The 72,089-nt window shown below is 39.3% G+C and overlaps 5 protein-coding genes across 7 annotated transcripts in view; 3 read left to right on the top strand and 2 right to left on the bottom strand.

Moving 5' to 3' along the window:
- Positions 1 to 10,355, bottom strand: part of dock8 (dedicator of cytokinesis 8) — a 59,737-nt gene extending 49,382 nt beyond the window's left edge. The window contains exons 1-2 of the mRNA XM_028578726.1: positions 10,105 to 10,355; positions 1,637 to 1,736 (exon numbers count right to left, since the gene is read on the bottom strand). Coding sequence (XP_028434527.1) covers positions 1,637 to 1,736; positions 10,105 to 10,157 — 153 coding nt within the window. The 5' untranslated portion in view covers positions 10,158 to 10,355. The remainder of the gene's footprint in view (positions 1 to 1,636; positions 1,737 to 10,104) is intronic.
- Positions 10,356 to 15,518: 5,163 nt separating this feature from the next.
- On the top strand, positions 15,519 to 32,643 carry cbwd (COBW domain containing). 3 transcript variants are annotated; one of them, XM_028578749.1, is made up of 17 exons: positions 15,519 to 15,535; positions 15,651 to 15,835; positions 16,355 to 16,470; positions 16,648 to 16,734; positions 18,479 to 18,575; positions 19,023 to 19,114; positions 21,586 to 21,645; positions 22,228 to 22,265; positions 23,448 to 23,494; positions 24,267 to 24,353; positions 24,577 to 24,621; positions 25,200 to 25,256; positions 28,796 to 28,847; positions 30,725 to 30,793; positions 30,883 to 30,948; positions 31,093 to 31,219; positions 32,004 to 32,643. In XM_028578749.1, the coding sequence occupies exons 2-17, from the start codon at positions 15,765 to 15,767 to the stop codon at positions 32,075 to 32,077; spliced, it is 1,185 nt and encodes a 394-aa protein (XP_028434550.1). In that variant the 5' UTR covers positions 15,519 to 15,535; positions 15,651 to 15,764; the 3' UTR covers positions 32,078 to 32,643. The 3 variants fall into 3 exon arrangements, with proteins under 3 accessions (XP_028434550.1, XP_028434549.1, XP_028434551.1); XM_028578748.1 differs by lacking the exon at positions 15,519 to 15,535 and having other exon boundaries at positions 15,542 to 15,835; XM_028578750.1 differs by lacking the exon at positions 15,519 to 15,535 and having other exon boundaries at positions 15,547 to 15,835; positions 16,324 to 16,470.
- Positions 32,644 to 34,133: 1,490 nt separating this feature from the next.
- On the top strand, positions 34,134 to 35,504 carry foxd5 (forkhead box D5). Its single transcript, XM_028578751.1, has one exon. It carries the CDS (start codon positions 34,355 to 34,357, stop codon positions 35,390 to 35,392), a length of 1,038 nt encoding a protein of 345 aa, XP_028434552.1. The 5' UTR covers positions 34,134 to 34,354; the 3' UTR covers positions 35,393 to 35,504.
- Positions 35,505 to 36,781: 1,277 nt separating this feature from the next.
- pgm5 (phosphoglucomutase 5) lies at positions 36,782 to 61,584 on the top strand. Its single transcript, XM_028578743.1, has 11 exons — positions 36,782 to 37,552; positions 39,385 to 39,547; positions 39,722 to 39,868; positions 39,965 to 40,090; positions 40,204 to 40,394; positions 41,909 to 42,063; positions 49,472 to 49,587; positions 53,340 to 53,475; positions 54,183 to 54,366; positions 57,916 to 58,053; positions 61,027 to 61,584. The coding sequence occupies exons 1-11, from the start codon at positions 37,295 to 37,297 to the stop codon at positions 61,114 to 61,116; spliced, it is 1,704 nt and encodes a 567-aa protein (XP_028434544.1). The 5' UTR covers positions 36,782 to 37,294; the 3' UTR covers positions 61,117 to 61,584.
- Positions 61,585 to 63,920: 2,336 nt separating this feature from the next.
- On the bottom strand, positions 63,921 to 64,943 carry LOC114556234 (transmembrane protein 252). The gene is made up of 2 exons (XM_028579144.1): positions 64,678 to 64,943; positions 63,921 to 64,179 (listed from the first exon to the last, which is right to left on the bottom strand). Exons 1-2 carry the CDS (start codon positions 64,941 to 64,943, stop codon positions 63,921 to 63,923), a joined length of 525 nt encoding a protein of 174 aa, XP_028434945.1.
- Between the last annotated feature and the right edge of the window lie 7,146 nt (positions 64,944 to 72,089).

Below are 72,089 nucleotides of genomic sequence, written 5' to 3'. Positions count from 1 at the left end.
GGCTTTTCCTCTTAATCTCTCAATTTGTATATTAAATTTACAACAGCGATCACTCAACATTCCTTATATTTAAGCACTAAAAATAGCAGGAGAGTAATAGAGAGGGAGAACTGTGATAATCAACAATGTGATCCGCGTCACAACTGCAACAACAAACATCCCTCCCTCACCCGTTTCCTAGACGCAACTGCTGAATAATGGGAAACTATCATCCCGGGAGATTATAGTATTAAAACCCCTCTCCTGCATCCCAAATCCCACCATATTAAAGATTTGCCTGTATAAGCTGCAAGGTAAGCAGGCCTCATCCAGTGCCTATCGGTAGCCAAGGCACTGACCCATTTCCCAAGCAGGTTAGAGATTAGCCGTGTTGCATGCTACAAGCAGTGGTGGGATGGACGGTCCAAGTACTCCTCCTCAAACCCTGTCAGCTGACGAGCTCAAGGATCATCACTGGCTAAGTATCAAAGGGCTTCGGCACAGTTAGTCATGCACAGAGATATGTCAGGGGATTTGGCGCCTGAGAGCTTTAGAAAACTTTACATAAATGAGAGCGACGTAGGGCGGTAGAGAGAGAAGAAATGTGAGAAAAAAATAGAAATACAAGAAAGCGGGAAGACATGACAAGGGAATACATGAATGTGGGAGGCAGAGACAGGTTCAGAGGGTACCACAGAGAGACTACGAGTGCAGTGGGAACAAATCCCTGCAAAGGATTACTGTGCATCATCCTGTCTGCTTGCTTGAGAGTGCAGGAATCACTAACTGTTTGATAGGCTTCATCTGAAGAGGCAAGAAAACAACCTCATGTCATAATGGTATTCAACTCTGCAAAAACTAAGGGATACTAGGTTTTCTAAACCATGTTAAATCAAAGAACAGTGTCAGCCCGGATTCACCAGAAGCATGTTAAGCCGTGACTGAGTTCTCATCTCATCTATTGTAAGAGAAAGAAAGATTCTTCCTTTAAAAAAATAAAAAAAAACTCAGCACTTTTTCAGAAATGCAGGCAGCTGTTTTTGCAAAAGCAGTAACTTATGTTGTGGTAGACAGTTCTATGAATCAAATTATAATCTTCGAGACTACACACTACACTGAGTCAGACATTCTCAGCACTAATGACAGTAAAGAGGATGTGAAGAAGATATGCTTATAGCCCTTTGGTGATGTAAGCATAAATACTAAGGCTTTGTGAGCAGTATTAGAGGAAACCACTCCACTGACCTTCTAGTCACAGAATTTCTCCTCAACAAGCAAACATCACAAATATTAGGTGAAGTAGCATTATATAAACAGCATTCATTTTTAGTCCGCATACATTCCTTAAACACCACTTTTCATGTTAGACAGCTGGATAAGTAACTATCTACATAAAAAAGGACATTTGTCATTTGAAAATGTCAACATTTTAACATTATTTAAGTTAAAAAATGTCTCACATTGCTTCCTTTCCTTTCTGAAACCTACCTGCAGTTAGTGGCACATGATAGCTCAAATGCAAACAACTAGAAACTTGTTTTTCTAGGTAGCTGTGAATCCAACAAAAATACATATCCTGGATAATGTGACAAATACTTGCCAGGTAAAAATGACTAAATTCCAAAAGCCAATGTATCTTTTTATGAAGGGAACTCACCACAGTTAGGTACACTGAGGCCGAAGCGTTGGAGTTGGTTCGGCTGTGTTGAGGGCCATAGTTCCCATTGAACTGTCGTCTGATCTCTGCAGAAGAGTGCCTGGAACATAACACATACATATTCATAAGGTTTTGTGTTCAGGAGGCAGAGAATAATAGTTAAATAATAGGATAATTAGTACACAAGTATATCATATTTGTGCGCTATTTGAATTAATATTTCTACAGAAACAGATTTCAAAACATCTACAGCCTCATGTAAAATCATAGCTTTTGTACAATTCCACCAACATGCACACAGTGTATCTTAATAAGAGATGCAACAGCAATTCTACCATTGTTCCTACTTGGATTAGTTTGAATTGGTCAGTCATGGTGATTCCATTCAAACTATTGTTAGCTCGCTACAGAAGCACATCTCTAATGGCTGTGTAAAGGCTTTGTCAGGCTGGCAGCCATACAGGCAGTGGAGTAAATATGGTGTCCTGATTTAAGGGTCAGACTAAGCAGGAAATCAACATGACATAGGAATGGAGTAGTATTCAAATATACTGGATAGTTGGGTATGATATGTATGTGTCTGTGTGTGTGTGTTTAGCTGTAGCCCTCTCCAAAAAGAAGGGAGAACAGAGGATGACAAGAACAAAGCCAGTGTCCCAATTTGTTGCCCACATTTCATTTCTATGCGACGCTGAGCTAATGCACTGCCTATTTCTTTGTAATTAATCTACCCTATCGTTTGAGCCCTACCAAACTCTACACAATGCCTGCTTTGTTCTCTGCGGTTCAATGATGAAAGCTCAGTTTTGTGTGTAAAAGCCTGTGTATGTGTATTTACTATTTGTGTTCAAATTGCTCATATTTGTAAGTATTTTTGCACGTGCAAGTGTCAAAAACAAGTTTACTTTAACATTGCCACACAGGGGAGATTTAGAGGGCTAAGACTTAAGTAAATGGGTCACATTGCCGACTGCATTCCCTGTGGTCAATCTCATGGGTTCATCAAGTCCCCATAGCTATTGTTACAACAGCCCTGTTACTAATTACCACCACAAACCAATAAACACCCGTTCGGAATCCCAGCATGTCAAAACAACTGAGGCGGCGGAGTCATGAAGCATGTAAAGTCTGTGAGACAGCTTCATGCAAACAGCTGAAAAAAAAATACCATTAATGTACTGAAACAACAACACCAAACCGGTTTGATTTCCATAAAAGCTGCTTAATATTCCATATCCACACATAAGAATACAAAACTCTCTTTTTGAGTCTGGCATTCAAGCACATTCTGTTAATAATATTGTAACGCCCCTCCTGTCAATCACATAACATGCTGAGTCAATACAATAACGGAACACCAGGAAAGGTTAAGGCATGGGTGGGAGAGCAGTAAACAAATATACACAATGAGCAAAGTCCAGAAGTGCAGCACCATTTTATTTAAACACACAGCTGCTCCACGGTCATTTCAAATGTATTACAGAAATACATGGCTGCAAACAATTTCATGAAGCACATTACAACACACAAATGCATGCTGATTTCCACAAGGAGCAGCCACAGACAGACACACACAGGTGTGCCTGGCCACATTATCATCTTGTATTATATTATCAATATCAACAACTGTTCCGTTACTGTCACTGTTAACCTACACAGTTCACAACATATTTAACCCTTATACAACCCTCAGAAAGTAGACCTCAGTCTGAAGGAGCGGTGCAGGTGTACAACACACATATTCTGTACAAACACTCACACCTGATAGCTGCTTATTACAACCACAATCATCCACTAAGCAGATTTATTATAGCAGTATGTATAAAACAGCACTTGGAAACCTGCACCTGCGCATCAACAACCTAAATTCTCTTCAGAGAAACTCAAATATCAACCACCAATATCAATGACCAAATACATTGATATTGTGGCAACATTGTAGGGCTGACTATTGGTGCTTTCACAAAATATTTACACAATAATATTTTTGATAAATAATTATCAGTAATGTGGATATAATGACTAAGTGGGTAAAGGCAAATGATAGAACAGCTAGAACAGTCTGGTAAGTTCAGAAAATTGCATCACTGTAATGTAGCCCTTAATAAAACCAGGAAAAGACAACACTTCATCGTCACATTATGATATCCAAAACTGAAGACAATATCTAGTCTTGTATATTGATATAATATAGATATATTGCCCAGCCCTACTTCAAATGGCCACTTTTTGCGCTAATGTCTAAAAGGAATGTGCTGAGATGCTCCTTGTAATGCAACGTGTCAATTGTCGAATAACATAAGCCAATGGAGCTTAAAGGGTCTGTAGGCAAGAAACTAAAGCTCCAGGAAGTCTTAGGTCAAAACAAGAAATGACACTCCTAGCTTCACCTCAACAGGTATCTGAAGAGGAGTAATTGACAGGCAAAAGTTCTGACTTCTGCCTCAGACATTTCCTGTTTGGTCAGATAGGTTTTTAGCATGTTTCACTTTGAAATGTGAATGGCTTCTGCTGAGATGTATGTGATTCTGATGTTACATACTTTTGCAAACAAAAATGCCTATTCTTGCTCAAGGGCAGATTGTCTGGTGGGTGTATTGAGCTTGTACCCAGTGCAATATAAACCCTGTAAAACCTTCTCATAACTTGACTTCAAAAGAATCATGCCTTGCCCTGTGTGCAGACTGAGCCGACAGCCACTCACACTAACATGTGCCCTCCCTCTAGATCTTTTAATGGCAGTTTGGAGACAAAGCTCAAAGCTCAGGCATAGCAATCCATACCATTAAAGAACATACTTTATATAAAGTAATATTTGCATATACACACATTCAAGCACATTCTGTCTGCTCACTTGCATACAATGACACACATTCAGAGCCTGTCTATAAAAAGACCAGGCAAGTAAAAAAGTAATCAGCTCTTGCCAGCAGACATTATTTTAACACTAGTAGAAAAACAGCTTGTCACAGCACACAGCATCTGTCACTCTTTATCGGAAAACAATAAGCAAAGCTTTGGATTTTGGTGGTTGCTAAAATGATAGAAAAAGCAGCTTGTGTCATAAGCCTGGTATAAAGCAATGTCTTGATATGTTTTTTTACTGAAACCACTAAGACTGAACAAGTTACAAAATATCATAATGGATCAACGAGGGGGGGTGGGGGGGGGGGGGGTATCAAGTATCAAAAACTGAGGAGGACACGCTTTTGGATGCGGTCCTCCTTTCCTACTCTTTCTTCAATGCCTAACAAATCTATCTCTTTCTCTCTTACCCTGTCTTTCTGTTTGAGCAGCACTGGTTGAAGCCTGAAAATATTGTAAACAAATTAATAACATAACTAATTACACTGGTCGGACTGTTCAGCTCTGTTTCAGACTGATACCTCCGGTTCAGGCTGGTCCTCATCCTCAACACATGCCTTTTTCAGACGCGGAAAATACTTTTCAATACTCATCTGGATTGAAGCAGAAAACATTCAGTGTAAGAGTAAAAAAATGACATAAAATTATTTATAATACGTTTATTTGATTCACAGCTGCTACATATAGTGTTTTGACCTCGACAACCCAAATGCATTTTACCGCAAACAACTGCGACTTAACTTTCTAAAGCAGGCACAATCGCTTGTTTGTTAATAGTCAGGACGGGACTTCAACATTAACACACTAACAACATTGTATTCAGAATATAAAATATTTTTATAGCACTTTTTAATGTGTGATTGTGTGAAGGTGTTCACGAGATAGATACCAACCTTTCGTGAACTTGTGAATTTTGCCAGCCGTCTTTCTCTCGTTTTGATGGAGACAGACGCTGTGTGCACGTATCTGTGTGTGTGTGTGTGTGTGTGTGTGTGTGTGTGTGTGTGTGTGTGTGTGTGTGTGTGTGTGAGAGACGCGTGAGCGACAGAGAGACGGAGGAGAGCAGGGAAAGGAAATGCACCTGAAGGAATACGCTGCATGTTTTAAATAGCGTTAAAAAATAAAAAATTAATAACGAAACACAATATGTGGCGACCGGTGTTGATTGTATGGCGCACCGCCACAAATGAGTCTATGTGTGGGAAACACTGGCTACCGGGGAGTCGTGGGAGAGCCAGAATTAAAAACTAACAGAAAACTCCAGCTATAAATCAGGGCTAACGACACATTAGGCACACTGATAAAACACATAAACACTCAACACAATTTTTGGCACTATTATCCTGTTGTTTGTTTGTATAAGAGTTTTGTAATGTATATCATAAATCATATGATGCACATCAATTTCAGCAACTACAGCATTACTATGCCATGTCATAGCAATGATTTGTATAATTATTCATCATAAATCCATTTTTGGATAATTACTTATTTCATTATTTTAATTGTTACTAGGCAACAAAGCAATTTTGGAGGTAAAAAAATAACATATTAGATTAACCAAACTTTAATAGTTGTCAGCTTTAAAACAGGCATATATATTTGGTTTCCTTCACAGATCAATGGCTAAGATATTGTGATCATAACCATGGATCTTGTGTGTTCACTGTCACTGTGCTAATTAGATCATCCTGTATGAGCAAGGAAACACATTTTCTCTTATTCAAAGACAATGAAAAATGCCAGATGACCAAAACATTTTCATAACTCATCAGAATAAAATAACATTTGATAAAGCAGCTTTGTGTGTGACCCCATTATTTCAAGAATGTATGAGCTGTCAAACATACCTCTAATCTGTCAGTGATGCTGTTAGACTTACTTTAATGTGAATATGATCAGCTGCCTGCTTTTATGTTCCTGACATTACAATTATATACACTGCAGCATGCTAAAGGATTGTACCTGCACAAAGTCTGGCTGATTTCTGAGCGGTCTCAAGACTCACACCCAGGGTAAAAAGTCTCATTGTGGGCTCCAGAGTGAAAACCTTTTATTATCCCCTCCCTATAGAAAGAGGTTGGCCCCTTTTTGTAACTGCATTAAGGTCTATGGCAGGCCTGCACTTGCTGTGTGTGCATATGGTGTGTTCCTGTCAGCATTTCTGGAATCATTGGCCAAGCATTACTTCAATAAAAGACTGCTCTAAAAATGGAGTTGCAATGCTTCTCATGGCTACATTTCAGATTAATAACACCCCCCCTCCCCCCCCTCCCAGATAGACACATCTATAATTATTATATAATTATCTGCATTTACTCCTTGTGACGCGACTCCCACCATCAGGCATGCTGCTCAGCCGGATAGTCTAATTATCCCTATTATAATCATTATTATTAAGTCAAGCCACTAGAGGTAGGTGGCTCCTTTAGCTTCTCCCTTCTGCTTTCTCAAATAAGTCATTTCTCCCTCAACTGAGCCAAAAAGAAACAGGAAAACAGAGAGCAGTGTACATGGCAAGAAGAGGAAAGCAGACCAAAGGGATGTCCCCACTGTGTGTCTCATACTATCATATGTCTCCAGACTTAATGGGTCTTACTGCTATCAGGATCATCACTGCTCAGCTTCCTGTCAGAGGGAGGCACGCACAAACACAGCAGTCATTTAGCAAGACTGGGGTCACAGCAGCTCCAACCAACAACAAAAAAGTGACAGAAGGATACTTTAAACACAACTTATAGCTGAGTTTGAATGCTTTAACCACAGGGCAAGTCATTTATTGAAAGTTATTTGGGAAGCTACATGCGTCTTTTTGAAACGCTACCCAACTCATCACTCAATGGCCCACCAACAGCCATGAGGGTTAACAGATGTCATTAACCAGAGCCCACGGGAAATCAGATGTAACTCAATCCGGATACCCCTGCCACTAAGGAGTATTCAACAACAGAGGCCCCACGTCCACAGATGTCCTCACACCTGTTACCATATGCTAGTAAGTACCATGTTCAGCGGTAGAATATTAAGTGTTCAGCTACTTTCGATCTTCTCACCAAAAGTGAACACTGTGCTGCGCTATTATGTTTTGCATTTTTGACTGACATATTCTCACACCTCTTTTCCATTCGCCTTTTTATGTGCTAATGAAGAAATACATATTTCCTGATTTAAAACTGCCATGAAAAAAAAAAATAAAAAATGAAGTGAAACCCTAGCGACATAGTGTCCACAGTGTGCAGGATTTCCTTTACACTCCATCCTGATAGACAGAGGAACCGCTCGTTAGAGCATATAGGATATTTGGGGGTGGATAAAACAACATTCCTTATTTAACCCTGAAGTAACACCTCTACAAATATGAGACATATTAGTTTGCGTGGCAATTAACAGGTTTTCCATCCTGCTACATATTGTATACTTAGTTTCAAATTGTGACCACTGTTCCTCTTTGTCACTGCGGTTTGTTTGTGTCTGGCTTTTGTTGCCATGATCATCTAGGTTGTTTCACCTCATAGACTAAACTTGCAGTTTGTTTGACCATGTAATCACAATGTCAGCAGGTTTGGCCATGGGACCTTTGTTGCATATCATCCCTCCTCTCTCTCCGTCATTTCCTGTCACTTTTCAACTGTCCAATATCATAATAAAGTAAAAAATGCTGAAAATAATCACACATGTCAAAGTACTGATTGTCTGATCTTTTTAATAGCTTACACTACCTGGCATTGCACCTAACATGACCCATGTCTGAGTCCACCTCAGAGTCCATTTCCATGAGATTTTGACATTATTTCTGTACCTAACATGTGCTGTACATAACATTACAACAATACAAAAAAGAAGCCGTATATTACATATTTTTCATTCAATGTTGCTGAGCTGACAATATAAAAAACAAATTATGTTAAAAACAAACATAATTCCCTCACTACAACTAGAAATCACTGTCAACTAATGTGAATTTTGTCTCTTGCATCACTTACTGGCTGTACTGTTTTGCAACCACACATTTCACAACATCATGCTTTGCTACAGCACAGCATCTTCTGACCCCTCCGCTGGCTCATCACTAGATTCAAGCTGTGACCCAACATCCCTCACATCTCTCAGCAGCTGAGCTCAGCTCTGCACAGCACAGCACAGCAAGGATCCATGATTTCTCCTTGCTATTAAAAACAAGAGGACGGTGTATTCACTGTTGTGGTGGATGGAGGATTTTACTCTCACAAAAGAAAACATTAAAAACCACTAGATGCTTTGGACTAGAGCTGAAACGATCAGACATCAATCAGAAAATTTTAGATTATCAATTAACCTCTTAAATTATTTATTTGCTGGTTTTAGCTTTTCAAATGTGAGGATTTGCTGCCTTTCTCTGCTTTATATAATTGTAAATTGAATAGTTGTTAGACTGCTGTTGGACAAAACATACAAATTTCAACACGTCATCTTGAGCACCAGGATATTATGATTGGCATTTTTCACTGTATTCTTAAATTTTATAGACAAAAAAAATAATCACAACAATAGCTAGCAGATTAATCAGTAATAAAAAACAAATTGCAGCCCTACTTTAAACCACTTTCAGAAACGTTGTTCAGTGGCGATTCATTAAAATCCCTTATGTTACAAAGTTTTAGATGGTACACTTACTGTATGGGGGCTTTTTGTGTGTGTGTGTGTGGGGGGGGGGGTGCTTTAAATAGAGCATCAACAGGGATTGAAACAGTACCTTTTGTGTACAAGGAAAAATAAAACAAATGTGAGGGTAAACAATTTGCCTCCTCATCATCCACCATCCTAAATTTGATCAAAACTAATCTCTCCACCTCCACAATGGGAATGAACCATCATTCACTTAAACTGCTGCAACATCACACATAAAATGTTCAAAAAGCCACTCAGTTTGATCTGCACATTCTGTACTGGAGAAGCTTTATATGCCGGTGCATGCTAATCATAGGAAATAGCCTGTTAGTCTATTTGTTTTAATGAGTCCTACTACTGAGAAGGCATGGCACACAATAGACTTCCATGTACATACTTCCTCCACACCTGGCCAGTGTAACAGCAGGAACTATGATCACATCCCTTACACATTTATAGCAGCTCTAAGGGCTACTCAGACATTATGCACCACAGGAAATGATCATATAACAAAACACTAGATATAGAATCAGCATCCTCACGAGGAGGAAATGACACTGATAAAATACAGATTGGTCAAGTTAGTGTAGAAGCTTCAGCGTCTCCACTCCAGTCTTAGTTTAGGTATATAACGAGCCAACAAGAGAGACAATGTATCTGGATGGGACTATTACCAAAAGTTAACTGTCCTTTAATATTTCTCATGGGGAAGTTACAAATAAAAAAAGTTGGCTGTTTATTATCCTCCAGGCGGCCTTTTTTTTCCGGGACAGAGTGAATTAACCTGCAGCATTAACATTCACAACATGTGGCTGCCTGCCCCAATGTGGAAACCCCTCTAACTGTCAAGACAGAGCTCCTACCCATATCTCCGGGGAGGTACCAAGAGTTCACAATCACGCCTAAAACTAACCCTGATAGCAAAACAACCAGAGCTAACCTACAGACATTTTTACCTGTTGATTTTAAGAGCGAAAGCCCGTCGCTCCGCGCTGTTCAGAGAAGCCATATGCGAGTCTCAAGTCCAGTTTAGCGGCGTTGGCTCTGTTGTTTTCCTGCGGTCTCGCCGCCTCGCTTCTTCTCCTCGCTACAGCTCAACTGTCATGTCAACACTCATCTTGGCTGTGACGGAAGCAGCTTTCCTGGGTGTAAACTTCCGCATTTGATTACAGCCGTCCCATCACGCGCCATGCGTCCATGGATGTATTAAGAGAACCCGTAGAGAGAGAGAGAGAGAGAGAGAGAGAGATTGGTGGGAGGGAATGATGATGGGACAGGCTGGATGAGACACGCGCTCTCTCTCGCTGCCGAGATAAGCTTATGGGTTTACTTAACAAGCAGTCTCAGTTATCCTCTCTCTCTCTCTCTCTCTCTCTCTCTCTCTCTCTCTCTCTCTCTCTCTCTCTCTCTCTCTCTCTCTATCTCTCTCTGTTTAAGTGCTAGAGAAACCAAATCCAAAGAAAAATCAAGTTTTAAGACATATACATAAACCCTGCTAGCAAAAACAAACAATAAGTTCAATTGCCTCGTTAAAAAGTCTTAAAATTAGGCCTACATCTAGGCCTACTCCCTCATTGAAAATCCAAAATTGAAGAATATGCTAATGTTCACTTAAGAAAAACATACCTCTAATCTGTCAGTGATGCTGTTAGAAAAAACTAGCCTACCAAAACAGATGTGTCCTACTTCACTCAAAAATCCAATCTCAGTGAATGTGCTCTGGAGGTTTCACATAGGCTACTTGTGAGTTGCATATTGGACCATGATTGGCTTACTAGGTGTGGTGTCACAAAATATGCTTTTACGGTACAAGTCTTAAACTTATAAGGTGATTGAGAAACGTTCCTCCCTATAGCAGACAAATGTTAAAGCAGCCTGCCAGTGTCACACTCCGCACATGCATCATTCTGCACAGTGAAGCTCAAACATCCACGTGAAATAAGAATGAGCAAAACATCTTTTTGAGTGGAGGGGGACTTCAAAGGGGAACCACCAATTTTACACATCAAGGTCAGTTTAGTCATCATTGGGAGCTTCCTGTTTTATTATGTATTTCTTGTTTTACAGATGTGCATGTCATCCTTACACATGGGCTTGTGGGGAGTTTTCTAAAGTGTAAGAAAACAACCCTAGTGATGTCATCAGGGTTATCCCATCTTGAGCTTTAAGACTATATATTTTTAACTGGGCTCCAACCTGGTGGCATGGAGTTTGAAACAAAGGTTTTAATGGTGAAGTCAGACCGGATTTCAGGCAGGTGAAATTTATTCACGTGCTGTGGTATTAAGCCGGTAATACAGGAAATACTTATATAATTATAAGCCATAGTTTACTCACATTAAAGAAAAGAGGTAGCATCAATTTGTGACCGGAAGCAAGTTCATCATCCCTTCTTGGATAACTTGAAGCATTTTAGTATGTTGAAGGTCTTGTGATTAATTACAATAATGTGGACACGGTTGACACTGTACAATCAGTTGTAATGCAAGTTAAAAATGAACCAGTGTCGTGAAAGTTCAAAAGTTGAACATTTATTTTCTTTGTATGCAAAATAACAAATTGTGAAGTAAAGATATTAAAGCTCTGAGGTCTTGTTCAACTTGTTGAGAATAAGCAGAGAGCCTCCACCACAGGTAAGCCTATGCTTGGAAAGTTTCAGGAGAGGAAGTTGAAACAAGGTTGTAATAAACCTGTGAATAATCTTTAACTTACCCATTTTAATATGTATGTATTGTATATATATATATATATGTATGCATAAAATCCCCACTTGCCCTATCCTGGGTGGTCCTCCTCCTTCAAGCTTGGGTCCTCTACCAGAGGCCTGGGAGCCTGATGGTTCTGGCAGCATCTTAGCTGTTCCTAGGACTGCACTCTGGACGAGATCTCAGATGTGGATCCTGGAATTTGCTGGAGCCAGTCTCTCAGTTTGGGGGTTATAGCCCTGAGTCTGATTACTACTGGAACCACTGTTACCTTCACTTTCCACATCTTCACTAGCTCCTATCTAAGCCCTTGGTAATTCCTTCTTCTTTATTTTTTTTTTAAGATACATTTTTTGCCAACGCTGAGCTATTATTTTCTTGGTTGCGTTTGAGCCGGCTAACCAAACTTTCTTTTGTCTCCCAAGCAGGTGTAATTTAGAGTCGTCATTAAGTAACAAAACAATTGGGTCAGTAGGAATTCGACATCCTATCACATCAGATATTATTGATGTTGTTTTATTCCAGAACTCATGCACCTGTTCACACTCCCAGACCATAAGCAGGAAAGTTCCAGTTTGTTCAGGTTGACAGAACATGCAATAGGGAGTAGGAATGGCTTTAGAGACGTAGCTCTTCTGAGGAGTCCAATATGTCCTATGACATGTGTTGAAGTGGATCGGCTGGTCATTTGGGTTCTGGGAGCAATGGGAAATGTTGTCCCAAACTGTCTTTCAATTAATTACGTTCCCCTCCAGGCTCAGCTCTCGTTCCCATTTCTTTACTATTGGGAGTTCTCACACAGATACTTGCATCAATTTAGCATAAATCCTGCACACTAATGCTCTCGCAGGAAAATCCAGCCATTTAATGATTGGGTGTGTCTCGAGACTGTTTCCCCATGGTACTCCATAACATTTTAGGGCTGACCTTAAGCGACGATAAAGGAAAAAGGATGTCCTAGGTGTCCAAAGCTAGTTCTCAGGTCCTCAAAGCTCAACAAACAAAAGGTTTGTTACCAGACATTAAGTGCATGTTGTGCCAAATTGGGGTGCTCAAATGCCACTTATTGGTGTATCGTAGGTGCTCCTCCATCTGTTTAAAGTTGGTCAATGTGTTGGTGATAATAGGGCCATAGGCTAGCATACACTTTTTTGGACACACATCTGCAAAGGCGAGGTCTTGCAGTCTTAGACTTCAAGTGAGGTTTTGCTCTATTTCTCACCATGGGACTGTAGATGAGGGGTCCATCCACACTCTGAGGGCCCGTAGCTGAAAGGCTCTATGGTACACTTTAAGGTTGGGGAGGGCCAGGCCTCCCGTGTTTGTGGTACGTTGCAGGGTAGAGTATTTTAGCCTAGGTTGTTTACTATTCCAAATATACTGCCGGCATCAAGTTTCTTCCAGAAATGTATCAGTGGGGGTAAGGGGATCATTGTACTCAAGAAATTCACACAAGGGACTATGTTCATTTTAACAACAGCAATCCTTGGGCTAGTGATGCCGGCAGCGCAGACCAATTGGCCAGATCCCTTTGAACACTACTTAATATAGTTTCATAGTTGTCCTGGACAACTCGCTGTAGCGATGCGGATGGTGATACCCAAATATGTAATTTTGCTTTGGGTTGGTATTGTATCACTAATAGCTGATGTCACCTGTTTGTTGTTATAGGCGGAAATTGAGCCAAATTCGTTAAAGATCTTAAGGATTTTTGGAACAGAATCCTCAAAGTCAGATATGTACAGCAAAATATCATCTGCAAATAACGATATTGAGTTGTTATTGGATTAAATCTGGACATTACATATTTTATTTTGCCTTATGGCCTGGGCTAACGGTTCAAGAGAGATTGCAAACAGCATGGGAGATAGCGGGCATGCCTGTCTCGAGCCCCGCGCAATGGGGAAGGGCTGAGAATGCAGGCCATTGGTTGAGACTATAGTTGAGGGATTCGCATACAAAGTACGTACCATGTCAATGAATTTGACCAAGCCCCTCCATTAATTGCCACAGGTAGTTCCATTCTAGGCGGTCAAAAGCCTTTTCCGCATCCAGTGATAAAACTGCTGCCGTTGTTGGGAGGTTTTTGGCTTCTTCTATTACATGTAATAGAAGAAGTAATCTGCATATTGTCTGCAGCATGACGCTTAGTTATAAACCCTGATTGGTCAGGGTGAACTAGCTTGATGAAGTGTTTTAGGCGTAGTGCCAAGACTTTGGAATAAAACTTAATATCAGTCCCAATGAGGCTGATAGGACTGTAATTTGAACATTGATGAAAGGTGCCCCTCTCTATGGCTGAGGTTAAAGTTTGTAAAATGATATGATAAATGATAAGTGTGTCAAAGAACTGTAGTAAGAGTTCTGATTGAATTCCATCCAACCCTGGTGTTTTCCCTTTTTAGCTGTTTTTAACGCTGATTTGAGTTCCTCTAACATAATAGATTGACCCAGGCCTCCTCTGGGTCAAGAAGAGGCAGGTTGAGCTCTTTTAGAAACTTTTGGCACTGTGTCGGATCTGGATTGCAGGAGAATGCATACAGTTTTGAATAAAAGGATTGGAAAGTGGCGGTGATGTCTTTAGAATTTGTTGAGATACCTCGGTCCGTGCGGATGCTATTGATAGTAGCTCTGGACTCGCTTTGTTTTAATTTCAGAACAAGCAATTAGCTTGGTTTATAGCCGTTAAAATAGTAATTTTGCCTCACTCTGTGCATTATGAATTCAGCTCTCCTTTTTCGCACATCATTTAGCTCTGCTTGATTTGTGACTAAAAGAGTAGCCTATGTGTAGATTTAAAAAAGTACGTCTTTAGAGACTGCTCTAATGATTTACAATGTTCTTCCAAACACGCAATCCTTGCTTCTCTCTTTTTCTTCAAATTTGCTGCAAAGGAAGATGTGATATCTCTAATAAATCCTTTAGTGGCTTGCTAGATGTACGCCGGGTCCAAAACTAAGCCAGTATTGATTGATATGAACCAATGCTAGTTTGGCTCCAAATTCTGTTTTAAAAGCTGTGTTTTGGAAAAGGGAATTATTAAATTGCCACCTTCTAAATTTTTCTCCTAACATATCACAATGGAATGTGGTTATTTGTGCACTGTGGTCAGACAAGATTGCTGGTTCCATTGCTATTGTGTGAAACATTGCCTTAAGTTCAGTGGAGCACAAAAAATTATCAATGTGGGAGTGGATGAGGTGACGTGTGGAAAAAATGCGTTTGACACCCTGCAGTTATGTGCTGGAATGTCTCAAGAGCACACACAGCCTGCACCTGGGGTCCTGTCTGATATGGTAGATCCTGGTATTTACACTCCACAGCCACCATATTATGCATGCCCCAATCTAAGGTCCAATCCAAAAGACCTGCCAATGTTTAGTATAATTATTGTGTTTTGTGTGTGTCTTTGCTTTATTATTGTTAGAGAGTGGTCCAAATGAACTCTTTGTGCTTTAAAAAACTGTAACATAATAATATGACTATAATATCCAGAATCTTAAAAGCATTGCAGAATAATTATATTTTTTGTTGATTTAAAGTTTTTCTAGTAGCCTACATTCCTCTTCTGACCATCTCTGTCATTCACTGGTTTATGTCGCCCTCTGGTGGTTGATACTTGTAATCATACCGGGATTAGTCTGCTCTGAGAAACTGCACTTGCGGGGAAGAGAAACTAGATGTGTGTGTGTTTATTGTCAAGCTAATGCTGTTTTATCATTCCTTCGTCCGTTAACTTCTATTACACATCCATGGTTAATTCTAATATTATTTATAATATTTTTCCGGTCATGCAGACTTTGCGTCCCGACTACTGGGAACAACAGTGGAACCATTGTTGCCGTGTCAGGATTTGAACGGAGTCTATACAGTGTCGCACGCTGTCAAAACCAACAGCACAGTAGAGGCATATGTCAATGGTAGAGGCGAGCATTTTTGGTGAAAACTTTGAATATCTGCATCTTAAAAGAGCATCAGTTAGGTAAGTTGTTCATAGCCATTGTAAATAAAGGAAAGTCTGTATGTTTTGCTGACGTGGTGCTTTGATCAGGTCACGTTATTTGGATGAGCTCTATGTTGGCTGTGCTCATTCTGTGAATAACGTTACACACTTTCACCAACTGTTACTGTGGCGAGAGAGGTGATGCTATTCATTTACATTTTCTGGGCTTTTTGTTTACTTGCTGAATATTTACAAACATGTTGAGGAATGACAAATTATTCCTAATTTTAGTCCGACTAAATATCACAGTAAACTATGTGATATGGGCCCCAGCCAAATTTTACCAGACACAGATTGCCATTTTTTGGCTGGTGAGTGAAGCAAATCTACCAGCCACTTGCCTATTCTACCAGCATTTGGCAGGTAGATGGTGCTAATTTTGGAACCTGGATAATACATTTGTTATACTATAATTTTTGTGTAATTCCACTCATACATTGATGCCTGTTTCTGTACTGATATATCAGATCCAGCTTGTGGCCCTGTTGACATTTCTAGTATGGATGGCATGGTGATGGAGGAGGAAGATGACTGCCCAGAGTTGGTGCCCATCGACACCCCGCCTGGTCCTCCTGGAGAGCAGATACCTGTCACCATCATCACAGGCTACCTCGGTGAGAGACTATGTATTACTCACAGCTTTAATGAGCTTATGAAGGAGATTATAGTCTAGACACTTGTCTGTCCATCCTCATCAGACCCAAAAGCTGCTCTGGTCCAGGACCAAGGTATTGTTCACCTAATGATCAATTTGCTTTATACTTCCTCATCATGTGTTTGTTTCTTTATAGGTGCTGGAAAGACTACACTGCTGAACTATATCTTAACAGAACAACACCAAAAGCGGATTGCTGTCATACTCAATGAATTTGGAGAGGGTAAACTAATACAATGTCCTTCAGAGAAATCAAAATTAGTAGGCCTAGTAGTTTCAACTGGTTTTGTTCAGGCCAAAGAAAGATGCTCCAAGCTATGCATTATAACCTAGATACCAGGCTGATTGTTGTGTGGTTTCCTCAGCTTTCCACAAGAGAGCAGCATAGTAGCAACTTTGCCTAAAACTGAAGCTCATAGATATGTGTTGTTTACTATGCATCCAGAGTTTTTCTACAAGTTCTGCTACAGCAGATGTCATATTTGCATTGGACTTATTGATTATTTGAAATGTACATCCTTTTTTTTTACAGTTTACATTAATGTTGAATTATGCATAGGCTGGTTTGTGTTAGAATTTGTTGAAGTGGTCCACTCATATATATATATATATATATATATATATATATATATATATATATATATATATGTATGTATGTATGTATGTATGTATGTATGTATATGTATATATATGCATATATATATATATGCACGTAATAGGATATATATATATATATATATATATATATATATATATATATATATATATATATATATATATATATATATATATATATAAAAAAAGCAAGGAACTCACCATTGACAGAGCTTGATCCGAGGGGCGGGATAAACGGTTGTCTTTCAAATTCCCTCTGCACGTAATAGGATAGCGCTACAACCAGGCAGAACAACGAAGAAGGTAGCGGAGCTAGTTGATAGATTAAACTTTTGCCGTATCCGGTCGGTAAAACTCCGAACACATCTTCCTTTTTTAAGAATGATTTCTGTGCCGTTCTTTGTTCTTTTATCAAAGAAAAGCTTAACTCCAAGTCTTCCAGAAGTCCGCTGTTCCCAGCAACAGCAGCAGCAGCCATAAGCCCCGCCCACCGACTCTATACACAAAGTGATTGGCCTGACCAAAATTTGGTTTTTGCAGCTTGAAAGTCAACGGAGAGGGCCTAGACCCTAACCTGACTCCGCCAGATGGATTGCTTCGCATTTGCTCGGCATATCCATCTGGGAACTTTCCGTTGGAGAACTTTTGGGAAGGGGCGGAAATACTGGTTAGCTGATTGGATGAACCATCTGTTTATCACCTATGTTGGTGATAGACGGGCCAAATCAACCAATCAGATCCACGAAGCGTATGAAAATACAACCACAAGCCCGCCCCTGCTGCTGCAGGCAAAGCATAGCTCGTTAGCTCAGCATGCAAGCAACATTTCGGTAGAGGAGATTTGCCGTTTGTGTAACGAGAATTTAGGAATAAAAGGCACCATTTCAGGTTCCCGGACCATATTCCAAAAGAAGGATCCAAGAGAAAAAAAGCATTAGCGAGCGGCTAACAGAATTAGGGACAGAATTAGGGCTACCGCTGTCTGAAAATACTGGTTAGCTGATTGGATAAACCATCTGTCTATCACCACCTAACCCACCTCAAAACCAACGCTGATTGGCCCGGTCGTTTGGCTAACGACTCAAAATTTTCTCTGCCTCAAGATGCCAGACTGATCTGCGAGGGGAAAACTGGAGCTCGCGAGATCAGGACGGTCTCACGAGGCTACCTTGACCCCCCCTGGCTGCCAAATAAATTTGCTGCCACTAGGGGGAGTCTAGATTTCTAGGCTATATATATTATGTTGACATCTTTATTCATATTGCAAATATACAGCAATACAGTATTTTTGGTAGAAATTTATCAGCTAATCTTATTCTGATTTCTCTTCCTTCTTTATCCTCCACTTGCAGGCAGTGCCCTTGAGAAGTCCCTAGCAGTGAGCCAGGCAGGAGAGCTGTATGAGGAGTGGCTGGAGCTGAGAAATGGCTGCCTCTGCTGCTCTGTCAAGTATGTAAAGTAACTAAAGTCCATTAGTTTTTGGAGTGTTAATTAAAACAGAAATTAAAGGTTCAACTTGTTGCTTTGTCTTTTTCAGTATATATAAACGTAAAAAAGAGAGAGTTCTCTGCACTTCTGCAGACCATAACAATCCGGTGCAACCAAGGCAGGACAAAACAGTGTAAAGTAACAAAACATTGCCGGTGCAACACAGATGTCTTCTTACTTGATAGTTTTATTTCTTAAGGTGCATAACAGTGACTGAGTCAAAAATTGCCGGTGTCTTGATAGTTTCTATCAAGTAAGAAGACATCTGTGTTGCACCGGCAATTTTTTGTTACTTTATACATAAACGTACGTTTTAACATTGTACTATGTACCTGTAGACACAACGTATGTGTTGACATTTTGCGTTCTGCATTTGCCATTTTTAATAATTGTTCCTTAATTTATCAGGGACAATGGTCTTAAAGCCATCGAGAACTTGATGGAGAAGAAAGGAAAGTTTGACTACATCCTGCTAGAAACCACTGGACTAGCTGATCCAGGTACCACACGTTTTATTGTTATCATATTAACCTGTAATTGATTGTTAAGTAGGCTGCTGTTTTTTCAAGCTCTGGCCTGGGGAGCGTGTAGACAGTTATATGCCTGATGTTTCCAGATGACCAGCTGTTTCAGTAGGAGGTGTGTTGTGTGTGGGCTACAGACAGACAGACAGACAGACAGACAGACAGACAGACAGACAGACAGACAGACAGACAGACAGACATTTGACAGTCAGCTGGCAAACAGCAACATCTATTTTATGCAAAGAAACGCAATGATTATGTTTCTTCTATAAGATACCAATACCACTGCAGAGTCATAAAACAGAGTCACACCAGATTCAACAACTGATTAACTTCTCATGACAGGCCATATTCCACATAGAGACTGACCAACTTCTGCAAATGGCTGGTATTGACAGCATAGTGGACATAAATAAAATAACTACTGAAGTCCTTGAATCACATTGCCAACCCATACCTTACAGGCCTCTTTGAAGGCATCATCTTGGCCCCACCACTGCCCCTCATGATCACACAAGATCAGCAATAAAGACTTCTGAGAGGTGGGATCCATACAGTATCTCACTGAAAATCATGCAGCCAAAAATGCTACATTCAAGAGCAGCCTTCAGTATTATTGTGACACTATTTGGAATCAGACAAGTCTACAAGGGAACAAACTAGTCTACAGGTGTTCAAGTCTGACATATGGAAATTAGTATATTCTGTGTTTTGTTTTTAATGAATGTACCCAGGACTCACTGGATAGCAGTGTTGATACAGAGTAGTGAATAATGTAAATCGAATTGAATTAGTTTACATGATTTGTATGAAAAGATGTGTATGAGTTAACTTATGCACTCTACTGTATATGAGTACATTCATTTTTTACTTAAGACTCTCTGCTTATAGACTATTTTGTCTTTTTATGTATCTCAGAAAGACATTCCTGGCATAATATGTATGGATGACCAATGGATCAAGCAATACCTTTTTCTCTTTATGTATCTTCATTACGGTTAAACCCCCGCAGATTTCTTTCTAAGCCTACAGCAGAAGTGAAACATTTTCTAATTCTGAGGACCAGACTAGTGTTGCGGTGACAGGAGCGTCCAAAAAGCCAATTTTCATAAGGGCATCCAAAAAAACGTAGCTGTCCGTTCAGCTCTCAGCTTTAAATCAGAAAACCAATGTTAGACCATTACAGGGGAGTGCTGTGACAATCGGGGTGTGTCGCTAAGTGACAGGTGTCAGGAGGTAGCGGCATGTGCAGACACACGCCACATGGCTTCACAGACAGGAGCAACAGAGCACGCTCAGACCGGGACTGTCCTAACTCCTCTGCCATGTCATTGGCTGAGACAGCCTTGTTATTGACTAGGACAGGTCTGTCATTGGCCCTGGCAGTGCTGTCAATCGTAAAGGCTCCCGGGGGGATTCTCCTTTTCCATTCAGGAAGAGGTTGGATGAGTTATGTGAAACATGCCACTCAAAAACAGTGTTTTCATTACGCGTCCATCAAATATTTACAATGCTTTCTTATTCTCGCTTGGCAGTTTGACAAAAGTGCATTATGTGAACAAGCTGTGGCTTTCATGGTAACATAGGGTCTTATAATAACCACGTTCACAGGAAAATAGAAACAAGCCAAATGTACCAGCAGGAGATAAACAATTGAAAGCTTCTGATATTGGTTTTATCTGCTCCACAGAGCTCAGACAGAAAAGAATGCACGCAGGGATTCTATAAATAACGCAATGCAGACTTTTAAACAGAAACATAAGATGTGGATGTCACTGAAGAAAGTTAATTTATTTTATGTGGAAATGATTAAATTAGCGACATTAATCCTCTGTCACTTATTAAGTGACAAAAAATAAAAAAAATATGCTGATTTCAGCTTCTCAAATGTGCAAATTTGCTGCTTTTTTCTGTTTTATATTATTGTAAATTGAACATCCATGGGTTTTAAGTAATTTGAAGATGGCACCTTGCACATAGGGAAATTGTGATGGGCATGCATGATGCATTTGACATTGACAAAATGAAAAATTATAAATTGAAGACTTTTTAATTAATTAATAAATAATGAAAATAATAATTGCTTGCATTCTTAATTAATTGATATACAGTTTGAATTAGCAATATAACATAGTTAGCTATTTCAATAAAAAAAGCATGTTACTTGTAGATTTCCAACAGCTGTAAAACATTTTACATCATCAAACTTTACAGTAATACCTATTTAACATGCCAGGGGACTGCATTTTTATGCTTGGATTTCTCTGTTATGTTGAAGGCCTTATGGAAAAATATGAGCACATTTATGGGGAAAAAAAAGACAAAAACAAAAAAAATAGCATCTGTTTACTTCAACATTTCCTATCTGACATGTTGAAAACTTTGTATTTGTATGTGTGTATGACTTTAATTTACAATCTAACATACTTGTTCATATCCCCTGGCAGGAGCCGTGGCCTCCATGTTCTGGGTCGATGCAGAGCTCGGCAGTGATATTTATTTGGATGGTAAGATATTTGTGTCTTTTTCCATCTTGCAATTGAATTGGTGGTAGGAATACTCTTTGGGCTTAATGTGTCTAGCGCGTCAAACATAACTTCTCAGACATCACTGGTCTGAGTCTGACTGGTTTTACTTAAGAGGAAAAATGTCTACTACTCAAAATGTTATTAGTCAGACAGCATTGGGCCAATTCTTTTTCTAAACCAGCAGGGATGGTGCTTTTGATAAAAATGCTACAATAAAATATTTTTTTATTTGAGGCTGTAACAGCTCCAACTATAGTCTAATTTTGAAGAGACATTTTTTTCTGACTTGGGTGACATTTTCTTGTTTGTGTATCTGTTTTACTGGTCTTTGTGTGTGCTTGCATGAACGGTGTCTCGCTCCTCACACTAAATTCTCAGCTGTCCGCTCTGTTGTGACAGGCTAGCAGACAAAAAGTGGACATCAAGTAACTCAGAGAGAAAGTGGTTTAGACAAACGGACAAAACTATTTACCAAAAGGCAATTCAGTAAAGATTGTTCACGAGTTGTAGCACTACATTTGATTCACTGATCACCTTTTTTTTTTACTTTGTCCATCTTAGGCATCGTCACAGTCATTGACGCCAAGTATGGACTGCAGGTATGTACTAAGAAGATATTTAAGAAGCTTCTTATTTTAATTTTACCACTTTTTTCCTTTTTTTAAAGCTTCTAATATGTCCGTAAATTAAATATATTTAAGTTTAGCCAGACATAACAAGCACTTTAAGTTGTTGCTTTAGACTGTGGTACATTCTGATATGCATTTTTTGTAATTCTTTGACTTTTTATAAACTCCTTGATTAATCCATTAATCAAAAACGTATTTAGTATTTAAAATAATAATAAGTTGCAGCTCTGATGATCTTGTTGCCAAACATTTAAACATCAGCAGTATTTGCACCTGCGCATCAAGTTAAATGCATTGTGCTTATAGTGACTTTAAATCCAAAATAAGCTGTTAAACTTGTGAGATTGTTCGTAAACCCTTAGTGCATAGTAACACACACACACACACATCCTGCCCTCCCTGTGGTATATAAAAGGAACAGGACAAGTGACACCTAGATAATGGGCTCTAATTTGAAGGTGTCATACTCAGTGAGGTGACACATTTTGTGGCCTATAGGTGCTGCTCTGTCTTCTCATTGGAGAGAAGCAAGATGAAGGAAATAATGACAGAAGGAAGGACAGGATAACTGAGAGCGAAAAAGAGTAATTGATTTCAGAGATGTGCCCATTGTAATAGGACTGTCACATTCATTCACCTGCATTTCCCCTCATCTGTCCCATAAAATATCCATCTGTCTGAGGGGTTTCAAGTTGACTTAGGCCCTTGTATTGGCCTCACACCCTCTGAAAGGCCTTTGTCTCTTTAATACATTTTTGTCATTCATTCCTTCAGAAATGAAGCGGGAGTGATGCACACAGTGACAGATGAATGTCAGATTGACACTCAGGGGTCATGATCCAGATTAACACCTCCTACTCTGTCTGTTATTACATATTAAACTGTTTTGGAAAGCACTGCCTGCATCCCAGGTGCAAGCACAAGACGCAAGCAGAAAATGAAAAGCGATCTCTTGTGGATTCATGTGTTGAGAAAGTCACTTAGATGATAGACAGGCCTTTCTTTTACCAATTTATCTGTCACATTTTGTTTTTGGCTGTGGCAGTGTCGCAGATATTTCTATTTTTTTCAAGAATTTGTTTTAAGTTGGAAATCTATAGGGTCAGCTTTCATTTTTTGGTTGCTTGTGTAAGTTATATTTTCTTTATGCAGCAACTTACAGAGGAAAAAGCAGATGGACTCGTCAATGAAGCAGCCAGGTATGTTTGCTGATGGTTTAAAAAAGAAAATGTTTGGGAAATGCACCTATTCGTATTTTCTTACATAAAAAACACTAACATTTTTATGGATTAAACAAACAAGATAAACCATGTTAATTATTGGTCTTTACAGGTGCTGGTAGGTGGGTTTTGTTACCTTTTGGACAAAGCCAGGCTAGCTGTTTCCCCCCCGTTTCCAGTCTTTGTGCTAAGCTAAGATAACCAGCTGCTGGTTGTAGCTTTTTATGTACTGTAGAGACATGAGCATCGGCAAGAAGCGCTTTTCCCAAAATACTGAAATATTCCTTTAAGACTAAACACACCGCTCGGAATACCCACCACACTTTGTCTCATAACGTGCTGTTGACCGTACTCTTGCCACCCACCTATCTGTCTCCCTCCCTGGGCGCCTCTCTGTTTGTCTCTTCCAGCAGCTGTGTGGTGTTGTTGTTGAACAAATACACTGATGAATAAAAGACCAGTTGCATGACCCTTTGCATTCTTGGTCTTTGTTTGTGTTTTCACCTCTAAACTAAACTGCCCAGTTCCCATTTGAGATTGGCACGTACCGCTCACTGCCACCCATGAAAACCCATAAACTACACTACACCTCGTTACAAGTATGAACCAGGCGATGACGTCCTGGTTCAATGTTTTTAGACCAAAAAACAAACATGTGATTCTGGGTAAAAATTCCTGTCCCTGTTGTTGGTTTTGTCCAAATTGTGTCACCTGACATATAAACATAATGTTATATTTAATGTCTTTTTAGGCAGATTGCCGTCGCTGACCTGACCATAATCAACAAGACAGACCTGGTGAATGAGGAGGAACTCGCTCAAATACGAGAGGCGGTCAGGTCAGCTTCACACTTTTACTGCTCATCATCTCCCTTTAACTAGAAGTATTCAGCTTTTTTTTTTAAATCTATGTTATCTTATTTTTGAGCTGCTTATGTGTAACTTTGGGACAGCAGTACATTGGTCTCCTTTAACTTGTCAAAAAAACAACAACAATGATTTAGGGGGATAGGGTAGAAGAAACAAGGTCCAATGTATTCAACTTTTTTCCTCTCACTTCAGGTCTGTAAATGGTCTTGTCAAGATTCTAGAAAGCCAGAGGTCAAGGTAAGCTTTTTTCTGAACAAAAAGAGATCTTTTTTGTTGTTGTGTATGTAGCTTTGTACCAGGTTCCCTGCTTTGTTTGGTGTGCTGATGAACTCCACGTGCTGCTCCTGCTCAGATCTTTATATCAAAGATGAAGTCGTTCAGGCGTGACATTGCTCAAGAGAAACCCACAACGCACATACACAAACTGCTGCACCCTGAATAAACACCAAACCCTCAATGGTGTCCAGTTACCCACAAGTCTTTACTCTTTGACCCTGGGTCTTTAAGCCGACATGGTTGCTTATGTGCGTGCGTGCAAATATGTGTGTATATGTGCCCTCTGTGTTGGCATGTTGCGTGTTATCGGACCCAGGTAGCATCTGGCTAACACAAGCAGTGTGAATCAAAGGTTTGGGTGTGTTTTGGATCTGCTTTGCCCCCCCACAGAGTTTAGACCAGGGTGAACAGATGAAAGACACCGTGCAGTGAGGGGTTAATCGGAAAAACATTGCCACAACTTTTTGCTTGAGCCAGTTCACTCGGTTACCCTCAATGTTAGTTTTAGCCAACTTATAATCAGCGATCTTCTCCCACAGGGTGGATCTCTCTGAAGTGCTGGATCTGCATTCCTTTGACAGTAAGGATGGAGCAAAGTGAGTTGGTTTTGTCCCATTTAAGTTTCATGTAGACAAAATGTCTTATTCAGAAAGGAATTATATATGTAACAGCCAAGAAACTTACATTTTAAAAAACAAATACTGCATTTTTAAGCCTAATACCAATATTGATATTTGAGTCTTTAAAAAAAATAAATAAATAAAAGATCTATCAGCTGACATTTTTGAGGATCCCTGAAATTTAGTTGTGACCAAGATAAGTACTGAGTGAGACATTTTACAGAAAACGTGCTCATGCTCTCTGACAGACAAATGATGTAATGGTGACACTGTTTCTGAATTACATATCACAAATTACAACATATTTCTTTAAGAAAGCAGTATAGTCAAAAGTAGTCAAAGACAGTATGGGCCACTCTGCGGAAAAAGAGGAAGCAAACAGGCTAAAGAAAAAAACTTCAGACATCCCTTATAGTTTGTTTGAGGCGGATACACATATCGATATTTGGGAATTTCAAATGTTTTACATAGATTGTAACACCTAATAGTCTTTTTTTAATTTATTTTTTAAATATTTAATGATATAATGCATTTCCATCCATCCATCCATCTTCGTCCGCTTATCTGGTGTCGGGTCGCGGGGGGAGCAGCTCCAGCAGGGATGCTGTATTTAACATTTGAAATTTGTGACTAGAAGAAACATGAAAAATATTAACTGAGCAGGACATTTCACCGCTGAAAAATAAACTTGCTCTCTAGTGGACAAAATATTTAATGGCAACACTGTTTTTAAATGACCTCGAACATATCTTTGGCATACGCAGCAATGTCTTGTTACTTATCGGTTGACATTCTGTATACGCTGATACCAATGTGCCCGCTGATAATATGTGGAATACCCATCCTGTTCCATTTCAAAACTTGCAGTTAAAAATCAGGAACTCATTTTGACTGCGGTGATGGCCTTTGTTGCTAGTCTGTCTGAACTGTGTACCCAGCAGTCTTTGATACTGTTGCTCATCATGTTTCTCTCTAATTAACAAACTCTTTTATTGAGCGTCCCCCTGTTACACCGCAGGGTGGTCATCATATTGTATCCCCTGTAGAATGTCATTCTCATGAATTGAGTCAGTGTTCATCCTTTCATGTGAATGAAACGGGCCGCGGTGTTAAAGCTCTCTTACATGCCCTTGGTCAGTGTCTCTGAGACCAGCTGCGGAGGATTAGAGCTGTGTGTGTCCACTGGCTCCCGAGGAGTCCCCCTTGTCCCCACAGATAGCTCCTTTCCCCCTGCCTTTGAGAGTCCATGCCCCTCCTCCCCTCGATCCCACGCTGGCTGTTTGAAGCGGCCCCCCGCCGCTCCACCTGTGTGGTACTAACAGCACGCATGGCTCAAGCTGCTGGACACAACATTTAGCCTCCTTGTGAGGTCAGGGAGAAGGGGGAGGTCGAGGAGGTCTGATGAGGACAACAAGGGCTGTATAGTTTGTTTGGGGGTGGTGGTCGGTGTTTTGTAGGATTTAATTGCCATTCCTAAAGTTTTTACAAGTCGCTTCAGAGTTGTGTCATTAAGCACTGATACAGCATGCAGTGTATTATACTGAGAGACCGAACACAAAGACTGTGTAGACCAGCAAAGAAAAGAAAGAACATAGAGGAGAGAGAGAGAGAGAGAGAACATAGAGGAGAGAGAGAGAGAGAACATAGAGGAGAGAGAGAGAGAACATAGAGGAGAGAGAGAGAGAGAGAGAGAGAGAGAGAACATAGAGGAGAGAGAGAGAGTGGGAGTAAATCTCTTGACTTCAGATGGTAATCTTTTTAAGATTATTTTTGGGGCTTTTCCCTTTATTAGATATGACCGTGGATAGACAGGAGAGAGAGAGGGGATGACACGCAGGAAAGAGCCGCCGGTCGGATTCGAACCCTTGCCTCTATAAAGGACTCAGCCTTCATGAGGCGCACACTCTACTGGGTGAGGTAGAGGTCGCCCCTTCAGATGGTCGTTTAATGTAACCTTTATTTAACCAGGAAAGCTTCTGTGACATTAAAATCAGTTTTTCATGATAGACAGCACTAAAAATTAGTTGCAGTTCAATTATACAAAAATATATATTTATCCCAGAAACAACTCCAATGGCAGCTTAAAACAGTGGTTCCCTACTTTTAGCTTGTGAGCCCTAAAAATAAAGAAATATCTAGTTGCGAGCCCTCATTACTGGTTGGATACAACCTTCATGTTTAACATCAAAATAAAAAGTTTCCTCTTTGTTTCATGGTTTAGAGTCCTGAAGAAGTAAAATTATCCAGCAAATTACAAGAAAAAGGGCAAAGATTAGAAGAATGTCCAAAAATATTGGCATTAGGTTATATAGCAGAAATGGTGGAACCACAGCCGTTTTTATTTTTCTGAAACTGTGTAATTTTCCATCTGATGATCATAAATGACCTGTAACAGCAAACGAGACTTACAGTGAAAAGAACGCTATTTTTACATAGTTTTTATTAATGCCTTTGCCCGGGTCCACCAAGTTACAAAATGATTTCCGGCAGGCAGACTTTGCAGTAACACATTCCGAAGGGTCACATATTTCGGTGTAACACCGGAAAAAAGCCTCCGTATCCAGCCAGGTAAAATGTAGCAGGAGATTACTTTATATAGGCCTAATTGTATTTTAATTTTATTTGCGAAGGTATCTGTTGTAGTAATGGCCGATACTGGGGCAGGGCCATCACAGAAAAAAAAAAGGAAATTAAACGAACGAACAACTAAAAGCTAAAAGGGAAAGTAACAACGGTCGGGTTTTCAAAAGATGGAGACAATTACGGGATTGTAAATGATTCAAATCCCACCCCGAATTGGCCCTCAGGTATGTAATATGTCTATTCCATTCATAAAATAACTTTACAATGCGCGATGTGGTTGTACATTAGTAGCCTACGTTAAACTACACCCCATTTAGTGTCCGGTTTTATTTATTTTCAGTGCGTGCTTGTGTTGACCTACTATTTTCTTTTCCCTTGTCCCCCTGTACTTGTGTAAAGCATCTTTGGGTTTCATGAAATGTTCTTATTGTAAATGAATGATTTTCGGAGCAAAACATTCATCGCAACTATATGACCTCCTGGTAACGCTAACTCGGTAATACAGCACCGTAAAGAAAAGATCTTTACGACAACAGATGTCGTAAAAACACTACCGTGTTTGTCCAAAGTGGCCGCTAGAAGCAACACAAACTGAAAGTTACAAATAGCCACTTTAAACAACCCAAGAGTTCTCTAAAACCATACAAATAACTTGGACCAATCCAAAACAATAACTCGCATAACATCAACATTTTAAAATTAAAATGTCACCAGGCAGTATTTACATTTTTTTTAAATAATGATGCCATTATTATGGCAACCTTTTTATTGACACAGGGTGTAAATGCAGCTTCAGAAATTATAAAAAATGATTTAAGATCCCAAGTTTTAGCTCTGGTCCGTCCATTATGACACACACACTATCATGTTGGATGAAACTGAAAAAATATGTTATGATTATGATGTTTAATCATGTCTCTCCTCTTAAAAAGTCTAGCAGAGAAGCTCCAACTTGTGAAAGATACAAGACCACATCTTGACAAGGTATTGTTTGTATGCTCTGAACTCTGCCTCAATCATTCTTTTATTTATCAACTGCCGATACTTAACTTCTCCATGCATCTCTTATAGTTTTCCTTGTTTTGTTTGCTAATTTATTCCAACACATCATTTCCTATAAGATAAAGGGGATGCATGCTCCTGAGGCTTGCATTCCCCCCCAGGCTGTAACACTGTCATGAAAACTCCCTCCCTGCTCTGGTTTTTGTGTTGGGATCGACTTGAGGCTTTTGATGTTTTCTTGTCACACTGTAAATCGACCCATTCTCGGTCATACATATCAGCATCATAGACATTCAGTAGACTGGGCACACTGTGTTGGCTAGACTGGCTAGAGTCTTGGCTACGTGTTACAGTTTTACAGTTGTTTGAACTGAATCCAGATGTCATAAAATGTAGTATACAGACCATGTGTCATTGTTTCATTAGCTGTTAAATGTCAAATATGAATGGGAAACCTATCATTTTATAAGAAAAGAAACGGTGTATCACCGATATCCAAACATCAATTAAGTCCAGTTCTTTTCAATGAAGATGAAGAAAATAATTATTAGTTTCATACCATTTGTCTTGGTGTTTTCATCAGGCTTTAGACCAAATGATTCCTCACAGCAATTAGGCCTCATCTTGTGCTTTGTACCTGTGGACCTTTATCACAGGATGAGGAGAGATGAGGGTTGTTTGTGTGGGTAAATAACGGCATTGTTGTCTGTTTTCTCCAAGTTCCCTTTCCCGCATGAAGCTCAACCGTCCCTCAGACCATCCCCCTTTCTCCCCCCCCCTCCTCTTCCCCATGTTGCTCTTTTCATGTAAATGAGAATGCTGTTTTTCTGTTGTTATACCAAATGACAAGGAAGTGTGTAACCTTAACACTCCAACACAAAACCCCCAAATATCTACAAAGTGCCCTTTCAATGCTGTAAGGGTGTGTGTGTGTGTGTGTGTGTGTGTGTGTGTGTGTGTGTGTGTGTGTGTGTGTGTGTGTGTGTGTGTGTGTGTGTGTGTGTGTGTGTGTGTGTGTGTGTGTGTGTGTGTGTGTGTGTGTGTGTGTGTGTGTGTGTGTGTGTGTGTGTGTGTGTGTGTCAGAGAGAAAAGGGGGATTTAGACAGATAGAGGTGCCAAGTGGAGTTGTGGTTTTTGACACGGTCCTTGACAAAGTCATCAGGCGGGGCGTAAAAACATTCTTTTGTTTAATGTTCATAATGACTGCAGGTTTCAGTGAACTGAAAATATATTTTAAAATGTATTAAATGTTCACATTGGTGAACTGTAAGTCCATAACAACCGGGAAAATATACATCTCAAAACATTAAAGCTATATTTATCCAAGTATTGTACTTAAGTACAATTCGAGGTACTTGTACTTTGACTTTTTACATTTTATGCTACTATATACTTCTACTACATTTCAGAGGATTAAAATAATGTACTAAAACACATGATCATTATTATAAACTACCCTTCACAACATTAAAATGCTGCTTACACGTTAAATGGATCAGAGGAAAAAAATATATATCTATATATAGATATAGATATATAGATGATAAATATATATACTTTGAATTGGGCCATTTTGCTTAATGGGTACTTTTACTTTTGATACTTAAAGTAAATTTTTATGATCGCTGTGCTATTTTTTACTTAAGTAAAATATCAGATCACTTCTTTCACTGTTGCATAAAAGCCCTTTTATGCATTTCCTTTGTGCAAAGTGTGATTTAACTCTGTTAGTGAGTGAAAAATGTTGAAACTTGAGAACCACAATTTAAGACAAATATTTTTTCAAAACCACAAAATGTCTTATTTGTTGTATTCATAGATAACACTATTATCCATATTATATTTAATGTCATCCTCAGAGTATTTTAACTGTGACGTTTGAAGTGGCTGGAGATCTCTCTGAGGATGCCTTGAATGTCTTCATCCAGGTACACTCCAGTTCGTATACCCGTTGCCATTACTAATTAGCTCTAACACAATACAATCCTTTGTAAACACCCATTTCCCACTGTTTCAGGATCTCCTATGGGAAAAGATGTTCAAAAACAAAGAAGGGCAACCCATGACTGTCATTCGGTCAAAGGTACAGTAAAGAACAATAGTCACCGCAGTGGCCGCAGTGATCCATAACTGCCACTATATTATCTGCATTAATCAGTTCCAAACGCTTCATTCAGTGTCGGTTAATGGGTCACCCGTGACTTGTGACTTGTTTGTGTGTTTTTAGGGCATAGTATCATTTGCAGGTAAAGCCCACCAAGTGATGCTGCAGGGGGTCCACGAGCTGTATGACCTGAATGAGACTCCACAGCTTTGGGAGGAGAACCCGCGGATCAACCGACTGGTCTTTATAGGTGAAGACACACACACATCTTTCACATGTGTATCTTTACACGATTCTTACACACCACTGTGAAGGCAGCAAATGCATTGAATTGCATAAAATGGATCAAAATGGCTCTTTTTGACAACGTAGTCTTTGTGTTAATGTTCACTTCATGGAGACGTAGTACAAAAACCTTTATTGACAAATTCACAGTTATAAGTAGTTTTGTAATTCTAGCATAGATTATATAAATTATATGTGGTAAACCTACGTCATAGTGTGGCCAACACTTTTTTTTTTTTTTTTTAATGGGTCCACAATTTCCTAAGAATGTCTCTGGAATTTTCCGGGAAAATATGCAATTTGGTACACATTACTTGTAAAATAGAAACACTGTTCATTTGAGTCTTTTACTCTGTGCACAGCAGGTCAGCTGAACCTGCAAAAATGTGAAATGTGTCAACATGCAAGCATACAGTTAAACAAAATAGAGAGTAATGTTTCCAATAATAAATGAATAACAAATGAATATTTTCTGTGGTTTCAATTAAGCTTTTATTTCATGGGAGATTCTCTGGACATCAACTAAACTCGACACAACTAACTAAACTCTAACGTAACAGTATCATAACTTTTAATCTGTAAATAGTACCAAATTACATTTTTCTTTCCTGGGAAATTCCTTGGGAATATTTAGGAAAGTGTTAGGAAATCAGACACCCATAAAATATACATAACACATACAATATCTATGTCTGCGTGTGTGACTGTGCTGCGTCAATGCTCCCATTTCTCTCTACTCTGTCCTGCAGGTAGGAACCTGGACAAGAACATTCTGCAGGAACAGTTCATCTCTACGGTTTTGGAACGAGCAGAGAGAAAGTAGCTACAAACACTTCTCTCCTTTTTGCTTTGAAAACGGATGATTCTGGAGCAAAAGGCGTGGCTTTGGCCATCCATAAATCTGGGACTGTGTTTCAGACATTCACTCCTTTCATACAAGAACACGAGGTACGTCAGAGGATGGTCAAGGTTACTGTAGTAATCAAAACAGTAGTTTTAAATTGTGATAATCTGCCACTACCTGCTTTAAAAGCTACTGTATATAAAAGAGTGTTTACGTGGCTGTAGTGCCTGAGCTAAATGCTGTGTGTCACCCTGGGAACTTACACTGAACATGACCTGTAAAATGTGTGCACACACAAAGAAGCAACAAAAGTCCAGAAATGTAATCAATATATTGTTTTTTTTGTTTTATATATAGATGGCCTTTTAAAATCTGCAATTTTAAAGGTTAGGAGCCCAAGTAGTATTGGAACTTGCAAAGTGAAGCACATACTGTAGTGTGGTACAAGACTGTGGACTTTGTAAACAAGTAGGTTTGCTTATGTTTCTGGCTTTTCACATCCTGTATTTTTAAATTATTCAAAATAAAGTTTATTTCTGAACATATTCTAAGACTGCTCTGATATACCTAAAAAGAAAAAAGGTAAATTGGTAAGCAATTGGTAAAAATGGCTAGTTCTAGCTGACAACGGCTATTAACTATTAACATAACAACAGACACAAAGTGCCTTTGTGTTGAAGTGGTAAGTTCACCATGAAACTCGACAAAGTGTGAAAAATGCCTCCAAGAGCATTAACATCTAAGCTTTTATTGCTATGAAACCAGTCAGCAGGCCATGGTTGTGATTTCACACAAGATGACTCAAATATTGTAGGTAATGTTTTATAACTAATTTTCTAAAAAAAAAAAAGCCTAAAATGTGTGATTAGCTGTAAATAGGTGTGATCCTAAATTGAAAACTATTCGTCTTGTTCCCGATGGAGATATATACTGTAGGTTTTCTTTAAATTAATCTGTTGTCATCCATTTTGCTTTGTTTCAAAAATACTGACAGTTTACCTTAGTGTTGCATTTAAGACAAAATGTTGAATTGCAGCTTTAATTACGTTAGTGCTTATACTGATTGACAGTCATTCAGTTTTCTGTTACTTTGGCTTTTAATGGTGCAATCATGTGAGAGCCATCTCTCTCACACACACAGGAGGCCCAGTAAGGTGAGGAAATAGGTGGAGTTTTCCCAACTTAGTCATTTGCAATGGAAATAGTTTAGCAGCACGGTTTTAGCACATATCCGCTGGTGGACCGGTTTGCTTTGAGGATGGCTCTGCTTATTCATCCCGGCCGTAAAGCCGAGCTGAACCCTGTAGCCCAGAGCGCATCGTTCAGCTGCGTCGTTTCCTACTCGATTCTGATGCTGATGGCCTCGTTAAGGCGACTATTGCCTCTTTTCTTTGCTGGCTGCGGGAAGCCCTACCACGGCCATTTTCATGGTCACACCACCCGCAGGCATCCAGAGGTGGCAAACTAAACGAACCCGCGGGGGTTCCGAGGGGGAAACACTTGGTTTCTTAGCACTCACTAGGCGGGGTGTTAAAATTCCCAACAACATCCCACATCCGACTGTGCTGCTGTACGATTTGTCATATCAGATGATTAAAATACCAAGAGTTAACTTTAACCTTATTTAAATCTATTTTGGTAGCATGTGTACATGTCAGACACAGAACACTGCGTACACCAGGCTCACATACCATGGGGTGCACACCAACCAAGTATTTACTGTGTGTGCTGCATGACTGCAACAAGTGATGAGCCAAAATAACACCGTAGTGATTTTGTTAATGTGTAGAGCCATTATTCATCAAGGAATGTCTCAATACAAATATATGTGAGCTGTTTCTTTATTTTATTTTATGTTATTTTGTGTTGCACCCTCTCGAGCCGTTTGGTTATTGAAATATCTTTAATGGCCAAAATACAACAGGTTGCCATCTATAAATTGAGCTTTCTTTGCATGAATAGTCGTGCGCACCTCAGGACTCCCCAAGCCCCCCAGCTGTGTGTTGCTCCCCGCGGTGAGGGGCTACTCTGATAGGTCCAGAGGGTTAATGGGACTGGCCTGCAGGGCAGCAGTCTCCCAGCATATAAAGCCTTAGCCCTCCTTACCACAACAAACAGACAGTACACCGGACGGTAGATGCGCTTTTACGCATTAATAGGGGTCTATTGGTTTGTACGCAGACCGAACCATTAATGCCTCTTTGGCACGGTTGAGATTTTACTCGTTTTTGTTTTTTTAACATTCTGCGTGTGACCATGACTCTCTCCAGTGAATTTGAGGCTTCACAGCACGCTGCTTTGCCCTTAGAAGAGGATGAGATTGACATAGTGGGCGAGGATGAGCCTACCCACGGGCGTTTATATCGAAATGAGTGCTCCACGGACCCCGGCTCCTCAGCAGAATCTGGTGCTGAGTTTGACTCTTCAGAGCCAGACTCCTCGGGGGAAAGCGAGAACAGTTTCTGCGCAGACGCACCGCCGTCCAGGAAAGCTCAGAACAGCTCGGTAAAGCCTCCCTACTCCTACATTGCCCTCATCACTATGGCCATCCTGCAGAGCCCGGTGAAGAAGCTGACGCTGAGTGGCATCTGTGACTTCATCAGCAACAAGTTTCCCTACTATAGAGACAAGTTCCCCGCTTGGCAGAACTCCATCAGGCACAACCTGTCTCTCAACGACTGTTTCATTAAGATCCCGAGGGAGCCTGGGAACCCGGGCAAAGGTAACTACTGGTCTCTGGACCCTGCCTCAGAGGATATGTTCGACAACGGCAGCTTCCTTCGGCGAAGGAAACGCTTCAAGAGAAACCAGCCCGAATTCGGCAAAGACGGACTTATGTTTTATTCCAACTTGAACTGCTACCGGCCGTACGGGCAACCATATTGCTTACAAGGCCAGGTAAGCCCCCCGCCCGCTGCTCCTATCCGGTACATGCCTCTACAGGAGGGCATCATGATGCCTCCCTCTTCCTATCACCTACTACCACAAACTTTGAACAGTCACAGGAAGTGCAGTGGGCCTAAAGACTTCAGAGCGCAGGTTTGCGCACCAGAACCGCCTGGCCCGCGGGCAAAGTGCTCTTTCAGCATTGACAGCATCATGAGCAAGCCCTCTCCCAACTGTCCACAGAACCCGAGTCCACAGCAGAGCCCTCGCAGCGCTCTTGGGTACGGTCACCTCATGGTTCCGACGCTCCTGCAGGATCCCAGGACTCCGGTGTTCTGCCCTCCTGCCATGCTGAGCACGGCTCCTTTAAGAAACGAGCACCTCAGACTCTCTTACCATCACTGCTGAGGCCTTTAGTGTCTGTATGTTTGATGATATGTGAAGACACGTCGGTGTAGCTCATTTCTTAAAGAAATGTTTTAATTGCATGGTATTTATGTACGTTGACCGTCAAAGTTATATGTCTCAAAAGAAATCAGTGTAAATAAGATGAGTGGTAATATATTTGTGAGACTTGCTTCAGTGAAAACCCTCGTTGAGTTTTTGTTATTAATTAACGTGTCAAAATAAATGTCTGAAAAATATCTGTGATGTTTAAAGCTCTTTATTTGGTTTATTTAGTTCAGGGCGCAGTGGAATTTTAAAAGAAGAAATAGAGCAGTCTATGAAATTAGAAAAAAAAACACCCTATTTTCCATATCATGTAGTCAGAAACATAGCCTATTAGGATTTTGTTGAGATTATGCATCAGTTTGTCAGGCTGCAAACAGTTTAAAAAGAGTTTTGTTTTAAAAAGGTAGACAGTTAAGAAAGTTTAAGTCTCTCCCAGTTCACAGAATTTCCATCATTAACCCATTTAACCCTTTCGATTTATACAGGCCTACATCCTCCCAGTCAAATGTATTCACTTGCACGCTCGTTTTTTAATTATAGGCTATGTAAAAGACTATTAAAAAGGTCGACCCATCCTTAACGGTTAAACACTTCTTTACAATCATTGACTGTCCTAGAGATATAATAATTGAGATAAAACTTTGAAAATATAAACTAAATAAAAAAACTTTTTTTAACCAGCAGATTAATAAGGATGATGCCAGTCCCCGTTAACAATGAGTCGCTAAACTAAAATAAAGAGACTGTAATCGTTTTTTTTTTTTTAAATAAACGTCTGCATGTATCCTTCTTGATTTTAACACATTGAAAGCCCACACATTTCTCGAAATTAATAGTTTACAATTCTACACCGAAAGTCCATTTACAACACAAATTAAAAAACAAACATTTAAAATAGAAGCCTAAATCTATATAATGTAGGTTATTTGTTGTGGGATAAAACATCATAGTTTTTTTTATGTATAAGAAAAGTTCAGTTCTTCCTTCCAGCCTCAAGGTCGCACTGTTTACCAAATATTGGAGCAGACATAATAGAGACTGCTGCAGGCTTCTTGCGATGGCCTAAATTAGGCTACTCTGCGAGCTAATACATGCACTGTCACAGTTCCTATTCCTTTTTGCATTTAAAAGCAAATAAAGGCCTATGCAAAGAAAACTGCAGGAGAGAGTCGTGTGCCATGTGGAACTGAAGATCCTGAAACAAATTAAGTTCAAATGAAAAAGACTGTGCTATTAGAGAGTGGAATTTGGATCAGTGATCTGTCATTTCCCACAATAAACTCAAGTGACTACAGTAGGCTACCGGCTTATGCCTTCATACCGGGCAGTGTGGACAGCACAGACGCAGCAGTGTCCGGTTGCAGACCGGTCCCGACACAATTCCCCTTTGGCATCAGTCAAAGGTCTATTTTTGGCCTGAGGCTAAGCTGATTGTGGGCCTTGAAGATTCTGGCCCTCCCTGATTTTTTTTTCTCGTAGTCAGTTGTTCAGGCTTATTAGGAAAAGAGGGAGTTGTCTAACAGCAGAGGAGAGTTTTGCTGAATGTTGAGCTCAGTACTGAGGGATGCAGCCCTGTAGGCTACAACATTAGTTGCCGAGGTGAGGACAATTGTGATTGGGTGTTTCCTTTCATCCCTGTGCGGGACTGCTGTCACTGCTCTCCTCCTCCTCCTCCTCGGCAGGAACTCAACAACTGTAACTTCACTTTGCAGGCTGAAGAGGTCCATTTTTGTGCTGTTAATTCGACGCATTACAACTACTTAATTACTCTGTGGTCGGATACCATCAGAAGCGAACTTAGAAAACTAACTTCAGGTTGTTTGTTCGGCGTCCTCCCGTTGGGTCCCGACGAGGAGGATGGAGACGAGCCCCATCCCGGTGTTGACGGTCCAAACCGCCCCCTTCGACGACCAGCGGCCCGGTACCAACGGGCTGCGGAGGAAGACAGCGGTGTTCGAGGGGAAGAAGAACTACCTGCAGAACTACATACAGAGTGTGTTGTCTTCCATCGACCTGCGGGACCGACAGGGCTGCACCATGGTGGTGGGCTGCGACGGCCGCTACTTCAGCCGAGCTGCCACCGAGGTGATAGTCCAGATGGCAGCTGCCAATGGGGTAAGTTGGGGGTGGGGGGGTGGGGGGGGTCGACTTTCCAGTCCTGACATATACCGACCGAGACTGTCAAGCTTTTGTTTCATTAGATCAACATATGGGAACACTTGTAACCATGCATAAGACTAACATTTCTGTAATAACCTGGTAAAATAATTTATAATTTTTATTTAAAATTTATAACAGGAGTTGTTAAAAGTAAACAATTATGAAAATAAAACTAAGAAGCAGTTATCAGCAAGGTAAATCCCAAAAATAAAATCACATTTTGGATTCAGGATGTTCATATGTGATTTAGCCCAGTGGTTTCCAACCTGGGGGTCCCAAGATGATTACCAGTGTAGGAAATAAGAAAAAAACTAAATTATGGCTAGTCCTATTTTTTATAATATTTACCCTTTTACTTGTAAGATACTGTATAGATTTATACCTTCAGGCCTTTAAAACTAGCTAAATGAAAGACTGAGAAGTGAAAAAAAATAACTCTTCCATTGAACTGCTCACAACTTGCATACACCTAAACTTAAGGGGACACAAGCAAAAAAGGTGGGGAAGAATTGCTATAGCCAGCCAGATATTGTTCCACCACTTGTTAAAAAATAGTTAGTAGGACTGCATTGCAGTTGGTCAATATTTATTTAACATTTTAATCATGGCTGACATATCATGCTAGTTCATGCAATTACTCCTCATTCAGACATGAAAGCAAAAAGTAATAATGTGTGGTATTAACACATGCAAACCCATCCAAAATGTGTCTGAACTCTCAAGTGTAAGCAGCAGATAAATAAAAACAGGAAGACAGAGAGGAGGAAAATTTGTGATTGGTTTGGACAGGTTCCAAAGGAAAATCTGAAAGGAACATCAGTTGTTTTTGAGATCTGTCCATTTTTCTGCTGGCCCAGCCAAATGTCTCTTGATGTCGTCCTTATCAGCACTTCCATCCATCCTGCTCTATTTTCCTGCCAACGTATGCCGTTCCCCTCCCCCTCACTGTTCCACCTCTCCAGGGCCAAACTTAATGCTTTGGGCATCCCCTGTCATATGGCATTGAACCAAAAGTCAGACAGAAGAGGGGCAACACTTGTAGATAACCAAGCCAATGCATTGAACAAATACAATCTAAACATAGTGGGACATTATAGATTGATTAATATGTGTTCTTAGGTCATAGGCTAAATGTGTTTTAAAGAGTACATTTCTTAGGATTGCCCCTCACTTTCCTTGTCTTTACTTTATAAACACATGCAACATGCCGGATGTTAGAAGGATATACTGACGTCAGGAGAATAAATTCCTCTCCAGTGAGGACACTTTTATTTAGAATAGCTGATATGCAGGGGATTTAAGGGATGCTGGTGGTATTACCACTTTAAAAGTAGCATACAAATTATAAATAGAGAGGGCAGCACTGTTAGGCACCCTCCTGGGGCAGATCATTTGCTTTTTAAAAGCTGGCTGTCAATTAGTCACCTGTAGAATGATGAGATGCTTTGGACCAGTGTTGCTTTCAGTTCCAGTTGGACAGATGGGCTCTTAAACTTTTTCAACAGTGTAGAAACAAAATGCATGATTCTTTTCTAGATTTCATGTCATAGCCAGCTAAAGAAACGCTACATGACATTATTCTTTTCTGCTTCATTTCCCCATTGATGGTCATTTTTCACACAACAATTTTAAGCAGAGCCAGATTTCATATTTAAGCAACATTCTGAAAACATCCAAGTCATCCACAAAAACAATTCTAGCTTATCTATCAAGCACATTTACAGTAGGTGACATCCTGGACTGATGTGCAACTGACATTGCTCCTCTTTAATATCTGTGCTGTGCAGATTGGTCGTCTGGTAATCGGCCACAATGGTCTCCTATCCACCCCTGCTGTTTCCTGCATCATCAGGAAGATCAAGGCCATTGGCGGGATCATCCTCACAGCTAGTCACAACCCCGGAGGCCCTGGTGGAGACTTTGGAATCAAGTTCAATGTGGCAAATGGAGGTGAGGACTGAGAAAGAGTGCTTGTTTTCTGATTCTTCTAGTTGCTTCTTCCTATTGGGAAATGTTTAAAGTCAAAGTTAGGGGTTTTAAACCATCTGTAAAGTCAAGGATGTTTTTTTTTTAAGTGTTCTGTTAGTTGACACATATAATTGTATGTCTTCCTTTGTGCGGTAGGTCCGTCTCCGGATACAGTGATGGAGAGGATCTACCAGGTGAGCCGGACACTTGAGGAGTATGCAATCTGCCCTGATCTCCGCATCGACCTGTCCAGACTGGGAAGACAAGAATTTGACCTGGAGAACAAGTTCAAACCTTTCAGAGGTACAATACCCACTCGCTCTTTTATTCTTTCTTTAATGCGAAAATGCATACAAACAAATTCATCCGGTACCAATCGTCTCTTCTCTGTGTTTGTAGTGGAGATCGTTGACTCAGTTGATGTGTATCTACAACTGCTAAAAAACATCTTTGACTTCAATGCCATTAAAAGTCTTCTCACAGGACCAGATCAGCTCAAGATACACATAGATGCCATGAACGGAGGTGAGGCAATTCATCATCTACCTTATGTAGCCCCTGAGCTGTTGTAAATGTTATTGGAGATTAAACAGTTTCTGTCTTTTGTCCTTCTCTCTACTCCTTATGTTGTGTTACAGTAATGGGCCCCTATGTACGTAGGATCCTGTGTGATGAGTTGGGAGCTCCTGCTAACTCTGCTGTCAACTGTGTCCCTCTGGAGGACTTTGGTGGCCGACCTCCAGAGCCCAACCTGACTTACGCCACCTCTCTGGTAGATGCCATGAAAGGAAGTGACTTTGGCTTTGGAGCTGCATTTGATGCAGATGGGGTAAGACATGTGATGTCTACTTTTAAATGTCTTAAAACATGGAGGGGACCTTTAACATTTTTTAAATTGCATTTCAGTCATTTAGATGACGTGTCAAATTAATTTTGTTCTCCTGGTATAGCCACTGTTAAATATGTGTGACAAGATTGGGGAATATGCTAAAAGGTAGATTTACTTTATGACATGGACAGTGTTGATATTTGACCACACACTGAATACATAGAGATAGATAGAGATACTTTATTTATCCAGAAGGAAATGAAGGTGTCCAGTAGCTTATACACATCATACATACACATAGGCACACAGACATTTGACATCCACGCACACACACTACAAAAATACAAAGGAAGATATCAATAGTGTGCCCTTACAGTAAAATTAGAGGGTTACTTACTCTCTCTTTCATCCCACTGTCTGACATTTCACAAGACTTTAAAAGCTTAAGCACTGCATTTATACTTTATTTTGTGCCATAAAGCAATACCCCTTTGTGACATAAAATAATACAGTAGATTTAGTGGATAATCCAATTTATTCAGATTATAACTGTGCTATGTAGAGGCTGGAAGAGGTTTATAATATATGTTGGTTTAATTTGGTTTACAAACATTAGCATGGCAATGCTTTAATCGTCCTAAATAGATGCCCGTTCTTACATATCACTGGATATCCTGGTTTATGGTAGGTCACTCAGCAATGTGTTCATTCAAAACCTATTCAGATTTATTTTTAACCGAAAAGCAACATCATTAGACTCCACCCATAGCTACCAGAGAGAGTCTTATTTGTTTTTTATTTGTTTTTGTTTGTTCGTTCATTGATAACAGGAAGAAAAGCAATGGGGGCTGAATAATACTGTGTCCATGACGATCCAACAAGCAGCTCACTTTTTCCACATTGTCATCCAATAGTTGTTTCTACTGTTTACACACACACACACACACACACACATACACACACACTCTATTTGCTGAGTGAATTAGCTTAGCATCAGGAGAATTATTTCATATCTACTCTGTTCCTCCCGCCAGGATCAGTATCTCAACAGTCATTAGCACCAGTGGTTGTAATCTTACTGCATGAAGGTTTATTTTTTTTTGCAGTCACTGTTACATAATACCATGACCAATATCTTAATTGTGATAATTGGCTTTCATTTATTTGTGACTTATTTTGTTCCTTACAGCCGAACTGCAAATCCAGCTTTACTAAATGTTATGGCAACCCAATGGTTAATCTGTGTGAGTGTTAGCTGAACAGATTTACAGTCATAACATATTGAATTAGTATATATATGTGGCATCATTTAGACAACAATGGAGGTCTGCAGCACAGAGGGATGGGGTTAATTGACAATAAGCAAAATATAGAAGATCACCAGCCTTAGCCTTTGATATCACCTGTAACGCTAAATCAGTCATGTTTAGTCTGATTGCAGTTCTCTCTTTACATTGTTACATTTAAAACTAATAACAAGACTCACATTGTACTATATGCTGTGCTGATGTCAGGACCGTTACATGATCCTCGGCGAAAACGGCTTCTTTGTGAACCCGTCAGACTCGTTGGCCATCATGGCTGCCAACCTCTCCACCATCCCCTACTTCAGACAGCTGGGAGTCAAGGGCTTTGCCAGGAGTATGGCCACCAGCACTGCCCTCGACAGGTACAGCACACACAAACACACACACACACACACACACACACACACACACACACACACACACACACACACACACACACACACACACACACACACACACACACACACACACACTCAGTAGATCTAAGGGGTTCAAGGGACAAACGGACTCACTGATTGATTTACGGCCTTTATTAATGCAAGACTAACGTTCCAACGCTAATGTGTCTTTATCAGAGTCAAAGTGGACAAAGACATAAGGAAAACACATATATAGTCAAACTAGATCAGGTGTACAATTGTCATTGGATAATTGGTTGAACAAGATTTTAAATCTATTGGATAATGGGTCCAAGGGTGTTAGTTGCCATAGCCAATGTCAAAGTACCCAACTATAATTGCACTATAATCACATCAAAAACACAACAACACAAATATGTCTTAAAGTTACAAAGAAAAAAGTACAAAAAGTGCTGCATCCATCAAGTGTAATAAGTTAAAGGAAACATGACAAATTGAGTTTTTCATTTAGGCCAAAAGGCCCAAGAGTGTAAATTCAATATGCCTCTCTGCAGAGCAGTGAGTTGAATTTGTGTTCAGATAGGCACATATCTAAAGCTCTTTTAGTTTGTCTAACATAAACCAGATCACAGAGACATTTCATCATGTAGACATGCACACATGGTGTCTACATTTCTACATGTATGTATACTGTAGATCTAAGGGAATTTGCCTTCTCTTGTCACACCACCTCAACCTCTCTCCACAAACTCCTGCAGCAGCCCAATCTCTGGAGAGGGACGACACTCTCAGATAAAGACTCACCCACTATGAATAAGACTGTGAGATCACTAACACACAAGCCCCACACACACATTTACTCACCGCCTATAAATATTGTCCGTTATGTAAGACTAGAGGCGAGCAGAGGGTGCTGGGTGAGAGGATGTGATCCGAGCTAAAGTCATCCCCGTTAACATTGTTCCAATAGGAGGGATCCCAGCATTGCACCCCAGTCAGGTTTCAACAGAATGCCGCTCAATGGAAATGTGTCATTTAATACAATGAAGGAACCAGAAAGATCAACTATAGTTAATTTAGTATGAGTATAATCTTTAACAAGTTCAGATTTAGTGTTCCATAAAATATCACTGGAGTCCATAAAACCAATTCAAAATCTGTTCTGTAATGAGTCATTGAATTTATACATACACCTATTTTCTTTTCTTAATTTGTGAAAAATAAAAAAGTAAAAAGGTTTTCACTTGAGAATGCCAATATGGGTCTCCTATCTCCTATCTCCTCCTATCTGAAGAATATAGAAAGTTTTTTGTAGAGTAATAGAGTGTGTATGGATGTGTTTGCAAGTGTGTGTGCATGTAAGAATTGTATTCATATAGAAATATTTTTGTGCGGAAAGATGATACGAAATGGCTAAGGTTAGGCAAATACAACAGATTTTCTTAAGGCCACTATGTGTAGACAGACATAGTAAAATATTTATATTAAACTGATGGTGTAAGTTTTTGTTGGACACAATCCCAGTGACAACTGCAGCAGTCTCAGCAATATGTGTTGCTGTCACATAATTCAGCACAGTATCCTTTATCCTTGGCAAAGAGATGGTAGTGGCGGGCATTGCCGTCTGTCATGTTGTCTTTTTTAATACTATCAGCGGGGGAGCCAAAGTGTAACATTTTAAATTCTAAAAATGGGCTTAAAGTTCAGGGAAAAACTGGGATCATGGTTTTTAAATAACAAAAATGTCAACATTGACTGCTAGTGATGGATCCGAAGACTGGGACACTTAAATATCACTATCCACCAACGTAGCTTTCACACCTTTGTTCTTTTATGCAATACATGAGCATCACACTGTTTCCTGTATTGGTATCGAACACGTCTCCTGCCCCCCACCCTAAAGCATATCACTTGGACACTGCTGTGTGCTGTCGCACTGCTCCTTGCCTAAGGCTGTATCTTATGATACTGAACCGTCATGATCTCAATGAAAGAGCTCGCTTCATCTCACACACACACACAACACACACACACACACACACACACACACACACACACACACACACACACACACACACACACACACACACACACACACACTTACTGTAGACAACATGGTTTTTTCATTAGTTACTGCTAAAAATATGTCCTTCATCTCTCTTCATGTTCTCAGCCTTTGCCTTTTTTGTATCGATGATCGTGGTCGATGGTTGTGAAATCTCCTGAGAAGTAGAGTCATCTTACAGTACAATGTCTATTACAGATAATACCTACACTACAGATAATATCATGCTCTGTGTTTTCTGAAGAGCTTCATCAGAAATAAATTGCATTATATAAGATTTTCATTTTGAACCCAATTTCGCCGGCATATTCCAGATTATGTGCTCTTATGCAAAGCACACCTATCTCTTCTATGTGCGCTTAACTGATAACTATTGGCATTGTTGCAGGGTCACTTTGTTCAGCTTCACAACTACCACTTAAGTTTCAACGTAACACTGCTGTCTCTGGACACAGAATGTACATAACTGCGTGTCTTCGACAAGTGTTGAAGTTCTTAGTAGTGGCCCAAGTGTAGGCCTTTTAAGGAGAGTGAGTGGCCTGTTTGTGTGTCTGTATACTGAGTGTTTAGACTGAGCAACCCTCCCTCCTTTGTGTTTATGCATAGTCAAGCCTTGATAAATGTGACGGTAAATATATTCTGTATGTAGTGTGTCCAGAGGGAATGAAGAAATAAGTTAAATCAACAGAGAGGAGAATGTATTTGGATTCAGATGGACAGGAATCTGGAGTTACAGGTGTTAAATCTTGGATTGAGGGTGTCTGTCTTACTGCATTGTGTGCATTGGTGCCTGTGTCTCACTGTGCACATACTATAATCCAGGGCTGATGCAGAGAGGGAGGGAGGTTAGAGAAAGTGGGAGGGAAATTTTGGTAAAGGAAACATCTGCCTCTCCTTTAAATGTTCCAGGGATGGGAGGATGTAAGGAGAAGAAAGGGCTGACCCACTGGTGTGCCTGTTACCAGGATGAAGTCCGACTTCTTGTACTGAATCACTGATTAGTTTGACAATGTAGAGGGGTCAAATGTGAAATGATGAAATGTGTTTTTGTTTTTTATTTCTGTTGTGATGGTTACTTGGATGACCAATGCAGTCAAAAGTACTGTCTTACAGAGCTGCCAGTGCTTTAGCCATTGTAAGACATGATGTGCTACTACCACAGGGCATGCTTTTATATGGATTCATTTTCATCCTACACAGCCTTTTGAGTATTGTGGTATGTATAACATGTCTTTCAAGATGTTGTGGTGGAGAAATAGAAAAAACAAACAAGAAATGATAAACACAATAGAGTGGCACAGATGTAGAAGGTTGCAAATAGAGTGATAAAAATAGTGATAATAATAGAAAAATAGAGATTTGGCATCAAGGAGAGCTATTAGAGAGCAGTGGTACCCAACTCTATTTGTCTAGCAAACACCACAGCCCTATCAGAAGAGTCCAACTACCCCTTCAGCAACACCCCCAGTCATGTTCCAAATAGTTTAAGCTGGATGGTTTTTTAACATTGGTCAAGTTTTTCAAGATTCATACTACTAGCACTTCGATCCATTTTACTCTCACTAAAAAAATGAGAAATGCTTAGACATCTACTAAGACAAAATGTGAAATGCTGTCATCAGGCTCAAATGTGGTATTATACACCAATATTTTGATAGGAAGCAATATGCAGAAGGTAGCCAAATTAAACATTGATCCAAAAAGCAAACTTCTCCCCCTAATGTAATATTATTAGATAATAAATATGTATTTTGACACAGTTTTGGAAAAGCCTAGGAAAACTGTTTTGAAACAATGTCAGAAAGGTATTTTGATAATGATTCCACAAAACAAGCTATGGCCGAATTATTTACAGAAATCATATCAAGATTAATTTAAGCTCTTTATTCAAGAAGTTTCAGTGTTGGCCACTGAGGTAACTTCAGTGTATTAAACTCAGTTAGGGTTCCTGGTTCAGGTCAAGAAGAACATTTCAAGCCCAAGTAAAGCTCCCGCATGCTGCACGTTTTGTCTGAATGCCAGTCTAAAGCTTTTAGGCCTCATTCACACTGCCTGCTGTGTGAGAATCCCGTACAGTGAACAGGAAACATCACTAACTTTATCGCTGCCACAAAAAAGTTTAAAAACACATCTTATGGGGGCAAAGCAACCAAATCATTCTCATGACAGACCTTTCTACCTCTGTTCAATTTTAGTTCATCTGACAGATAGGATAGGCTGCTGAAAGTCTATGTTCTTACATAGTAGCAGTGCTCTCACATCATAAAGAGAAATGAACAAGTCATCTTAAAAGAAAAAACAGCTTTTAAGAAAGATAAAAGCAACCACATCTTAGAAATACAATGTGATTTAAAAATATGTTTTAGGAACTTTAACCCCTTTTTTCATGATCACTTAACATTAATTATTATTAAAAGTTTATTAAAAATAATCATATATCCATACATAGTCAATCCTTTTAATCAGAACAAAAATATGCCTGGGTTTAAAAAGTCAGTACTGCAATTTAATGGGTTACACTTTACTTGAAGGTATCTACATAAGAGTCACCATGACACTGTCATGAAGGTGTCATAAACATTATGAGCAAGTCATAAACGTTGATGACATAACGCTTCTTTTAGTAAATGTCATTTGGTTTTTGTCATGAGAGTTAGGGTTCATGTGTCATGACAGTGTCATGTCACTCTTATGTAGATACCTTCAAGTAAAGTGTTATCATTTAATGTTGTTCCTTCAAGCTGCATTGTATGTGATAAAGGCACTTGATCACACATGCACTTTTTACACAAGGTCTGTCTGTTACTAGTGTGAGAAAATGGACATTGGTAGACTTTAAAGCCTCACAGTTTTGTAGGTCACACCTACAAATGGGGGATTACAGCCCTAAATAGAAACCTTGCAAGTTTATTCCTCGTGTCTCCAGTCATACTCATCTGCCAGCATTTTTCTGTTTTGGCAAAGCCTGCGGCGAGAGAAGCAGCATCCACTGATCCTGGCTGGCCTGAGACAGTGTACTGTATCTCTTTAAATATGCTTGTGATTGTACATATTGGCTTCCATTGTTTGATTTCAAGAAACTTATACTAGTTTACTAGTTTATACTATTTTTTCTTTTTTTTTTTTTCCACCCTAATGTTCATTCTTTTGTTCAGTTAAAGCTCAGCTGTTACAATCGTCAAACTTGAGAAAACATGATTTGCACTATTCTCACACAGTTTTGTCTCTACATTTTTGCAACCAAAACTGAGCGCTGGTAGGGTCAGTTTCAGTGCTTATGTTGGCCGTGTACGTGCTGTTTCAAACGTCAAAGGCTCGTCAAAGGCCAGAGTTTCTGTTTTCTTTCAGGAATGCCAGGGTTTCCGTTCCAGCTCTTGCTCCCCTGGAGGGGAATAAAGCTTTTATTTGGTCATTTATCCCATTCTCATGTAAACAACCGTGCTGGGCACTGTGAAGTTTATTTATGTGCATGATGATTGTGTGGACGTGTATGACCACTTAAAAACCCTGAAACCCACCCACATCCACATATATTGCTCTTTGAATTCCAACAGCATCCCACAGTACAAGCTTTTGAGATTGACAGTTCTAAATGTTTGTTTCTTAGGGAGCAACAACTGTTTTGTTGCTTTGAATATTTCTTCCAGCAATTCTTAGCTGACTCCTGGGAATTGTGTTTACATTTTGCGGCGATTACTGAGGTGTGAATGATGTGGTTGAGGAGTGATATGTGGGGAATGGGACACTGGGTAGTCATCTTTGTTGCAAACTAAATATCTCTGCAAGCAGTCTTGGGATGGTAACTTTCATAATACAATATTATTGAGTCCTTTCCCCTCTTTTTGCTATCATCTGTCTAGCCTCTGAGACACAATGGACTTTCTCATATAGGTTGTTTTGTCACTTTTCTGAAAAGCTGAAACATGTTGGTTTGGTTCTCTGTTCATAATCTCAACTACATGGGCATCTGGGCACTGAACAGTACAAATATAAGAGCCTCATGATTTGAATAATGATAGCGCAATGATATTTTGTGAGCATTCAACAACTACCTAGTCGCTAACTTTGTATGTTTGCCATTTGGTGCTGAGCAGATAGCTTACAATGGGTTTATCAGAGCTTTTTTGCTGAGAACAGCTGCCTGCTGCTGCTGGAAACAACTCTATGAGAGCGTTAAATGTGAACCAAAACAGTTGTAGGTCATAAAATGAAAACAATGAGATGAAAGTTTCTGAAATGCTCCATAGAGCTGAGGGAGTTTGCAGAGTTGGGTGATAATTCTCTATGGGTTCAACACTAGGAGCGACTCCATTCACATACACAAAGTCACTTGATCTATTGTTATAATAAAAATGTTGATTACAGCACCTTTTAAAGATACTGGTTTGTCAGCTTAGGGAAATCCATCGTGATATTTTGTGCGTGTAACTGCAGAATGTATACTCTCCCACAGGTCATTTTTAACCTTCAGTTTCCAAAAACAAAATTTAGGACATGACCTTAGTGTCCTTACCGTAGCTACAACCTTGCCTGTGACACTGCTTTGACACTGTCCCAATGGCTGACTCATATGTTATTACTGAATGTAAATCACCATGGTTAAAATTATAGTTAGTTTAGAATATGGACAGAAAACCCCATGAACAGCTTTTTAGTTAATGCTAGTGGAGCAGAGGCTAGCTAAAAGAGGTGGTGGGACTTTCGGCTCCAGGTCAACTTACTCGGATAGTTTTAATTGCAGCTGATTTTGTTTATTTTTTAATATTACATTATCATTATTATCATTTTTGTCCAAATGTGTCAACCCTTTTCTCAATATGTACTGCTTTATAATCATGTTACTGTAACTCAATTGTATTCAGTTACTTTTCTGTACACGGTTTTATTAGACTTTCTCTTTGCCCTTTTCCCCTCTTGTCTGTATCTTTGCACTCCCTCTCCTTCCACATATTGTTCTTTCGTCACCTTTTCACCCTCCCCAGGAACCAAACATAAACACACACACACACACACACACACACACACACACACACACACACACACACACACAGAGACTCCTCCTTTCCGTATGCGAGTATGGCTCAGGTTCAAAGCAAACATCAGCTAAAAGGTTAACTCACTTTGTTCTTGCTGCCTTTGCCTTATTAAGTTATTGGATGAGCTGCTGGCAGATTACACTTGTCATACAACATTTGGTTTGCTTTATTTCAAAGGTCAGTGGACTGTTTGGAAAGCTTTTATTTCTGTATCAGAACAGAGAAAGGCTGGCGTTAGATATTAGAGAGAGATGAATACATTGTGTGTTTGTGAGCATAAAGTGCTTTGTTTCTCTCTGTATGTTTGTAGGGTAGCCAAAGCCATGAAACTGTCACTGTATGAGACTCCCACAGGCTGGAGGTACTTTGGGAACCTGATGGATTCTGGGCGTTGTTCCCTCTGCGGGGAGGAGAGCTTTGGGACAGGTATAACCTCTTATGCTACAGCACACTCACTCACAATCCAAACAACTTCACTCATGAAGATGCATTTGTGAATGCTTAATGTAATCAATATAGAAATCTGATGAATACAGAAACAAGAAAGGAGTAGCCTTTTAGTGTGTAAAGAGAAGGTCACTGATTCAAATCCCTGGACCAGCTTGGAATATGTGAGTGGGTGTGTGACTGGGAAATCCCCTCCCCTCAGCAGCAACTGTTGTTGAGGTGCCTGCAAACAAGGCCATCACTAGAAGACTGCACTGGCCAGCTGCTGCTGCTAACTGTAAATACGCAGCAGGGACTTGCTGAAAAGCATGTGTCCACTTAACCTTCTCTTTTTAAAATTGCAATTTATTACAATTTTCGTAGTTTGGGCCATCATTCATATTGGTTATGATAACACTGTTCTTACCAAAGTAATTTTAGTGATCTGGGACCATGGTGGTATCACTATAATGAAGTCCAATGGGGCAAGAGACACAAGCAGGCAGATGATCAGACAGTTTGTAACTGGGTGTTAAGATGGCTGCAATGGTAGTTTAGTTTAAGATACTGTGAGACCAGAAAGCCCGGTTTAAAGAGTAGATTCATGGGTGTGAAAGCTTATCATAATGCCAAAATACTGCAAAGCGGTTTGAATAAATAAAAAATGTTACGACTCAATGTGGGAACCATTTTATTCTTCAGGAATGTGCCCAACACAGTGCATTGCTTAATGACATTGCATTGCGTTGCAGGACATGTTGAGCCAGATTCAACTTTTTTTCTGGAGCTCTTTGTTTCAGCACCCTTGCAGCGGCATTGCCGTCTCATTGTAATGAATGCAGGGCTGGGATTTTAATGTGATGCTAATGTTTGTCTGAACACAGTTTAAAGAAGCCAACATTTTAGCCAGATTTTTTAAACCACTTTATTTGGAGGACTGAAAGTGAGCACAACTGAAATGTCGGTAACAATCCTTCATTGCACAGGAAAACGGTATGCATGCACAACTTAAGTCAAGCCAAGTCAAGTCAATTTCATTTTATATAGCCTGAAATAACAAATTGTACAGCATATGACATGTCACATTTGAACCAGGAAGTGGTCCTGTGAACAGTGATGGATGTTTTACATCTGTTTGTGTAATAATTCTAATACTTTTACTGTTTGCTTTTGTTCTTTCCTGAAAAAACATTTGACCAACATGGGTTTGTTTAAAACCTGTATCCTTATTTGACCTTTTGCTTGTGTTTCTTCCTCCGTTTGACTTCTTTGTAGCGATGTTTCCCCTTTACCAGATCTCAGCAATTAACGTTCAAAGTGTACAATGTTATTATTACTGATAGGAATGATTAAGTGTTTATAAAATCAGCATTTCCCTTTAAGGTGAAATGTTTCTCACAATTTCCCTATTCCCTTCTGTTCCACACACTAAGCAGACTGCTCCAGGTCTAAAGTTGTAAGCAGTGCATCCTGACTAACTGTAGCTCCAGCCAGAGCCGTGTAATAGATGTGAGGGCTGTGACCCTGACTGCATGTGTAAATAATCCCCATTCTTCTGCTATAAAAGGAGACAGGGCTCCCTGAATCACTGCAACATGCAGACAGGCCTCAAGTGGCAACGTTTTCTATGAATGCAAACACAGACACACACATACACGGCCAGAAAATATAAACAATGTGCATGCACAAATAATACACAGACATTTGCTCTTGCCCTCCCTCTACAACTGCCTCTCCACGCTTACTTTTTAAGTGACCTTTTCTTTTTTCTCTTCATCTTTTTACAGCTATTGTAATTTCAAGTTTTTGTCCGTCTCTTTTCAAATTTTCTTTGGTTTTTGTCCTCTCTTTGACTTTCATTCTTCAGTCAATGTTTTGACTGGAGATGATATTTTACTTTTATAACCGAACGGAACAAGGAAGGAAAAGTTCTAAGTGAGAAGAAAAATGTTAGTGGTTTGAACAGGAGAGACAAGAAGCTTAAAGGGAAGGAAAGAGAGCAGAGGGAGTTTGGAGAGTCCAAATATGAGAAGTATTGAAGAGGAGGACAGAAATTGAAAGTGCAGAGATGCCAAGAGCACAGAGGACTATGGGAGCTTACTCTTGTCTACCCATGTAAGGCCAAAAGCTCAGAGAGAGCCCTGAGTAGTAAATCATCAGAGCTGTACACCACTCCTGTTCTTCACTAACTCATACACTTACTCAGTCACACACAGCAAGAAGAGAAAAAAAACTGTAATTATGACATATTTTACAGTGTATGTAGAAAAGGTCTGGTTGTGCTTTGGTGGTATAGTCATTAGATTTGTAAATTCTACTCTGTCTCTCTCTGTGTGAGCGTGACAAAGGGAGACAGACAGTGAGACAGGGATTATATAATAACAACTGTCAGTTTCCTAACAGCTGTATAGTGCTAAATTCGGACACAGAGCTGGGAAGTACACTTCTTGTTTTCAGTGTTTGGTGGAGAAAACTAAATCAAATTGTGTATAGAACAGACATAATGACACCTTTGACTTTTTCTTATAAAATAAATGTAAATGTAACTTAAAATGATATCCAACCGCTGAGTCCATTTCCTGCTCCAAGCTCTGCCGGTGAAACATTGCCTAAAATATTCAATGTTATTAAAATGTCAAAGTGCCCCCTTAACAGATACCTTTACTGTGCATCTGTTTTTGAGAACAGACTGATAGCTCCCCAGTGAAGGAGGCTGATCAAGGGGCATGAACTGCTCCTCTGTGTGTGTGTGTGTGTGTGTGTGTGTGTGTGTGTGTGTGTGTGTGTGTGTGTGTGTGTGTGTGTGTGTGTGTGTGTGTGTGTGTGTGTGTGTGTGTGTGTGTGTGTGCGCGCGTGCGTGCGTGTGTGTGTGTGTGTGTGCGTGTGCACGCGTGTGCATGTGCATGTGCGTGTGTGTGTGTTTTAGGGTGGAGGAGCATAAGACATTTGTGTGGGGATGTTTGGTTCATCTCCAAGCCTAAGCACTTTTGCTGACCTTCTGTTACATACAGTGGAGTTGAATACTAAGCTAAATTCAACTATCATTTTAGATTGCTTGTTGTGCATTGTATGAACAAAATGTTAATAATATAATCATGTTATTGGACAGCTCAGTAATTAGTAAAATTGCCAAAAAGGGTCCTGAAGACACTTTGCAGCTCCAGTTTTTGATACCACTCTCATATCTGTCCGTTAAGTATGGAGCCGGAGCAGATGGTTATCTTAGCTTAGCATAAAGACTGTAAACAGGGAAAACCGCTAGCCTGGCTCTGTCCAACGATAAAAGAAATAGCTGCCTACCAGCATCTCTAAAGCTCTAACTACTGTATTGCATTATGTCTTGTTATAAACAGGACTATTTATTGTCGAGGAGCAGTTTAGAATCTAAACTATATAGTTGGGGGGTAAATCCGGGGGACAAACCGTCTGCTACTTCAGCACCACGGACAATGCCATGAATTAATCAATACACAGCACAGTTAAGCTACTGATATTTCAGAGCCATGGTCATAGATTCTTTTCTTTTTTTTCAAGATTATTTTTTGGCCATTTTTAGGTCTTTATTGACAGGACAGCTGAAGAAATGAAAGGGGGGAATGACATGCAGCAAAGGGCCGGTCAGAGTCGAACCCCCCCCATATCGCCTACTGGTTGTAGTTATTTGTTATCTCTCACCACCTGAGTTGATTTCTACAAAGTATGTGAAGTTTATCAAGAGTTGTCGTATTTTGGGAATTTTCTTTCTCCTCCAGGTTCAGACCACATTCGTGAGAAAGATGGTTTGTGGTCGGTGTTGGTGTGGTTGTCTATCATGGCCGCCAGGAAACAGGGAGTGGAGCAGATAGTCCGAGAACACTGGGCCAAATTTGGACGTAACTACTTCTGCAGGTAATCAGCTAAATAATCTCTCTCTGAATATGGAGCTGTGCCTTCATAATGCATTCGGTCGGTGGTTTATTTTTTGGATCATTTATTGTTCTACCCAGGTTTTTATCATGATGCTACTTTTCTTGTTTCAATCACTATAACTTGTAATGTAATGTAATGTATTTATATCAACAAGCTCTGAGATTAACTCTCTTTTCCCAAAAGTCTCAACCCCTTGTATCCCTACCAAAGCCAAATATGTCTCCCAGGCCTTCACCTTCGTCCATGTCTTCTCCAGTCCCCCTGACTGGTTGTCACTTGTTCTTATTTTAACCTCTCCCCTGTGAGAGGCAGAGATAGTTCCTACAGTCAATGTTCCCACTGACAGTTGCTGCAGCTTTTCATGTTCCCACAGAGAGCTTTCCTAATTTGATGTAGATTTCCCACAACATGTAGATGGAGAGGACATACACAACAGGCCAAGGACCAGATCCCAAAAAAGTCCATAAAACATAAACATCTGTCATAATTTTGAGGGAAATCAACCAATCACCCTGACAAATCTTGTATCTTGCAGTTTAGGGCTTTTTTTAAGTAAAAACACTGCTTTAAAAATGTATGTTTATCTCAGACTCTTACTGCTTTCTAACGTCAACCATGGTTTAATTGCCTTTGTATGCGTGTGTGTATTGTGGGCATTTATGTGTTTGTGTGTCGGTTCTTGTCAGGTTTGACTATGAAGGCCTGGACCCGCGCGCAGCCTTTTACCTGATGAAGGATCTGGAGTCAGTAATAGCAGACAAAGCATTTACCAGCCAGAAGTTTGCCGTAGGAGACCACATATACAGCGTGGAGAGGGCTGACAACTTTGAGTACATCGACCCAGTGGATGGAACAGTGGCTCGAAACCAGGTCAGTCTCGACTAAGAGATGGAAGAAAGAACAAGGAAAAGAGGATATGCAATGCTTTTAGAGGAGTGGAAAGGGAGTATTAAGCTGGTTTCACATTGCCACGTGGGCAACCGCTGTGACAGCTGCCTACATGCAAGAGCATTTCTCAAAAAAGCAAAGCGTTTTTAAAAGCAGCTCCTGCCGCCCTAGTTACCGCCTGAAGTTCAGCAATGTGAACTCTGGGCGGCAGAGCAAAATCTGTCCGCATTCACGTGGGTGGCAACTGCTTCATGCCCCTACCGCAATGATCAAAACCGCTTCCCCTCTGCCACCTTCCCCTCATTGAAATGACTGGATAAATAAATAGCAATTTAGGCCATAGCCAACCGGAAAATGAGGTGGATCAGAAAGGTTCAAGTCAGGTTGTTCTATTTTCATAGGGTCAGGTGTGCCTGAGGACATCTTAAGCATGCACACACTCTCATACTAACACCTTCTCTGTGCTCTTTTTCAAACACATGCACTCAATTATCAGCTAGACCACCCTCTAAGCTTCAGTGTTGTCTCAGAAAGGTTCCATGTTTGGACATGATAATCTATCTTCCATTTCAAACCATAAACACACACACACACACACACACTGCATATAGAACATATCCCTACACACACTGATAAGTCCCTCAGTCAGTATACCCTCCCTGTCCTCTCCCTCCCACCCTCCCTCCCTCCCTCTCAGTCTTTGTGAAGTTTACCCAGCTGACCCCCCCTGTTCTGCCCAGAAATGTGTGGAAACTCATTCCTGGCGTCGACAATTCTTAGCCTCTGCCCCACCTCATATCACATACACACAAACAGTGTGCACATTGGTGTGTGCACTGTCCGTCATTCCAGTTGTCCTTGTGCATACATACATACATACATACATACACTTGCATTGCCTACACGTGTTCACACGTTTTTTTCGGGCAAGATTGTGCCTACAATTTGTCCGTCAACTTGACCTTATGTATCAATAAAGGTCTCACTGTCCCTCTGTTAATACTTCTCTGTGTTACCATGGTTATAGCAGCTCCACAGCTAGTTAGTCACTCACCCCAAAATGTGATTTATCCTCAGTGGCAAATCCCCAGCATCCCAGTTGCCCCAGTGTGTGTTATTACAGCACACATTCCTCCCAGGACAGAATTATATCAGCTGTCGTTGTCTCCCCTGCAAGTGTGTTTGAAGGGGGGACAAGTTGACACATAGACACAAACACACAAGACAAAGCATGGGGGATTTACAAAGCAGTGGCATGGCAGCCTTGTAGTCGACTACTGAATTCATTCTGCATTGTGTGCATATCAGACAGATTGTCAATAGATAGAAATCATTGCCATAGAACATATAATACCTAAGTGCAGATACAGCATTTACTACTACTATACTGCAGAATGTCTTTTTCAGCTTCACTGTGTCCATCATAAGTAGTCATGAAAATTCTTTGTTTTGCTTATTTATTATTTACTCTCCATATCTTATTCATATCTTGTTCTTTTTAATAACTAAGGCTTAATTTAGTAACTTACTGAATTACCAAGATTTCACTTAATTAAAATATTATATAATAATAAGTAATATTATACATATATATTTTTCATTTACAGATGACATAATCTACAAGTAAATGTAGTTGTAGCTTTTGCTAGGTCCAGCCCTGGCTATATCACCAGCTATATAGCGTTCTTGCTAGCAATGTAATGTTAGCTAGCTTGGTTAGCCAGAATGCAGTAAGGAGCCATTCTGCAGAATGACTACTTTTACTTGTGATACTTTAGTGCAATAATTCTGTTATTTGATAGGCCAACCATTTTAAATTCAGGACTTTTACTTTTACTAATGGAGTAGGCTTTTTTTAGACTATGGTATTCCTTTTTTTTTTAAAGTAACTACACAGCCAGAGTGCAGTTACTGAGCTTTTATTTATATATATATTTTTTTAATTTATATTTCTTTTATAGTTCTATAATTGAGCTTTTAGCTAAATTTTGTATTTACAGAAACTATACATTTCTATATGTTTTATCTAGTAAAAAATAAGAGTTAAGTAAAAAAAGTCAAGTTCATGTTATTTCTCAAGTTTAACCATAAATGTAAATGCCTACTACAGCATTTGCCTTTGTATATCTAAATAGATATACAGAGACAGACAGACAGACAGACAGACAGACAGACAGACATGCTGTAGATGGTATGTGCTCCACTCAGGGCCTGAGCTTTGCAGCAGACATTGTTTTTAACAGGCCTACTGATAACTGCTTCTCTATTGTTAGAGATGAGCTGACACACTCACATATAGAAAGACAGACAGGCATACGGACATCTTCCATTATCACTGTCTCTCCTCACCCAGACTTGGACATGTTACACACCCGAACCAAACTCAGATTAGGAGGAAGGCGAGTGGTTTACTTTACTTTTATTACTACTGTCTATAAACTATGAAGCACAGTTTGTCACAGTTTGAAGAGGTAACAGCTATTGGTCTGAGATGGGGTCACTGTCATACTAGTGCACCCAGTTGTTTTTTTACTCCTATAATGGTGAAACTCCTAAAAAGTGTCAAGGGTGTGTTTTATTAAAACCATTGGGAAATTTTTCTTACATGCTCCTTGTTTTTTCTTAAAACTTATTGCCTGAGGTTGTCTTTTGCTCTAATGGGATAAGGGAAGAAGCACTGTGGAATTTAGGACAGATAAGAGTCATCACACATCCATTAGTCAAAGAGTCTTATCTTCCTTATGTCAACTAGCAAGAGTTGTGGTTGGTTGCCCCAATGCAACAATATCCTGTTTTTCCTGAAACTGCAAAGGTCTACTATTAACAATTTGAACTTAACTTCAATTCTTTAAAAATGTGATGTTTTACTAAATGATGTTTTAAATTGTTCTCCGCCGTCAGAATGTTAAGGAAACTTAATACAACCTCTATGAGCTACTAAGCAAAATGGTATACCCTGAAATTAGTTTAAGGCTGGCGTTCATAACGCTTCTTAGAAGTACCAGAGTAGTTATGACCTTACATAAATTTATAGACAGTACTATGTGGGGGACCAAGCACTAGTACATTGTAAAGGGATCCTAGGTGAACACACTCCCAGCTAATCACACAATGACACCTAGTGGATGTTTGTAGTTACTGCACATTAACAAACCAATTTTTCTCAAAAACTAAACTCTATAATCATTTTTTTTCTGTTAATAATGAAATATCCTATTTAAATTATAGAAGACTTTCAATACTTAATAGTCTAAAAGACATACAGTATATTTTATGATGATATTTTATCATCACTTGTACATTTAGTTTACTATGCAGTGCTAATAGGATTATTCAATGGATTCTGTTAGAAAATGTCTAATCCAATCCCAGTAGTCATTATTTATCAAGCAGATGTACCATGTACTGAATACTTTGGTATGTGTTGTTTCTCTGGTAACTTGTGGTGGGCATTTGTCAAAAAGAAAGTAAGTCAGTAAATACATTCAGTAGTGAAATTGATATAGTAAACATTGGTTTGTATGTTTCTAGGGTCTGAGGATTGTGTTCACTGACGCGTCCCGTTTGGTGTTTCGGCTGAGCGGGAGCGGTGCAGGGACGGGTGCCACCATCCGCATTTACGCCGAGAGCTGTGAGAGAGACCCAGAGAGACACAACAGAGAGACACAGGTAAAGAGGAAGTGTGACGTTGTGTCTGTGAGATTGTTTGTGTGTGTGTGTGTGTTTGTTTGTTTGAGGTGAGACAGAGATTCTGTTTGTTTGTGCACATACAGCATCATGTACACTTCTGTGTTCTTTGTAAGTGTCTACCTGGGCTTTGTCAATGGTATGACTTAAAATCTTTTCTAAAGTGTTTCGAATGAAGTATTCTGCCAGTTGAGTCACCATGAAACACATACTATCAAATCTTTATTGACTTATATCAGAAGTATTATTAATGGCGAGACAGTGTTTTAGTCAGATTGTTTATTATATTCTGCAGAATATATATATATATATATATATATATATATAGTATATATATATATATGCCATAATACTATACATAATACATGCACAATTGACACACCGCCCTCCTTTGAATGATGGGGTAAATTTAAAATCCTACATATATAAAAATACGTGAATGAAATCTCCCACACACAACCAATCATCTCTGACGTTTTAGTTCAGCTGGCATAATTTTGCCATAAGGTTGCCTTTTTGTTCTTTCATGCTGTTACTTTTTTGATCTGTGGTTTGTTTTAAATTGAAAACTAGCTACTGGAGTGGTAATACAGCCTATGCTCTGTTGGTAAAATGCCATTTCATGATCATGTAGTAAGCTTCATGTGACACAATTGAAGCTAATTGACCTGTAGACTTTGGAGGGATTAGAAACACTGGTTTATTGTGTGGTTATGGGTGTTGGAATAGGTAGTGTACTTTAACCATACCCAGGGGTCGTAAAGCTGCTGTCATGATGGCCAGACAACCTCATTTAGGCTTGGCCACCTAACCGTATAACTTTATCAAACAATATGCACTAACTGAGGTTAATGACCCCATTGCGTGCCGTTCTTCCCTTCTTCTACAAGTCAAAAGACAACCAATGATTTTTTTATTTATGTAATAGTTTATTTGTCAAGGACAATGAAAAAACATTGTAACAGGTTACAATAATATGATACAGATGCACTGAATTGGCATTTCTAGCCAAGGCTAATTTGCAACCCCTGTGTCTGGTTAGGCTTTTCAGCTTAAAAAAATTTCATAATCATTACATTATCATTACAATAAGTACCATTGTTAAATTGAGCATATAATAGATAGTGACATTCTCCTAATCATTCTGCTCCTAACCCGACGTAAGGACATACATCACCATGACACGCTTATTCGACTAGGTTAAAAGTACTGCATATTCGTTTACCCTTTATACACCTGTCTCCGCTGAGCAGCAAAGCCACACGCCGTGTGCCTACATGACATTAAAATCCTTAAAAAAAGTTTCATGTAGTTTAACATTGTAGTTGGCTTTGTATGCTTACCATATACAAAATAATTTTGTTTGACTGAGGGACTGTGTGCGTGTGCATGTGCGTGTTTGTGTAGCGATACGTGCATGTGTGTGTGTTTTATTCTATCACACAATCCTGTGCAATGAAGGGTTAACAACCTAACCTAAAACTATTGAGTCATGTTGTATAATTATTGAGGGATGTTTGTGACGTGTGCAGTACACCTAGTCATTTTAAGACATGTTTTAAATGTGTCATAATATTATGTTATACACCTGTCATGAATCAGCTAAGCATATCTTCATAGCTTTTCTCCAAATGCTCTTAGTTTCTATTTTTATTCTGTTCTTATTTTAGTTTATGTACCTCTTATTATTTATCTGTATTTATTTCTGTCCTTGTACTGCTGCAACAACCAAATTTTTCCGCTGGGGATCAATAAAGGTGTATCTTATCTTAGCTAATTTCTTTATTACACCACGGTGTTCCCGTTTGAACAAATTAGATGAATAAATCATCTCTAGCAAGTGACAAGAACTGGTTGACAATCTAGGCTTAAGTGTAAAATGCTCTTGACATGCATGTTGACAGTTTTTATAGGGCTATCAACTATCAGTTTATCTGCATCGTGTTTTTAGGCCCAAACTCACATATATGCTACCGTACACAACAAAACAAAGACAAGGGCAATGTCTGCTCGAAGATTTACTTACACTTCTTACTTATTAACTACTGTGATTTGTTTTGAGAGCCTCAATGTTAAGATCAATGCTCTCATTGTCATAGTCTCAGTTATATAGTTATTAATTAAGCTGTGGTAGGGATGCTATTATATATATATATATATATATATATATATATATATATATATATATATATATCCAAACAAATTTGAAAACAATTCTAAATTAAATCAAATTTAACTTTAATTCCAAAACAATGTTGGTCAACATAATAAAAACAATACAGAAAAGCAGTAAAAAAAAACAACAGAGACAAAAGAAATATTATACACACATATATATATATATTGCTTTTTTTGATAACTCTGCAAACCCTTGGTGTTCTCTCAATGAGCTTCATGAGGTAGTCACCTGAAATGGTTTTCACTTCACAGGTGTGCTTTGTCAGGGTTAATTAGTGGAATTTTTTCCCTTATTAATAAAAAAGCAAAGGGTGGCTATTTTTTTTTTTTTTATATTTATTTTTATTAAGTTTTCTGCAGACATATAATGGGTGTAGGATGCAACAAGGTGTCTGAAAAGGGGTGGCTATTTTGGAGAATCTAAAATATGAGACATGTTTTCAGTTATTTCACACTTTTTTGTTAAGTACATAATTCCATATGTGTTCATTCATAGTTTTGATGCCTTCAGTGAGAATCTACAATGTAAATAGTCATGAAAATAAAAAGGAAACGCATTGAATGAGAAGGTGTGTCCAAACCTTTGGCCTGTACTGTGTATATATATATATATATATATATATATATATATATATATATATATATATATATATATATACACAGAGTCCTGAATGTTCTCCCTTCCTACCTAGTAACTTCCTTCATCTTCTCAATTTAAAGACCTCAGCAGTGGAATTATCATTGTTGAAAATGTTTTGTGCATTCCTCCTGCTGCAGGTGGTGCTGGGTCCTCTTATCGCCATCGCCCTGAAGATCTCCAATGTCCATGAGAGGACAGGACGCCGTGGCCCTAACATCATCACATGAGCAACCAGGAAAACACACACTCGCATGCATGCTCACACATGCATCTAACTGCTCACACAGACAAAAATACCTTCAAAATATCATTTTTCTGTACTTATCTGCCATTTTTTTAAATCCCTTCTCTGTAGCTTCTTTTCTTTTTTCTTTAAATGATGACTGAACTGATGGTGCTTATCTCAAAAAAAGAAAGCACAATGTTCTCTCAACTGTTGACCACTATCATCTGTCAGCCTTTTCATTGTTGCCATGAATAAATAATGAAAAATATGTAAACAGCAAACCTGTTATGAATGTGCAGACTGACTGTTAATGTTTATGGCTTGCAATTATCAAGACTTTTTCAAAGACATTTTTTTGATCCACCATGCTGTTTTTATAACAGTGCATTGTACACTTATTTCTTTTCATGCAGAAGTAATCAAACTTTTGTCGAAGTGTAAAATAAAACAAGTGTTTCATTGCAACTAATATATCAGTGAATTGAATTGCATTTAGTTTATGTTTGATATTTTCTTAAATTAATGTTTAATGCATATGTAGTGGGAGGTTGTCAGACTCACGTTTACTATCTAAGGACAGGGTATTCAAAATGTAAAAAGAACAAAAATAGCAAATGAGGCCACAGGTAATGAAAAAGAAAATATATATTTTAGATTAATTTGCTAATCTGGCTTTCACTTTATTTTGTAAGTTTAGGCCTTTGGGAATTCTGTATAACCACATTTGAATATATTATTTCATTTTTTTTTCATCCAAATAAACATTTTTGTGTGTAGTACTCGCCTTTTTTAATTGAAACAGACAGGTCTAATGGGGACAAATAAAAATAAATCAGCCTGCGATATGTTGCCCTTAGGCATTATTGGATTTTAATTAAACATATTCTTCATAATTAAGAGCACGATGTTGTGCTGATACTATATATCATGTTATGATTGAACATCCTTGAGGAAAAGGAGGCTTTTGTTTGTCGAGCACAGCACCTGCTTTTGAACGGAGTGTGAAATGTGCTGAAGCTGTTGTGTTGAGATAAGAAATGAAGAGGGTTGATCTTTACACAGCCTGAATGAGACACAGAGAGCAGGAACTCATAAACATACTGATTGCCGTCATTATGAGTTGAGGATATGCCAGTGGATATCCGCAAGGATGCGTTTGCTCAGTCAGCCAGACATTACCTGTCAGCCACTGCAGGTTATTGCCACATCCAACTGTTTTATAATGTCTGGCGTTATTTCTGAGGTTGGATGATGATTAATGTCACTTTATCACCTTTGAATGTGTTGCTAAGAAGACGGTTTATGTTTTAACGAAAATTGTTCATGTGTCAGAGACAAGTGTCTAATAGGTAGGGGCATGTTTAGATGGATACATTCCTTTAATGGTAATTAAAAATAATGTGCATGAACACAAACGCGTTGCAAAGCATTGTTGCTCCACCAGGATCTTCATTGTGGTGAACTTTTCAACTGAGCTGTCAAGTGTCAGGTACTGTCTATTAAAAGTTTGTTAGGACATGTCATGGTGACAAACACAGTACACATGTCTGTGGGCATGTGCAAACTTATTTTACCAAGTCCAGCCTGCAATCATTAGCTCAGATTACAAGACGTGTACCTGTGGTCTGTCCCTGATGTGTAGACAGAGATTGTAAAGAAAGCCTTCATTTTTTCTGCTCCAGCCACGTAGAATAGTCTATGAAAGGAATTTAAATTAATGAGTTGTAATTTTATGCTATTTTAGTAATATTATTAATTGTATTTGTTGTCTGATTTTTTATCATTTTGCAGTTCTATCTGCAATGTTTTATGCTCCTATCTTTGCCAAGTCTCCCTGGCAAAAAAGGTTTTCAAGCTCAATGTGGCTTGCCCGGTAAAATAAATGCTGTATAATAAACAAAGAAATCTAACTTATAGGACGTTGTGGTGGCCATTATGGGATACTATGTCATCCTACATCTAACTGGGAACCTTTTTTTTGCATGTTGTCTCCCCTTAATTTCTTTAATTCAGTGTCATTATTGTTGCAGCACGATCAAGAGAGCTTGTTTTCGAGTAGGATCAGCCGATAAATATAGTCAACTCAGATGTTAAAAGAATAAAATTCAGTGTTGCGTTGACCTGCTTTGAAATTATATCAGGCTGCCTAGTAAAACAGATTTATGAATTTATGAACAAGTATTATTCTAAAATGTCTTGAGGAGTGTGAAAAGACATATGTCATAATTTATGATGCAAAACAAGTCTACCAAAAGGTTGGCTATATATTGAGAAAGAAACATTTGGAACACAAGCACTACAGTATAACGAAACAGTACAGCTTCAGCAACTGGATATTTTTATTTCATAACACAAATCACCCTAAAACAGGGGTAGCATCATTCTCTCCTATACAAACAGTTGTATTATACTTGTAATAATTTAATAGTGTACAAATTGGAGCTATAATGCAGGTAAAAGTAAGTGCTGGTTGTCGATTCATAGATCCAACTGGATTAATACTCTCCTTATGTTATTTGTCACACCACCAAGCTGCAACTCATCCTTACTTGAGGAAACCAGAGAAAAAGAATTTTGATCAACATCAACACAAAACCATAATTGAACCTCTTCAAAAGACATCTGGGCAGAAATAGACCTGTTGACATACCTTAGGGTCAGCACCAGACATGAGTTCAGAGGTTTAGCACTGGGTGTAGATTGATGGCACAAAAGTGATGTCAACACACTTCTCTGGTCCATCATTTGCTAGCCAAGCAGTCTATCCATATTTAGAGGCACCTAAATATGGCACCTTTCTTCCCTTCAGTGTCCGGTCAAGGCCTCCCTCCGCTCCTCTACGTCCACCTCTCCCTGCTGAATATGCTCCACCTGACTGTACCGAGGAGGCTGCTCCCAGCTCCATGTGCAGTCCGGAGCGTCCGAGCTGTCCTGGCTGTACAGAGGAGGAGCGAAGCTCATCTCCACATCCACCCCGTCAACCACGACAACAGACTCAGGGGCTGTTTCAGGACGCCCCTGGCTGCCATGGCATTCCTCGTACGATGGAGGGAATGAGCTCGGTCTGCAGAGGAAACGACATAGAATGCATCAGGGGCATTAGTTTAGTTTAGTTTGAATAGTTTATTTTACAGGCGCAATGCTCATTGATTAAACGATAAAAGAACTGTACATGAGCCAGAGAAATGTAATTTGTATCTGTATCCTTGGCTCGATGTTAGAAACGCATCATAGAAATATAATAATCAAAGACATTGCTGATACATAAGAAACAAACAGTATGTGAGAAATACTATTTGTATTGACTTTTAATGCCAAAATAAAAAATCAAACATTTTCCTTTAATGCACAAACGATCCATTCATCTGGAGAGAGTAACTTTACTTGATTAGTTTGATAATGTCTTCAATAGGAACTATTTACAAAAGTACCTCAATTACATAGAAATACATTTATTGAATGACTGAATGTTGCTTTGTAATTCAGTGTGTTTCAATACAAATCAATAGGCAGTTTTTAAGTTATCTTTCCAAAGTAAATCTGTGGATACAGGTGGCATTACCTTTCAATAGTGTAGACCTGGGTGTGCTGTTCATGTCCTCCTCTCAGGTACATCTTGCTCTTCATGCTTTGGCAGTTAGTCCAGAAGACTCCAATGAACACAGCCAGGATGCCCAACACAATAATGATGTAGGCAGGGACGACCCTCATAGAGTACTCGTACGTTATCTGCAGGTACACCAGGTAGGACCCAATGCAGGTCATCGCAAATCCCACACCAGGCAGGACCATGCAGGCCAGGGACCACAGCTGCTTCTTCACATTCATGATCATTTAACTAAGTTGTTGCTTCTTTATTGAGTTTTCAGGTGCCTTTTCTGTCGTTTTCCTGCACTCTGCTGGAGAGAGACACTGTTGTCAGGCAGGAGGTATTTAAGGAGTCTTGTGGTTGATCTATTTTTTAGACTTGCCTAAACATAAATAAATCATCTCACCAAGTTTGAGTACTAATAAATGTGTCTGGAGTTGAAGTTGTGTGAGTCTAAGAAAATGTCTTTGCCTCTTCAGACGCAATGGGAGGTGGCTGGGATCTTCCTCTTCCTGCCTCCTCGGTTATATGTATTACGTAACACAGGTTGATAGTTGATTAGGCAACAAGATGACCATAGGCTGAACTTCATAATATAGAGGTGTGGGCTCCAGGTCTCGACATATTGCTTAGATTGTCTAAATTGCCTTGTTTGTGGTTCTAGATTTGTGAATTATAATTCATTTGGCAGATGTTGTTTTCTACTCTGGGAGTCAGTAGTCAGTGGTAGTTAGAGCTGTGTAGGTTATAACTGGTAATGTAAAGTAACTAAATATATTTACTCAAGTACTGTACTTAAGTACAATTTTGAGGTACTTGTACTTCAATTGAGTATTTCCATTTTATGTTACTCTATACTTCTACTCCACTACAATTCAGAGGGAAATATTGTACTTTTCACTCCACTACATTTATTTCATAACTTTAGTTACTAGTTACTTTACAGATTCAGATTATTAATAAAAAAAATATGATGTATTGTTATAGATTAAGCTACACAGCAGTGCGTAGCAGAAATTAGCCCCACCTTTACCAGCTCAAACATCAGAGTACATTAATCTTTTAATAATTAGAATCCAGTTATACCTTATTCTGAAATGGGCCATTGTACACAAGCGCATTGCAGTGTACCCACTCTCCACCAAAATGCATGTTCGGTGCCATGCCTACATTTACTGCTTTTAGACATACAACTAATAGAAAAGAATATGTATGATGCTGCAAACAGGAAGGAAAGTTTTAATATTTTATGCTGAAGTTGATAAATAATGTTAATAGATTTCAAATCTTCCATAGACCAACTTCTTTACCAGACAGTGCACCATAACAAGCAATTTTACAAATGGACCAACAACTCCTGAACATTTTACAGCAGAACATTTTAGTTATCTCAGATTGGTTTACTGATTAACAATCCACCGCACACACTTGACTCATTCTAACTTGGAACCATGTCCATTTATTTGATGGATGCTACTTAGTTATCACTACCAGCTACACAGCTTGCAATGAGCATATGTGTAAGACAGTTCGTGCTGGTAAAATGTTACAGTATTGCACAACATGTTTCTAGTGACGCAACACAAAGTCATGAGGTCATTTTTCCATAAACCTGTTTGCGTGAACCTGGACATTGGTTCATATTTATACAGCATAGCACAGAGCACAAATGAGCAGACTTAACAATTTGTAATTACAATGATTCTTATCATTATCATCATTTATGTGTAATATTTATTTATAAAACATCAATTGTTGATCTTTTCATCATCATCATCCTCGTTTGTAAAAGATTTGTGTACTTTTTATGAATGTTAAGTTGAATGAATGTTATGTTAAGCTTTGCAGAGATGGGTACTATATTAACAAGATTGGAATAATGTAAAGGAATTGTAAATGTAAAAGACAAAACATAGCATTATATTGTGCTACGTGGCACGTGTGACTTTATTTCCCCTTTATGTTTGCCTTTGACCTACAGCCCTCTACTATGCACCTCACTCTTTGTATATAAGTCAGCATCATCATAACTCACCATGTAATAGGGATGCACCGAATTAAAAACAATTTAAAATCATTAAAAGACAAGAATAAAATGTACAGTGCAGTATAAGAATTTTAAAGAAAGAGCAGTTAAAAATAGGTTATTTAAAGAAAGTAATGACCCTTCATTATGAGGAGGCTATTCTTGGATTGTATTATGAATGAAAAACTATCCACACATCCTCAACGCTTTTTGTGAATGCAGCACAGTCATCGTAGCTCTTATTGGCACTCTGAGGGTGTAATGGTATTTTGAACATGTTTTTTTTCCTTATCAGTGTGGAGTTAATCCTCTGAGCTACACTTGGGTGGTATCTAGATATTGCAACACAGCGAATGCTTTTTGACAGGTTAACACACCCCTGAGTCAGATATCCACATGAGATGAGTATTGGCTTTTTAATTGGCAGGAATTAGCAAGTAACGAGTGTTAATAGTGGCACTTATAATTGTTAAGTAGATTATAAATCTTGGTGGCTGCACATTCAGCAGTCTGATTATGGTAAATTGTGGTACTTTCAACAGTGCAGGTACTTCACCTGGACTGATAGCTCAAATGCCCTGACCTGTAAGATGAATTGAAACAGGAGAGTGAAATGGCAATATGCTGCATGTACATAGCACAGATAGTCAGCAAATAATCTGAGACAAATGTTCACCTGTGCCACGGTGTAATTTTCATCTGGGACTGCATTATTGCTCATGGGGATTTCCGTGACGGTGTCATTATAACAGATCCACTGTACGTGAGAAATCCTATTTCAAAGTGGTTTTCTTCGATTCCTCTGGAGGCTTGCGTTATTTGCATAACATTACTGTAAATATGTGTGTTTTTCGGCCTTTGTGGAGACATTGGAGGGACCTGTTGGTGCTCTGAAATGCACCTGTTTGCACACTGCTGAAAAGTGGTAAAAAAAAAAGAAAATAAAACTGATAGGGACCCTCATAACCAGACGCAACAGCCTCATTATAAGTGTCTCTGTCATTAAGAGATTAGTTGACGTTATCTCTGGTAATATTAGAGCCTTACAGCTGCTCCACACAGAAGCTAGAAGATTACAGTGACAGTTTTTCACATGTTCAGTTGTCTCTGCCAATTTACTCATAAAACGTAAAGGGACATCAATGCCTCAACCCCATTTCAATGGAGTGAATGTAATTTTGTTTGTGAATCTCACAGCATTGAACGCCATTTAAAATATTCAACACTGCAGAAGGGTTTTGCACATGTAAACAACAAAAAAGACACTGGTCCCTGGGCGCTGCGGCTGCCCACTGCTCCTATGTGTAGGATGGGTTACACACACACGCACGCACACAAACACACACACACACACACACACACACACACACACACACACACACACACACACACACACACACACACACACACATACATACACACACCTTCTTTTAGACCTCATTATTGAGTGATAATTATAGACAGAGTGAGACAGAAAGCCATTAGTTGTGAGGAAAGGAGTGAAGGGCCGGTTATTAATCAGCTGGACTCTGATGACGACCTGCCATCCACTCCTTCATTAATACACATCAGGGTCAGACTGCACACTCAGCAGTACACAAGTTCACTCATATGGTCGCTACATCTGAATAGAAGACGCACACAGCGTAAGTGGATGTCAGTTATTAGATTGTTTAGATGATCGTGTAGTGTATACATAGTCAGTTTATGCATGCATGTACAGTAGTCATTTGCAGCAGTAGTACCATGAGAGGTCCAATGGGGGCGATGTTGCATTATTTTGTTTTACTATAACCTGTAACAGTGCCAGTGGCTAGTGAGCCAAATACCCTGCAGCACTGCTTGGTAAAAAATATTTAATTAGGGAATACAATATATAACTAAAACCCTCACTTTCTTCTATCACAGCAGCTCCAGTGGGTGCATCATGTGAAATAAAAGTATCTCTCAGTCCTTCAGTCACATATGTAACTTTAATGTGATCCATTTAGAGACAGGGTGAAGCTTCCAGCTTGCCTGGTTTCGATAATCAGGATGTTCTATTTCACTGGGGATTGTGGTTGAGATTTTTCCCCATTTTGTCACAGATTATAAATCTCCTCAGCTCCAAGCGTTTAATAACATATTTATACTGTAAAACCATTCACTAACGCACTTACAAGCCATGATGTCATTCTATCATTTTGGAGATGCTATTACAGATAAAAGAGATATCTCAAATTTTAACTGTGTATGTTGAAAGAAAAAGTGGTCTTAAAATGAAAGAAAGAAAGAAAGAAAGAAAGAAAGAAAGAAAGAAAGACAGAAGGGAAGGTGAGGGAGAAGGGAAATCAAAAGGTAAGTAGGCAAGAAGCAGAAAAGAAAGGTTTTTAAACTTTCACTCCCACTCTGATTCTCTGTCTCTTCTTCTAAGTGGCTCTCTTACCTCTCTTTCCATATCCATCCTCTGGTGTTACATGTGCTCTTCCCTGTAGTGGCTGTATAAACCCTTGCCGTTGTCTGGACTAGCCTAGGCAGGAGGGGATCAATGAGGAGATCGATAGGGTCCCTGGGAGTCCTAATAGCCCTGTTACTGCTCCCTGCCTGGCTGCCTGGCTGCCTGATATAGCAGCCCAATGGGTGGAAACAGAGTGGTGTCTCTACTGTGTGTGTGTGTGTGTGTGTGTTTGTGTGTGTGTGTGTGTGTGTGTGTGTGTGTGTGTGTGTGTGTGTGTGTGTGTGTATGTCTGTGAGTGATCCAAATCCTGTCTACAACCCCCAGCTGAGTCTGTACTTACACTTAGGTCATGATACAGCACAACAAGTTCTGTAATTGTGCCCATTTATGGGACCGATAGCTGGGGATGATCTGTATGTGCAACACGGTCATCTACTGTGTTCACTTCAGTTTGCATGTTGTGTTACCTGGAAGTGAAGTATAGTTGATGAACTAGTGATGGAATGCACATTTGTGGTGCACTTTAAAACTATTTTGAGTTACTTCTACTTTACTTAAAAGGTGCATCAACTTTTTCGAGGCCAGTGTCCTGGGAATTAAGTTCACATTGGGCAGTTCTGCAACTCACGATTTACGTCCAGTGCCAACATTTTGTGCCAATCCAAAAATGTATGTTTCATATACTGTATTTACCGAGACGCAAAGTAAGGGTGTGGAGGTTGGTGTGGTGGATAGTTGTGTAGCATGTCCATACAGGAGACTGACCTTTACCTATTTTTAAACTGTCACCCAAGTCTTTCCCTAACCTTGACTGTACTGTAGTTGCCATGTGCAGATATTGTAGAAAGCGTGAATTTTAAAAACTTGTTGTCACTGCTTAGTCTGATATAATGGTTGCAGCCTATAATGTCTTCTAGGCTCGGGAGGGGCCTCAGTGTCTGAAGTCTGAGAAGAAGCATAGAGTCATGTTAAAGACATGGGTGTTTACCAGTCAGAGAGGGTCTAATGAAAGATGGTATATAGTTGCATTATGGGTTGTGTAGGATGCAATGTTTACGAAAAGTTATACAAAGGATTAAATTCCAGAATATCTCAGCCTATGCTGCATCAATTTGAATCATATATGTATGTCTGTGGGTTCTTTACTGCCTTTGTTGGGTGGTTGGCTTTTTGTATGTATCTATTAAGTTTGTCACATGTTAGTGGTTGCTGCATGTAAATGTTATGTAAAGCACATTAAGCTTACTTGTAATGAAATGTGCTACATAGAGGGAAATATTGTACTTCTTATTTCACTGTAGTGTTATCTCGAATTAGTTGACTTTACTAAAAAGTTGCGTGGAAACCCGTTGCCTAAAACCATCTAAGTTTTTACACAAGGTGAAACTTAACAGGTCAGGTTGTATTAACACAGAGCGGAAAGTTGATGCAGTAGACAAATCAAGTTTACATTAGTAGTCATTACTAAAAATCATTAGTAAACTAATTATTTTTTTCTTGAGTCAAGGTGTCTAAAAAAAGCATGTACAGTTAAACATGCAAAGAAACACTACAAATATGAAAAAAGGATACTACTATAGCAATAACTTCTTTTTCCTTTACGACAACATAATTTGAAAAACAACGTATTCAATACATTTGTTCCAAAAGAAAACAGAAAGGGTAGCAATCAAAATTAAATAATGAAAAATTTGAATGTACTGTCTGCCTCTGTGGTAGGTTTCACTCAGAAGACAGTGTTACTGAGTTCTAATCTGTGTTTCAAATACCCCACTCACTCTCACTCCCCAGACCCCATCAGTCCCCACCCGGGTCTCGGTCATGGTACAACAATAAATATAGATAAACATGAACACTAAATCAACCATACAAAACTAAAACTCAGATAACATAAATGCACACCCAAAACATTAACAGAACATTATTAAAACACACTTTAACTAAGACAGAAACAGTTCAGAACATATTTTGTCCCATGAGCCTTTGTACCGCTTCTGGCAGAACAGTTCAAATGACCCCGCCCCTCCCATGGAGAAACTTAACATCCTTAATTATCTCTGCTTAATGTGATCTGTGCACTGCACTGCATACTTACTGTAAGCTGATTATTACAAACAACTAATGTGATTTAGTAATTAATATGGTTTTTAACAAAAGATGAAAGAATAAGTATTGACCACTAAAAGGTTTAATTAACAAAATCTGGGTTTACAGTGTAGCCTACATGTCTTTGATAAAATCTTTACTTGTCACAATACAAAATAATATTTTCATCCAAACCATGTGAACATCTAATAAAATGTGATGCATGTTATAGATTAAACTACCCAGCAGCATAAAAAGTAATAAGAAATAGCTACAACATCAAAACTTGGCCTAAATGTTAAAGCTATAGTGCACGACTATTTTACTATTTTTATGAACATTCATTAGATTCAAGCCATTGCCAAATGAGTTGAGATACAAAGCTAATTAAGCCTATTGGCTTCACAAAACTCGCTCTATATTTGTCAGTATGGCTGTGTTTATAAATGGTGAAGTCCTGCGATATTTGTGGGCAGCAGCTCGAGTGAAGAGTTTTACGTCACCGCTGAGTAGGGCTGGGTGCCGAATTCAATACTTTTTAGGCACCGACCAAATTGCCTCGTTAGTATCGAGTAACAAAAAATATCTCTGAGAAAGGACAATAGCAGCATTCAGCTTTGGAGACGAAGAGGACTGCTGCCAACAGGTGAAGGCATGGCTGAAAACTATTTGCTGCACTGATACCACTTTTTTTAAGACCAAGTACAAGTACAAGTATTTACATTTAGGTACTTGCCAAAAGCAGTATTTTCAAAGTACCATGCCTTTGTTCTATTCAAAGCTTAGTGCCTGGGCCCTGACATTTCCCCGGGCTAGTGTCAATAAAATAAATCATAT

This window comes from Perca flavescens, chromosome 5 (assembly GCF_004354835.1).
Source record: "Perca flavescens isolate YP-PL-M2 chromosome 5, PFLA_1.0, whole genome shotgun sequence".
Taxonomy (NCBI): domain Eukaryota; kingdom Metazoa; phylum Chordata; class Actinopteri; order Perciformes; family Percidae; genus Perca; species Perca flavescens.
Note: the sequence above shows the minus strand (reverse complement) of the source record. Positions and strands in the feature narration are given on the sequence as shown.

Excerpts from the sequence above, each read along its gene's own strand:
- foxd5 (XM_028578751.1), top strand. The coding sequence starts at position 34,355 with ATGACTCTCTCCAGTGAATTTGAGGCTTCACAGCACGCTGCTTTGCCC.
- LOC114556234 (XM_028579144.1), bottom strand. The coding sequence starts at position 64,943 with ATGAATGTGAAGAAGCAGCTGTGGTCCCTGGCCTGCATGGTCCTGCCT. Across the intron at positions 64,180-64,677 it reads CAGGTCTACACTATTGAAAG|ACCGAGCTCATTCCCTCCAT; the intron begins GTAATGCCACCT and ends TTTCCTCTGCAG.
- pgm5 (XM_028578743.1), top strand. The coding sequence starts at position 37,295 with ATGGAGACGAGCCCCATCCCGGTGTTGACGGTCCAAACCGCCCCCTTC. Across the intron at positions 49,588-53,339 it reads GGAGGAGAGCTTTGGGACAG|GTTCAGACCACATTCGTGAG; the intron begins GTATAACCTCTT and ends TTTCTCCTCCAG. Across the intron at positions 54,367-57,915 it reads GAACAGTGGCTCGAAACCAG|GGTCTGAGGATTGTGTTCAC; the intron begins GTCAGTCTCGAC and ends GTATGTTTCTAG.
- cbwd (XM_028578749.1), top strand. The coding sequence starts at position 15,765 with ATGTCAATGGTAGAGGCGAGCATTTTTGGTGAAAACTTTGAATATCTG. Across the intron at positions 28,848-30,724 it reads CAAGACCACATCTTGACAAG|AGTATTTTAACTGTGACGTT; the intron begins GTATTGTTTGTA and ends TGTCATCCTCAG. Across the intron at positions 31,220-32,003 it reads CAACCGACTGGTCTTTATAG|GTAGGAACCTGGACAAGAAC; the intron begins GTGAAGACACAC and ends TCTGTCCTGCAG.